Source organism: Elephas maximus, chromosome 7, assembly GCF_024166365.1.
Source record: "Elephas maximus indicus isolate mEleMax1 chromosome 7, mEleMax1 primary haplotype, whole genome shotgun sequence".
In the NCBI taxonomy this organism is placed as follows: domain Eukaryota; kingdom Metazoa; phylum Chordata; class Mammalia; order Proboscidea; family Elephantidae; genus Elephas; species Elephas maximus.
Window position 1 is genome coordinate 121,713,096 of NC_064825.1, and position 72,089 is coordinate 121,785,184.

Sequence of the window (72,089 nt, forward strand, 5' to 3'; positions counted from 1 at the left end):
GAATAGGATGTGGAACCAGGGATATCATTGTTGATGTCAGATGGATCCTGGCTGAAAGCAGAGAGTACCAGAAGAATATTTACCTGTATTTTATTTACTATGCAAAGGCATTCAACTGTGTGGATCATAACAAACTATGGATAACACTGACAAGAATGGGAATTCCAGAACACTTAATCGTGCTCTTGAGGAACCTTTACATGGATCAAGAAGTAGTTGTTCAGACAGGACAAGGGGATACTGATTGGTTTAAAGTCAGAAAAAGTGTGCATCAGGGTTGTATTTTTCACCATACCTATTTAATCTGTATGCTGAACAAATAATACAAGAAGCTGGACTATATGAAGAAGAACGGGGCATCAGGATTGAAGAAAGACTCATTAACAACCTGCGTTATGCAGATGACACAACCTTGCTTGCTGAAAGTGAGCAGGACTTGAAGCACTGACTAATGAAGATCAAAGACCACAGCCTTCAGTATGGATTACACCTCAACATAAAGAAAACAAAAATACTCACAACTGGACCAATGAGCAACATCATGATAAACAGAGAAAAGATTGAAGTTGTCAAGGATTTCATTTTACTTGGATCCACAATTAACAGCCATGGAAGCAGCAGACAAGAAATCAAAAGACTCATTCCATTGGGCAAATCTGCTGCAAAGGACCTCTTCAAAGTGTTGAAGAGCAAAGATGTCACCCTGAAGACTAAGATGCGCCTGACCCAAGCCATGGCATTTTCAATCCCATCCTATGCATGTGAAAGCTGGACAATGAATAAGGAAGACCAAAAAAGAGTTGACGCCTTTGAATTATGGTGTTGGCGAAGAATGTTGAATATACCATGGACTGCCCAAAGAACAAAAAAATCTGTCTTGGAGGAAGTGCGGCCAGAATGCTCCTTAGAGGTAAGGATGGCAAGACTGCATCTTACATACTTTGGACTTGTTGTCAGGAGGGATGAGTCCCTGGAGAAGGACATCATGCTTGGCAGAGTACAGGGTCAGCAGAAAAGAGGAAGACCCTGAACGAGGTGGATTGACACAGTGGCTGCAACAATGAGCTCAAGCATAACAACGATTGTAAGGATGGTGCAGGACTGGGAAGTGTTTTGTTCTGTTGTGCATAGGGTCGCTATGAGTCGGAACCGACTCGACGGCACCTAACGACAACAACAAGAAATGTTATTCACACTGAGGTTAATAGGTTGTTCTTTATTACCCTGTTAAGGGCCCCTTTGATCTCCTTGTTTCTCAGGCTATAGATCAGAGGGTTCAACATGGGGATAAGGATGACATAGAACACTGATAGCACCTTGTCCTGCTTCCTAGAGTGATTAGAATTGGGACGCATGTACACAGAGAGGGCTGTGCCAAAGAAGAGGGTCACAGCTGCCAGGTGGGAGGCACAGGTATTGAAGGCCTTGCACTGCCTTTGCCTGAGGATATTTTCAGGACAGAAGCTGCAATGAAACCATAGGACAAGAGGGTAACAAGCAAAGAACCAAACACAATAAAAATGGCTTCCAGAAGAAGAATTATTTGGCTGATGAAGGGATTGGAACAAGACAAGGGAATAATCTGAGGCAAGTCACAGAAGAAATGCTGAATGATATTTGGCCCACAGTAGTAAAGATGAAAGCAAGAGACTGTTAGAGATAAACTACTAAGGAAACCAGTCACATAGACCCCAGCGACCATCCTCCCACAGAGGCCAGGAGCCATGATGGCTGAGTATTGCAGAGGGCTGCCAATGGCCGCATATCGGTCGTAGGCCATGGCAGCCAAGAGGCAGCACTCAGCCAGACCCATCCAGACCATAACAAAATATTGAATGGCACAGGCAGTGAAGGAAATTGTTTTTTCATCTTTTAAGAAGTCTGAAAGCATCCTTGGGCTGATGGAAGAAGAATAGCAAATGTCTATAAATGACAGGAAACTCAGAAAAAAGTACATGGGTGTGTGCAGCTGGGAGTCCATCCTGATAAGAAGGATGAGACCCAGGTTCCAGATGAGAGTCACCAAGTAGATCACTAGGAATATTGGAAAGAGGATGAGCTGCAGCTCTTTTTCATCTGAGAGGCCCCGGAGAACAAACATGGTTATAGAGGAGTGGTTTCCATTCCATTCCATGGGCCTATTTGCTGCCATCTGCTGAAGAAGAGATGAGAGAATAGCTTTATTTCCCACCCAAAAGAGAAAAGAAACACTATTTTTTAGTCATGTAGCAGGATAATTGTACAACCTTAACTCATCCATGTTGAGTAATTTTGTGACTTCCAGGTACAATCAAAAGCTTTCACTGAAAAATCCTCTTGAATACATATTATCATTGGGTTTTTGGACAAGAGGCACTAAATGGCCATCATTAGTCCATCATCTCCTAAAATGCCTTAATATCATGTTCTCCCCTGCCAGATTTTCTAATATGTGAGTCTTTCAAGTAAGGCCAAATTCGGAAAAGAGTGGTGAAACTGAGAGCTTCTGTCCAGGCATGGCTCAGCTCAGCTGTTAACTAGATGATTGGAGAAGTTAATGTGTAAAATATGTCAAGTGAGGAGGCTGCAGGAGAACCTCTTTAAAGCCTCTGGGAGAACTACCTCTCAATTAACCTACAACCAGAAAGCACTGTTGATCCTGTTACAGTCTTTCTGCTTTCGTAATGTAACAGAATGGTGGGAAGGCTCACTCACTAAGCAGCAGAAGCTTGGAAATGGAGTGATTTAACCAGTTTAATGACTCTAGAAAGGCTCCTGAGAAGTGACTTAAGACAAGGTTGGAAAAGTCATGAAGCTCCCTTTCTTTCAGGTGCAGCTTTTTCTTTCCTCACAACAGGAATACTTATGAGCTAGACTGTCTACAACAGTGTTTAATGCTTTCTTTATGTCTCCTTGGAAATCTGATGGAAACTCTGGATCCTCTGCTCAGCAAAATGCAAACACTTACCACGTTTGCATACAGTTTTATTGGATTCCCAGTTACCCTGAAGTCTATTGATGGTTACCAGGTTAGAGAACTCTCCTAAGGGGAGAGTGACTCAGAATTATGTAAGGGTCATGCTTGGGCAAAAGGCATGGGCATTGGGAGGCTGAGGCATCAATAACACAATTATCATGTTTCTTTACATAGATATCCTTCCAGGTAATGAACAGAAAATGCATAACGCTGACTGACTGCCAAGGAAATAAGTCAATGTGGAAGAGATTTAGTGTCCCTTAGAAAGAAACAAGGTGGTATTAAAATGTTTTGCAATACGTTCTGGTGTAACTGAGCAATAGGAAAATCTTGAACGTGAGATGGTAACCACTGCAGAGATCATATCCACAGATGCCTAAAAGACAAAATTACCACAGCAAATCCTATCATATGCAGATAGCCAAGTTAAACCACTGATGCCATTGTTAAACTTAGGGACACCTTTTAATTGTCACTTTATTTTCCTGCCCATGCAGGTCCTTAACTTGTAATCAAACCTCATTTTGAGTTTTATAAAATGTAGGCTGTATCAATACACCATAGCATAAAGTAGAGGCCCCTAAGTTTTCTTCTTTTGTCTTGAGTAAAGCTTATCTTGGCATAGAGTTTGTCTTGGCTCTCTTTCTTCAGCTCTTTCTCACACCATTTATGGCGTAACATATTCCTCCTCCTCGTCTTACCTACATTTGAAATTTCTTAGCAAATGAAAACAGACGGCAATGAAAAAGTGGTCCCTTTGACATACTTCTTTTCTTTAAGACATTCAGCAGCAAAAGTACTTTCCAATGCTTGGGTGGTGCAAACAGTTAGGTGATCTACTTCTAACTGAAAGGTTGCTCTTTCAAATCCACTCGGAGGCACCTCAGAAAAAAGGCCTGGCAATTTCCTTTTGAAAGGTCCCAGCCTTGAAAACTCTATGGAGAATTTCTATTCTGCAACACATGGGTTCATTATGAGTCAGCACTGACTCAAGGGCAACTGATTTAAAGGAGCCCTGGTGGCACAGCGGTTAAGAGCTCAGCTGGTAACCAAAGTTCGGCAGCTTGAATCCACCAGCTGCTCCTTGGAAACACTATGGGGTAGTTCTACTCTGTCATATAGGGTCGCTATGAATCAGAATCAACTCGATGGCAATGGGTTTGGTTTGGTTCTGGTTTTGGTGGCACAAGCAATTTCCACTTGACTGCTAACCTAAAGTTCAGCAGTTGAAATCCACCCAGCAGTACCGTGGAAGAAAAAGCTTGGGAGATCTGCTTCCATTAAGATCACAGTCAAAAAAAGAAAAAACCTGTGCAGTAGTTCTACCCTGTAACACATGGGGACACCATGAGTTGGAACTGACTCGACAGCAACTAACAACAACCCTTTTATATCTAGCTGTAATGGGGATCATTTGGTTTTGAAAACTCTTAGCACATAGATGGGTCAGAAAACAAAATCTGAAGAGCTTTGTCTATGAGGAAGAATGAGGGCAAGTTATCTGTCAGAAGACCAAGTATTACCTTTATTCTTGAATAATGGTCCCTTGCTTCCACTAGAACTGGACATGTGTAATCAGGAGCTGTGTTGGATCCACTCACTCAGGACCTACCCCTCATAAAGTCACCTGTGGACTACTTAAGTTGGACTTTTTAAATGGAACATATCAGGTAGTAGAGACCCCTCAAAAATAATCCACAACTAATCTTTTGGGTCTGTGTTTTCCCACTTATTTCAAATACTAATAAAATGAGTCAGAGTTTTTCCAGCCCCCACTTTATGCTGAAGTATATTGACACAGCGTATGTTTTATACTATCCTTCTATAGGTTTGTTTTCAGGCTAAAAGTGCCACTATGGAAGATGGTCTCTTATGACTTCAAAGACACTGACACTGAGTTGTTTCTAAATCTGTGGATGGTACCTGTATCCTAGGCCCTTGACATTAACTAAGTGACTCACCTAAGAGTTCTGAAAAGTGTTCCTCTTCTGTGATCCAACTCCTTTTACTTTATGGTGTACCCAGGTATTCAGAAATGGTGAGCCGAAATTTCAACTTACAGCATCTGAGAGCTTCCCAGTTCATCAGTACTCTGAGATGAGCACGAAGCCTATTGTTAGCCGCATCCTTCAGAAATGATCCAGCTATGGAAGATGGCCTTAATTTCTTAAGAAACTTCCTCAGCACATTTAAGGAAGAATATGAGAGCACAATGTACAACAAAGAAGGGGCAATTAAAACTAAGTGGGTTGTAAATAACTGCCCTCCTGGGTGATAGAGGGGAGAACAAACTTGTTAATTGGTCCCTTGCTTAGGCTCCAAGATCTTCCTTCAGGGTGTTAATCTTTTGAGACATTTTGATATCAAGGAACCTTCCTTTCTGATTGTGTCTTTATTGCCAAGGAAGAGTCATGGGGCTAATATACAAGTCATTTCCAACCCTGTTATTTGTGAAATAAATTTTTGTCAACACAGCATAGGTATACTCCTCAGACATTTGTTTTGGAAAGACACCAGGAAGAAGCAAAAACCCAGCACCTGTGAATCGGACTTTCTGCAGTAGAGGGAATCTCAATTCTCTACTTCCTCATTTTGAAGCAAGTTGTTAATTTTCAGTGGGAATACATGGAGTGGATCATATTTGGGAAATCTTACCAATACTTAGAGTAGGAAAGAAGAAACTAAACACCATCCTTCTTCTCTTCCATGACTCCGGCAGATTGGGTTTAAGTAAAAGTGTAGGAGAGGGAGAGGGAGAAGAGAAAATGAACATATGAAGAAGGCCGGAGATGAGGGAAGGAAAAAAAAAAAGAAGAAGAGTTGGGAAAACTGTGTATGACATTTAGAAAAGGTAAATATCGTTCAATGTTCTCAAACACAAAATGAGGTAATCCTTCTGCCTCCCTCCATCCCACTTCTCTATCTTCTCTGACATTTATATGAGAAGAATTTTTTATTCGCAGCCCCAAAACACTAAAGGGAATGAAGCCCATGTGATGTGGTCTTCAAGATCCGTTTTTTCTTTGATAAAAAAAATCTAGAAACTACATGGGAAGATTTCAAAAGATCTCTTGAGAACACAAAGCATTTTAATGAAATGTGCAAAGACTGGAGTTAGAAGAGGAGAACATGCTCAGCATTTCTCAAGCTAAATGAACCAAAGAAAAAATTCAAGCCTTGAGTTGCAATACTAAAGAGTTTATGGGGAAAACATTGAACAATGCAAGGACAATCAAAAGAAGGTGGAAAGAACCCACAGAGCCACTATACCAAAACAAGCTGGTCAACATTCACACATTTCAGGAGGTAGTATATGATACAGAACAGATGGTCTTGAAAGAAGAAATTGAGCTGCAGTAAAGGCATTGGTGAAAAAGAAGTCTCTGGGAATTGACAAAGTACCAACTGAGATGTGTCAACATAGAGATGCAGCACCAGAGGTGTTCACTTGTCTATGCCAAGAAATATGGAGGACAGCTGCCTGGCCAAGAGACTGGAAGAGGCCCATATTTCTGCCCATTCCAAAGAAAAGAGATCCAACAGGATGCAGAAATTATCAAACAATATCATTAATATCACATGCAAGTAAAGTTATGCTGAAAATCATTAAAAAGTGTTTCCAGCACTAGGTTGATAGGGAATTGGCAGAAATTCAGGCTGATTCAGAAGAGGATGTTGAAAGGGGGATATCAATTGCTGATGTCAGATGGATCATGGCTAAAATTGGAGACATCAGAAGTTTACCTGTGTTATATTGACTATGCGAGGACATTCAACTGTGGGAATTATAACAAATTCTGCATAACATTTAGAAGAATGAGAATTCCAGTATACTTAATTGTGCTCATGAGGAACCTGTACATAGACCAAGAGGCAGCTGTTTGAACAGAACAAGGAGATACTTCATGGTTTAAAGTTAGGAAAGGTTTGTGTCAGAGTTGTATGCTTTCACCATGCTTACTCACTCTGTATGGTGAGCAAATAATCCAAGAAGCTGGACTGTATGGGGATGAACATAACATCAGATTTGGAGGAAGACTCATTAGCAACCTACGATTTTGCTTGCTGATTTGACTTGGAGCCCTTACTGATGAGGATCAAAAACTACAGGCTTCAATATGGATTCAACCTCAACATATAGGAAAAAAAAAATATTCACAACTAGATCAATAAACAACATTACAATAAATGGAGAAAATATTGAAGTTGTTAATGATTTTATTTTACTTGGATCCACAATCAATGCCCATGGAAGTAGCAGTCAAGAAATAAAACAAGAGAGGTGGTACCAACATGTCTATAGACAGAAACACCATACTATCCCCCTGCAGCAAAGACCCAAAAAACTAAATAAAACGTTTAAATGTCAATCCTGGAACCCTAAGTACCAAATGAAGGAATAAAGAATCAAGCAATGAACAGTATAAAAAACCCACAGAGAACAGGGAACAAGGAGAACTATGGAGTGGAGGTCCATACCAGCTAACGTGGCAGGATTTGCCATCTTGGGCTACAGCTGCCAAAGAACTCAGACAGGGACTATGGAAAGGTAGGTTCATGGAGCTCATTAACCAAGTATACACATTTCGCCACCACCCCCCATTTCTTCCCTCTAAGTGGTCCCCACTGCTGGATAATGGTGCACAGCTGTTCAGCTACAGAAACACTAGCTCACTGCTGCTGTGGTCTGCCCTGCCCCCACCAGCCAACCCCACCAGGCCCATTGTTTTGCTTGTTTGTTTTGACTTGCATTTTTGTTTGTTTGTTTATTTTATTTTATTTGGTTTTTTTTGGTTGTTTCTTTAGCCCCGTGTGCAATTCCCTTCCCTTCTTAACAGGCTGATTTTTTTTTATTTGTTTGCTTTGTTCTTTCTTGTTGTTGTTGCTGTTTATTTGTTTTATGTATTTGGGAGTGGGGCATTTTGTTACTTTTTTCTCTCTCCCTTCCTTCCTTCACTTTCTTCCACCCAGCTGGTCCCATGTACCAACCCTTCTCCTGCTTGATGGGCTGTGATTTTTTGGTTCATTTGCTTTATTCTTTTTGTTGTTTGCTTTCGACAGGATTTTTCTAGCCTTCTGTGTTGCTTCTCTCTCTCTACCTTCCTTCCTTACCTTTCTCCCACCCAGCTAGAGCAAGCTGTCCCCTTCCCTTTATGGAAGGTTGTGATTTTTTGGCATTTGCTTTGTTCTGTCTTTCTTCCTCTCTTCCTCTCTTCCTCCCTCCCTCCCTCCCTCCCTCCCTCCCTCCCTCCCTCCTTCCTTCTTTCTCTCTCTCTCCTTTCCTTCCTCGCCATTCTCCAGCCTACCCAGTCTTGTGAAGCAGCCCCACCGCTTCTGGAGGAGCCATATTGCACAGCTTGTTTGGAGAGTCACCAAGGGCAGCTCCACCAGGTCTGCACAGCCAACACCAACCGGCTCCCTCGGGGCCACTTTATGTATTGTTTGTTTGTTTAGTTGGTTTTTTCGGTCTTATTTTTCCATTTCGTTGTTGTCATTGCTATTCTGATGCAGCTGTTTCTCCTCTCCCTCCCACACCCTCCTTTCTTCTATCCCATCCATCCATCACTGCACACCACCCCCAACTTCTTGGAGGGCTGTACTCTACTGCTTTGCTAGAGAGCCTCTGGCAAATGGCTTCCCCAGATCTGCACTGACCCAATAGGACAGCTTTCTCAGTGCCATATTTTGTATTTTTCTTTATCTTTCCCCTTCTCCCTCCCACCGAGGCCCTTTACTGCCTCTGCCCCTTCTTGACGGACCGTGCCATGCCACCCAGTGAGAGAGACAGCTGCTTGGCACCACCCCATTCTGCCTCACACTCAACAGTCTGCACACCCACTACCATAATTTTTTTTTTATTTGATTGCTTGATTGTTGGTTTCTTCTCTTGCTTTCTCCTCTTTCCTGTCCTTTCTCCCAACTGCCTAACCCTATGTGCCACCAATGTTGATTTTTGACAGGGCAAGCCATACTGCCTGGCTAGAGAGCCACTACCACAAGGGCTCCCTGCATCTGCCCCACCCCACAGACTGAGTCCTAACTCACTGCCATTTTATGACTTTTTTCTTTTTATTTATTCTCATCTTCTTGCCTTTTTTGACTTTGTTCCTCTCTTCTTTCACCCACCCACTTCGGTCTATACATCACATCCTGTCTTTTTATTTATGCTTATCTCCACCATGTGCCAAGTGCCAAACCCCCTGAGTGGTACCAATGCAGTACCCTGGACCTAGCTCTGTACTGACCCCAGCTCAACCCCGTCACCACCAGTACATACAGCAAAACCACCATCACCACCGTTCCACCCCCACTGGACCCCCCTACTGCAACATAGCTGAGTGACTGGCCCTACTCACTTGGACAAGGTGGTGAGAGCTATCGTGCCTACAGGCAAGCAAGCAAAAACACTCACACAGCCTACCTGTGCAGACATGATCAAATAAAAAAAACAGGATGAAATAATCAAATCTACAATCAATAAATGAAGAAAATAATTCCTGAATGTCCTGAAGACAGCAAACAACACCAAAAAATAGAAGATCGTTCCAGAGAGTGTCCAAAATAAAATGCCAGATGACCTTCTACTGGAAGAAAAGGCACTGGAACTACCTGATAGGGAATTCAGAACCCTAATATTCAGGGTTCTTCAATAGATGAAGGAAAATGCACACAGAGATAAGGAAAAAATAGACAAAACCATGGAAAAGACAGACAAAACAATGGGAGAAATCAGGCAAATAATATAGGAATAAAATCTCACAATAAATAAACAACTAGAAATCATACAAAAACAGCCATTATACCCAAAAGATAAACAACAAGATTTCTGGAATGGACAGTTTAATACTAGGCTTTAGGAGCCAATTTGAAACAATGGAAGACACAGGATCAGGAAAATTGAAGACAAATTCTTGGATACAGTTTGTTTCAGGAAAAATCAGAGAAAAAATGAAGAAAAATAAAAAAAATCATGAGAGCTATGTGTAATACAATGAAAAGCAATAAATTTGCAGGTGATCAGAGTTCCAGAACAGGGGAAGAAGAGAGAAAACACAGAGAAGATCATTGAATATTTGCTAACAGAAAAATTAACTAATATCATTAAAGATGAAAACTGGCTATCCAAGAAGCTCAACAAACCCCATATAGGATAGACAACTCAAATGAAAAACACCAAGGCAAACCATGATCACTCTCCCTAAAACCAAAGACAAGAAAAAAATCTTGAAAGCAGCTCAGGAAAACAAAAAGTTACATACAAAGAGGAAACAGTAAGACTAAACTCTGACCATTTAGCAGATACCATGCAGGCAAGAAGGCAATGGGATAACATATATAAAACCTGGAAAGAAAAAAAACTGCCAACCAAGAGTATTATATTCTACATCAAATATGATGTAAAAATTAAGACTTCTCCAGATAAACAGAAATAAGGGAATGTGTAAAAAACCAAACCAAACTTAACAAGAATTATTAAAGGGAGTCCTTCTGTTAGAGAACTAACAACATCAGATGACAACCTGAACCTAGCACATAAGACACCATCAGCCGGATACCAACATAGATAATAAACAGTCAAGAACAAAACAAAACTAAAAGACTTACGACAGGGAACCAGAAAGGCCAACCTATGAATGTCCACACATCAGATCAATTAAAAAGGGAATAAATGGTGTAGGTTTAAAACTATCAAATGGAGGGGAAGTCAAAGCATTATCAAGTAGTAAAAGACTGGTATAAACTTAGGAAGATAGAGGTAAATTTCAAAGTAAACATAACAAAACTTAACAAATCTACTCATCAAAAGAAAGAAGAAAACATAAAGACTCAGTAAACACAAAATCTACAAAAGCAAAAAAAAAAAAAAATCCAGAAACAAAAGGAATTCGATACAGGAGAGTAGAAGAACAAAGAAAATATGAGCACCACAAAAAAAAAACAAAAAACAAAAATCACTACAAAATGACAGCAATAAACTCACACCTATCAATAATCACATTAAATGTAATTGGCTTAAATGCACTCATAAAGACACAGAGAGTGACAGAATGAATTTTAAAAAAAAGTCCAATCAATATACTGTCTACAAGAGACATGCTTTAGAAACAAAGACACAAAATTTATTTAAAATGAAAGAAGCAAAAACATATATCGAGCAAACAGCTACCAAAAAAGAGCAAGAGTGGCAACACTAATGTCAAAAAATAAAGATTTTAAAACAAAATCTGCCATAAAAGACAAAGAAAGACATTATCTAATGATTAAAGGGAAAATACACCATGAAGACAAAACCATAATAATTATCTCCAGACCCAATGACAGGGCACCAAAATACATAAAACAAACTCTAACAGCACTGAAAAGAGAAATTGATACTTCCAAAATAATAGTAGGAGACTTCAACACGCTACTCTCAGTAAAGGGCAGAATGTCTAGAAAGAAACTCAAAAAAGATACAGAAGATCTAAAGGCCACAATCAACCAACTTGACCTCATAGATATATATATATAACACTCCACCCAACAGCTGCAAACTACACATTCTTTTCCAATGCACATGGAAAGTTCTTCAGAACAGATCACATCTTAGGCCACAACATAATCCTCAATGAGATCCAAAACTTTGAGATAATAAGAGACAACACTCTGATCACAAAACCCCAAAAGTAGAAATTAATAACACAAAGAACAAGGGAAAAAAATTGAATACATGAAAACTGAATAACCCCCTCCTTAAAAACCATCGGGTAATAGAAGAAATCAAAGACGGAATCAAAAAATTCCTAGAATCAAACAAGAACGAAAACACATCAGGCAGAAACCTTGGGGACAAAGCAAAGGCAGTGCTAAGAAGTCAGATTACAGCAATAGATGCACACATCAAAAAATAAGAAAGGGACAAAATCAAAACATTAGCTACACAACTGGAACAAATAGCAAAAGAACAACAAAAGAAGCCAACAGCCACCCAAATAAAGGAAATAATAAACTCCAGAGAGGAAATAGAGAACTGAAAAACTACAGAAAGGATCAACGAAACCAAAAGTTGGCTCTTTGAAAAGATCAACAAACCATTGGCCAAATTGATAAAAGAAAAACAGGAGAGGACAAAAATAACCCAAATAAGAAATGAGATGGATAATATCACAAGAGACCCAACTGAAATAAAAGGGTCATAAAAGAATGCTATGAAAAATAGTACTCCAAAACATTTGAAAACCTAGAGGAAAAGGACAGATTTCTGGAAAAACATTACCTACCCAAACTAAAACAAACTGAAGTTGAAAATTTGGACAAACAAATAACAAGAGAAGAGATTGAAAAGTTAATTAAAAAAATAAATAAATAAAACTCCGAACAAAAAAAGCCCTGGCCCGGAGGGCTTCACTGGAGAATTCTACCAAACATTCAGAGAAGAATTTACACCAGTACTACTCAAACTATTTCAGAAGATAGAAAAGGAAGGAATGTTTCTGAATTTATTCTTTGCAAACAGCATAACCCTGATATTAAAACCAGCAAAGAACCTCAAAACAAGAAAATTAAAGACGAATATCTCTCAAGAATGTTGATGCAAAAATTCTCAACAAACTTCTAGCCAATAGAATTCAACATTATATCAAAAAAATAATACGTCAGGACAAAGTGGAGTTCATTCCAGGTGTTCAAGGATGGTGTAACATTAGAAAATCAATCAACGTAATTGACCACATAAATAAATAACATGATCATTTCGATCGACGCAGAAAAGGCATTCGACAATGTCCAACACCCATTCCTGAAAAAACTCTCAATAAAATAGGTATAGAAGGGAAATTTCTCAACATAATAAAGGTCAACTATACAAAGCCAAGGGCCAACATCATTCTTCATGGAGAGAAGCTGAAACCATTCCCCCTGGGAACAGGAACAAGATTCAGGATGCCTTTATCATCACTCCTACTTGACATTGTGCTGGAAGTCCTAGCTAGAGCAGTAAGGAAAGAAAAAGAAATGAAGGGCATCCAAACTGGTAAGGAAGTAGTAAAACTGTTCCTATGTGAGGATGATATGATACTCTACATGGAAAACCCAAAAGACTCCACAAGGAAACTACTGGAACTAGTAGAAAGATTCAGCAGAATAGCAGGATACAAGATAAACATACAAAAAATCCGTCGAATTCCTATACAACAACAACAAAAGAATAATGAAAAGGAAATCAGGAAAAAAAGACAATTTATAATATCCCTTAAAAAATAAAATGAATAAATAATTTTTTTTAAATACTTAGGAATAAATCTAATCAGGGATGTAAAAGACCTATAGAAAGAAAAGTACAAAACACTACTTCAAGAAACCAAGCAAAACATACATGAATGGAAAAACATAATGTGCTCATAGATAGGTAGACGAACATTGTGAAAATGTCAATTCTAACCAAAACAATTTACAAATACAATGCAAACATAAGGTCCATCTGCAAAAAAACGAAACGGGACCCATACATCACACCATACATAAAAACTAACTCACAATGGATCAAAGAACTAAATAGAAAACGAAAAACTATAAAGGTCATAGAAGAAAAAATAGAGTAAACACTAGAGGCCCTAATACATGGCATTAACAGGATACGAAGCATAACTAACAGTACACAAATATCAGAAGGTAAGCTAGATAACTGAGATCTTCTAAAAATTACATACTAATGCTCATCAAAAGACTTCACTGAAAGAGAAAAACAAAAACTACACTTTGGGAAAAAAAATTGGGGATACAACAAATCCAACAAAGGCCTAATCTCTAAAATCTACAGGAAAATCCAACATGTCTACAACAAAAAGACAAAATATCCAATTACAAAATGGGCAAAGTATATGAACAGACACTTCAACAAGAAGACATTCGAGCAGCTCACAAATACATGAGTAAATGCTCATGGCGATTAAACATTAGAGAAATGCAAATCGAAACTAAAACGAGATACCATCTCATCCCAAAGACTCTAGCAATAAACACAAAATAATAAATGTTAGACAGGTTGTGGAGAGAACGCAACATTTATAACTGTTGGTGGGAATGTATGGTAAAACCACTTTGGAAATCGATTTGGCAGTACCTTAAAAAGCTGGAAAGAGAAGTACCATACGATCCAGCAATCCCATTCCTTCGACTATATCCTAGAGAAATAAGAACTGTCACATGAGTAGGTATATACACATTCATGTTCATGGCAGCACTGTTCTCAAGAGAAAAAAGGTGGAAACAACCTAGGTGCTCATCGTCAGATGAATGGATAAACAAATTATGGCATATACACACAACGGAATACTACACAACAATAAAGAACAAAGCTAAATCTGAAAAACATGTCACAACATGGCTGAATCTGGAAGGCATTATGCTGACTGAAATCAGAAAGTTGCAAAAAGACAAATATTGTATGAGACTACTATTATAAGAACTGAAGGAAAGGTTGAAACACAGAATGAAACATTCATTGATGGCTAAGAGGCTGGGAAGTGAGGGAGAGCAATATTCACTAACTAGATCCAAACAAAAAACCGAACCCTTTGTCATCTAGTCAATTCCGACTCATAATGACCCTACAAGACACAGTAGAACTGCCCCATTTGGTTTTCAAAGAGTGCCTGGTGAATTCGAACTGCTGACTTTTAGTTAGCAGCCGTAGCTCTTAACCACTATGCCTCCAGGGTTAGTAGACAAGAATTAGATGAAGGGAAGGATAACACATAATACAGGGGAAGTCAGCACAACTAGACTAAATCAAAAGCTGAGAAGTTTCCTGAATTCAACCAAACACTCTGAGACACAGAGTAGCAGGGGTGAGGGTCTCGGGACCGTGGTTTCAGGGGCCATCTAGGTCAATTGGCACAACAAAGCTTATTAAGAAACTGTTCTGCATCCCACTTTGGTGAGTGGCATCTGCGGTCTTAAAAACTAGCAAGCAGCCATCTAAGATGCATCTATTGGTCCCAACCCACCTGGAGCAAAGGAAAATGAAGAACACCAAAGACACAAGGAAAATAGGGCTCAAAAGACAGAAAGGACCACATAAACCAGAGACTCCATCATCCTGAGGCCAGAAAAACTAGATGGCACCGAGCTATAACTAAGACAGCCCTGACAGGGAACATAGCAGAGAGTTCCTGACAGAGCTGGAGGAATGTGTGGTGCAGAAACCAAATTCTCCTAAAAAGACCAGACTTAATGGTCTGACTGAGACTAGGGGGACCGCAGAAGACATGGCCCCCAGACTCTCTGTTAGATCAAAACTAAAACCATTCCTGAAGCCACCTCTTCAGAAGATTAGACTGGACTATAAGACATAAAATGATACTAATGTAAAGACTATGCTGCTTAGCTCAAATGGATACACGAGACTAAATGGGCAGCTCCTGTCTGGAGAGGAGATGAGAGGGCAGGAGGAGACAGGAGCTGGTTGAACGGACACAGGAAATCTGGGTGAAAAGGAGGAGTGTGCTGTCACATTATAGGGAGAGAAACTAGGGTGTTATAAATTTTTGTGTCAGGAATTAGGTTGAACTGTAAACTTTCACCAAAAGGACAATAAACTAACTAAATAAATAAAAATTATTTTAAATTTTTCATAGATATAATTTTATGCATTCTTTCATATTATTTTTAATTGTTTACTGTTATTATTTAATACTACTTTATTTTCAATGTACATAAATATTGAGAAATTAATAATAAATAATAGAAATGAAGAAAACTTGTGAAAGAAAGAGCACACTGCTTGTTGTCCTGGATTCTAGTCGTTTCTGTACATATAATATCTACCAACACTTTCTCTTCTCACAGCACAATAAACTTTTAGGTTTTTTTCTACCTGAGTTCTAATAATGGAAACTGGCTTTTTGAACTTTACATAACATCACTGTATTAGATTACTTCTTGATGGCAGCTAAGCACGATGGCACGAAGACATAAGGAAGCCAAGTTTTTACTTCTTCCTGTTTAGTTATTCATGTGACATGCAAAATGTCACTCACACATTTTTACCTCCATCTACCTTATAAGGTAATGACACCAGCCCAAATATTATTCTGACTGACATAAGGCTGTTGCTCTCTTTATAAGCCTCTTGAGGGCCTCTTTGATCTCATTGTTCCTCAGACAATATATCAGAGGGTTTAAAATGGGAATGATGATGACATAGAACACTGATAGCACCTTGTCCTGATTCATGGACTGATTAGACTTGGGACATAAGTACACAGACAGGGCTGTGCCATAATAGAGTGTCACAGCTGCCAGGTGGGAGGCACAGGTATTGAAGGCCTTGGCACTACCTTTGCCTGAGGATATTTTCAGGATGGAAGCTAGAATGAAACCATAGGATAAGAGGATAGCAAGCAAAGAACCAAATCCAACAACAATAGCTACCAGGAGAAGAGTCATTTGGGCAACGAAGGGATTGGAGCAAGACAAGGGAATAATCTGAGGTAAGTCACAGAAGAAATGTTGAATGATATTTGGCCCACAGTAGTAAAGTTGAAAGCAAGAGACTGTTTGAATTAAACTGCTAAAGAAACCACTCACATAGGCACCAGCAACCATCTTCCCACAGAGGTCAGGTACCATAATGGCTGAGTATTGTAGCGGGCTGCCAATAGCCACATACCGGTCATAGGCCATGGTGGCCAATAGGCAGCACTCAGCCAGAGCCATCCAGGCTACAACAAAATACTGAGTGGCACAGGCAAAGAAGGAAATCATTTTTTCATTTTTTAGGAAGTCTGAAAGCATCCTCGGGCTGATGGAAGAAGAATAACAGATGTCTATAAATGACAGAAAACTGAGAAAAAAGTACATGGGTGTGTGCAGGTGGAAGTCCATTCTAATTAGGAAGATGAGACCCAGGTTCCAGATGAGAGTCACAAGGTAGATCCCTAGGAATATTGGAAGGAGGATGAGCTGCAGCTCCTTTTCATCTGAGAGTCCCAGGAGAACAAACATGGCCACAGAGGTATGGTTTCCATTCCTTCCCATGGACCTGCTTGATGTCATCTGCTGAAGAAAAGATGAGAGAAGGAAATAGCTTTATTCCCAAAAAAGAACATCTCATTTTTTAGTTATGCATCAGACTAATTTTAAAACATTAAAATATCAATGTTGAGTGTAATCTCCTTTCATATACAATCATCAACCTTAATTGAAAAATCCTCTTGGTTATATTTTCATTCTTTCTTTGGGGACAAAAGGCATTCAGTGGGCATCGGTAGTCCATTTTCTCCTAAAATGTCTTCATTTCATGTTTTCCCATGACAGATTTTGCAAATATGTGAGACTTGGAGGTAGGCCAAATTAGGGAAATAGTGCAATTTCTTTATATGGCAAAACAGAAAAATTTTATTGGGCATTGCTCAGCATTAACTTAGTGATTGGAGAAGCTCCTGAATAGTTACAAAAAGGATTCTGGGTAGGTACTCTTTAAAATATCCTTGAGAAATGGCCTATCATTAATCTATAATGAGGCACTCTTGACAATTCTGGAATGCCCTTTCTGCTTTTACGATACCTGGAGAGATGTAAGAATCATGTAGCAGGATGGTGGGAAGAGTAAATCACAAGCAGCGGCAGCTTGGAAATGGATGTGACATAAGCAAATTAGTGACTCTAGGAAGCCGCCTGAGAAATGAAGTTACACAAGTTTCAGTGAGCTGGAAACTCCCTTTCCTCAAATCAGAAATACTTCAGAGTTTGATTGTCTAGCACAGTGATTATTGATTGTCTTAGTGTCCTTTAAAGATCTGTGGAAACTCAGGTTCCTCTATCCAGCAAAATACAACTACTTATCACCTTTGCTTTGAGAAATTTGGAATTTTCAGTCACCCTGAAGTCTATTTGTGGTTCCCAGGTCAGAGACTTCTCCTACAGGGGAATCTACTTGGACTTTTGTAAGATTCATGCTCATACAACAGGCATAAGGATTGGAAACTCTGGGAAATACTTAGGAAGTTTTTGTTTTTTTCTCTCCTTCACATTGGAGTCAGTCCAGAGAAACACAGAAGCAAGTCTTCAAACAAATGGTAACTAACCTAAAGAATATTTTTGCATCAGGATCTACAGGTCTCCTTCAAGAAGTTATAACTATTGCTTTCTCTACAGTATCACTAAAACATCCCCCAGGAAAACACATTTTTATTCAGATGAACCTGTTCAAGAAGGAATATTATGATCTTTTAAATATAGGATATAGCTATCGAATGTTGCCTGGGAGTTGCGTATAAGAGTAGTGAAATAAGTCAATCACAAAAGGACAAATATTTTATGAGACCACTACTATAAATACTCATGAAAATATTTACATACAAAAAGAAACAATCTTTGATGGTTATGAGGGAGAAGAGGGGTGGGTTGGAAAAACACTTAAAAGACAATAGATAAGTGGAAACTTTGGTGAAGGGTAAGACAGTACATTATACTGGGAAAGCCAGCACAACCTGTACAAGGCAAGGTCATGGAAACTCCATAGACACATCCAAACTCCCTGAGGGACCAAATTGCTGGGCTTCGTGCTGTGGCGCCATGATTTCAGGGAACATCTAGCTCAATTGGCACAACATAGTTTATAAAGAATATGTTCCATATTCTACTTTGGAACATAGCGTCTAGGGTCTTAAAAGCCTGCGAGCAGCCATCTAGGATACTTCTCTGGTCTCACCCCTTTGAGAGCAAGGAAAAATGAAGAAAACTAAAGACAGAAGGGAAAGATTAGTCCACAGGACTAATGGACTACATCTACCACAGCCTCCACCAGACTGAGTTCAGAACAATGAGATGGTACCCAGTTACCACCACTGACTGCTCTGTCAGGGATCACAATAGAGGGTCCCAGACAGAGCTGGAGAAAAATATAGAATAAAATTCTAACTCAAAAAGAAAGATCAGACTTGCTGGCCTGACAGAGACTGGAAAAATTCTGAGAATATGGCCCATGAACACCCTTTCATCTGAGTAATGAGTTCACTCCTGAGGTTCAACTTTCAGCCAAAGATTGAACAGGCCCATGGAACAAAACAAGAATAAATTGGCACACCAGCGCTGGGACAAGGACTTGAAGGCAGGAGGGAACGGGAAGATTGGCAATAGGGAACCCAGGGTTGAGAAGGGAGAGTATTGACATGCAGTGGGGTTGTTAACCAATGTCATAGGAAAATCTGTGTGCTAACTGTTTGATTAGTAACTAGTTTGTTCTGTAAATCTTCATCTAAAGTACAATTAAAAAAAAAGGAAAACAAAAATAAATAAATATAGAAAACAGCTTGCAAATGTAGCCTCGGAGTTATGTATAATGGTAGAAAGTAGACATCTTTGAGATTATCATAAAGACTATGGTATTAATGGAATAAAACATTTCTATGAAGTACAAATATTTGCCAACATTAGCTGATCAAAATATTTTCCTTCTCCCCAGTCATTTCCCAGTCACCATAAATGAATAAAAGAGAAAATCCCTATGGGACTATATGGTCATGACTAGGAAAGTAAGGTCAAAGGGCCCATTTCTCTAAATCAGATTGGTTGTGGCTCTCTGGTACCCTGTTTTCAGGAGGATTTTGAGGGAATGAAGGAATTAATTAGAAAAGAACGTTAAGATATCTCATATTAGTAAATAAAAGGGAGAGTGGTAGCAGATAGACAATCTATTTACCATCCAGACTTAGGAGATGTCCCTCTACAGAAAGACTGAATGGTGGTAAAAATATTTGTGGAAAGTGAAAAAAAGATCATATTCATCATCATTATTTACATCATCGTCACTAACAATCCAAGACAACAGAGATTTATTGAGAATCTATGATACATACTGATGTTCTCCTTCTGATCGTAAAGACCTGCACACCTTCCTCTAATGTTCATTCATTAAATATGGTATTAGGTCAGTGTGTTGGCTACTAAACAGTATTCTGAACATTGTTTTGCCTTCATTTTTTCTCTTATATATCTCTCTGGAATCTCTATTGCAGGTATGTTGGATCTTCTCATTATATAGTTACCATCTCTAAAAGATTCATTTCTTTGCAATTCTACACTGTGTTCTGGTTAATTTTTATAGATATGTCCTCCAGCTCATTCATTCTATCTTAAGCTGTGTTAATTGGCTGTTTATTCCATCTGCTGAGTTTTAGATCTCAATCAAATAACTTGTTTTCTAAAAGTTCAATTTTGTTCTTTTCTCATATATGCCCAGCAGAAATTAAAAGTATCTTGTTTCCTCATTGTACTTTCAAAGATTCTTTTATTCAAATGTACTAAACATATGTATTTAAAATTATTATTGGATAATATAAATATCTGTAGTTTGTGGGTCTGACTGTATAATTTGATGTTATTGCTGATTGTTGTTTATGGCACCTTGTTTACTTGTCTGTTCAATGACTTTTCATTATGAGTTCATGTTCCTTTGAATGTTGTCTATGGGAATCTTTGAAGAATGACTTTGAAATATATCTCTTCAGAAAGGATTTATGTTACTTCTGTATCGTACCTTAATAGCAATACTGGACCAGGATACCATTAAACATAGCTTTTTACTTGGGACATTTTGGGGTCACAGCACTGACAAGGTTTAGGCTTCATGTCTCCATGAATACAATTTGGGAGACCAGAATTATCAGTGGAACTTTTTCTCTTTTCTCTGCTCTTCCCAAATTGAGGCTGAGTGAGGTGTGCATATCATTATCCCCCTCTGTAGGGAAGGTGTTTTTCTCCTTCATCTCTGAGAGTGTCATCCTACGGGAGTCCCTGCTCTCAGTAGGGTGGGATATTTTCTCTAATCAAATCTCACATACTGCCTTTTTCTCCTACCCCTCACACACATGCCCATTAAATCTCAGCCCTTAGACCACCAAGGATAAATATATCCCTTCTGGGATGATCCAACAGAATGTGGAAATTATCAAACAGTATCATTAATGACACACAGAAGTAAAATTTTGCTGAAGATAATTCAAAAATGGATGCAGTACTACATAAATAGGTAACTGCCAGAAATTTAAGCCACATTCCAAAAAGCACATGGAAAAAGTGATATCATTGCTGATATCAGATGGATCTTGGCTGAAAGCAGAGAAAATCAGAAAGATGTTTACCTGTGTTTTGTTGACTATGTAAAGGTGTTCAACTCTGTGGATTATAACAAATTATGGATAGCATTGCGAAGGATGGGAATTCCAGAACAAGTAATTGTGCTCGTGCAGAACATGTCTATAGATCAGGTGGCAGTCTTTTGAACAGAAAAAGCAGATGTTCTGTGATTTAAAAACAGGAAAGATGTGCACCAGGCTTGTATCCTTTCACCATACTCATTCAATCTGTATCCTGAGCAAATAAATCCAAAAAATGAGACTTTATGAAGAAGAATGAGGAAGATTCATTGACAGTCTACAATACGCAGGTGACACAACCTTGTTTTCAGGAAGTGAAGAGAACTTGAAACACTTTCTGATGAATATCAAAGACTACAGCCTTCAGTATAAAGAAAACAGAAGTCCTCACAAATGGACCAATAAGCAACATCATGACAAATTGAGAAAAAGATTGAAGTTGTCAAGGATTTTGCTTTAGTCAGATCCACAATCAACGCCCATGTAAGCAGCAGTCAAGAAATCAAATGTCTTGTAATGAGCAAATCTGCTGCAAAGAGACCTCTTTAAAGTGTTAAAAAGGAAAGATGTCACCTTGAGGACTAAGGCGTTCCAAGCCATGGTATTTTCAATCGCCTCATATTCATGCAGAAGTTGGACAATCAATATGGAAGACTGAAGAAGTATTAATGCCTTTGAATTACAGTGCTTGCAAAGAATACCAATTATGCCATGGGCCACCAGAAAAATGAACAAATCTGTCTTGGAAGAAGTACGGCCGGATTGCTCCTTAGAAAGGAGAATGATGAGACCTCGTCTCACATACTTTGAAAATGTTATCAAAAGGAACTAGTCCCTGGAGGCCACGTTGCCTGGTTAAGTGGGGTCTGGGAAAAAGAGGAAGACCGTCAATGAGATGGGTTGACACAGTGGCTGTAAAAATGGGCTAAAACATACCAAGATTGTGAGGATGGCACAGAACCCAGCAGTGTTTTGTTCTGTTGTGCACAGGGTCACTATGAGTTGGAACTGACTCGACGGCACCTAACAACAAACTGGAAAAATGCCGGCCCTACCTTACGATCTCCTGAGATTAGTGCTTTCTTGCCTTTTCTGTACATTGAAGAATTTCTTTACTTTCTCATTGGCTGAGTCATGGGGGAAAAAACGATATATTTTAGATGTTATCTAGCCTCCTCAGTGCTTTCCCTGGCCACATAAGCCACCACATTTCAAGAAATAATTTAAAAAACAATATTTACATGAAAGTCTTCATTACCCCAATTTATTCCTTGGACATTTTTTCTAAAACCACAAGCTTGTTTGATATGCTTATAATTTTTTGTTTCCAAATATGGTCACTAAGTGCTTATTAATTTCCCATTGTTACTCTGAACTTTTTTATGTTTTATTTTATTTGTTCAACAACCCCACATGATATGTATTCTTATTTCTCCTATTTCACAGATGAAGAGACAGTGTAACTCACAGTGGTAAGCAGGCACATGTCATCCATCCTACAAAGAGGAGAACTGGGATTCAAGTCCAAGCCCTCCAGCTCCAGAGCCATATGTTTAATAACTACATTCCACTGTCTCTCAAAACCGTATCAATTGCATGACTAACCTTATTTCAAAACAACTCTTGGGTTCAAAGCACTGCATTTTTTGGCTTGGAGGATTCAAAGGAGACAGAAAGGAAGCCAAAGCCCAAGAAGATAGTTAAGAAATGTGCCCGTAAAGACACAAGAAAAGAGATGATGTGTAGCATGAGACAGAGAAAGACACAATATCCTGTGGGTAATCACCAACTAGATGTGAGCAGGACTTTATGGATCCAAGAAGGCCCTGGAACATTCTTTGTATGAATTTATCACAAAACAACTCTAGAATGGCAGAACTTATTTCAGAGGCATTACTGTACAAACAGGACAATCAACATACTGGAAAACACCATCAATAACACAATCATCATGTCTCTTCATATAGATATCCTTTCAGTAAGTGCATAGAAAACCAGTAACGCTCCCTGATTGTCAATAAAATGAGACAAACTGGAGGAGAATTTAGTCTTTCTCAGGAAGAAGAAATGAAACGGCATTGAAGTGTTTGCAATATGTAAATAACTGAGGGGCAGAGAAATTCTGGCCCTTAGGCAGTGTCATAGGTTGAATTGTGTCCCCGTAAAATATGTCTCAACTTGGTGAGCCCATGATTCCCAATATTGTGTGATTATCCACCATTTTGTCTTTTGATTAGATTTTCCTATGTTAATAAGATGGATTAGCAGCAGTTATATTGATGAGATCTACAAGATTAGATAGTGTCTTAAGCCAATCTCTTTTGAGATATAAAAGAGAGAAGCAAGTAGAGAGACATGGGAACCTCACACACGACGGAAGCAACAATGGGAGCAGAACTCGTCCTTTGGACACAGGGTCCCTGCACCTGAGAATCTCCCCGACCGGGGGAAGAATGATGACAAGGACCTTTTCCAGAGCCAAGAAAGACAGAACGCCTTCCCCTGGATCTGATGCCCTGAATTTGGACTTGCAGCCTACTAGACTATGAGAGAATAAATTTCTCTTTGCTAAAGACATCCACTTGTGGTATTTCTGTTACAGCAGCACTAGATGACTAAAACAGGTGGTAACTACTACAAAGCCTGCGTCCACAGATGTCTAAGGTTAAAATTACCAAAGCAAAACTTCCCATAGGCAGAGAGGCATGCTAAACCAGTGATATCACTACTATCAGTATCTCAGAAACCTTTTAAACATTGCATTGTTTTTCTTTACCACTCCAGAGTGTATTATTTCTAACCAAATCTTATCTTTTATTGTGTCTTATTTATGGGCGACTCCTTAGCTTTCTTCCTGGATAAAGTTTATCTTGGGGTAGAGTTTGTCTTGGCTCTCTTACTTCAGCTTCTTTTCACACCATTCTTGGCAAATACATTCCCCATCTCTCTGCCTACCTCCATTTTACCCCTCTTAGAAAATTAAAAAGAAGGAAATGGAAACAGATCATAAAATATGGCCCCTTTGACATGTTCCTTTTCTTTGAGATATTTCGTCAGCAACGCTTCCTAGTATTTTGCTCTATTTTATGTCAAGCATAATACGGATTAGTTGGTTTTTTAAAAAATTCAACATATAGGTAGATCAGGAAACAAAATCTGAAGAGTTTTGTTGAGGAACAATGAGGACAGATTTCTGTCAGAAGACCAAGTATTACATGTATTCTTGACTAACGGACCCCTCCTTCCACTACAACTTCACCCGTTAATCATGACCTGTGTCGGATCCATTCGCTCCAGAATCCTTCCCCCAAAGGAGTCACCTGTGGACTGTTTAAGTTTGACTTTTTAAGTGAAACAAATGAGGTAGCGGAGGGCCCTCAAAAATAATCCACAGCTATCCTTCTGGGTCTGTGTTTTCCCATTTATTTGAAACACTAATGAAAGGAGTCAGAAATTTTCCAGCCCCCACATTATGCTAAAATGTATTGACTCAACCTACATTTTATACTGTCCTTCTGCAGGTTTGTTTTTCAGGTCAAAAGAGTCACCTTGGAAGATGGTCTCTTATAACATTTAGACTTCAAGGACAATGATACTGAGTTACTTGTAAATCTTGAGTTGTGCCTCTATCCTAGGTGCTTGACATTCTTTACAGAATAGTCAACAAGTGACTCACCTAAGAGTTCTGAGAAAGTGTTTCAACTCCTTTTACTTAGCAATGTACCCAGATGCTCAGAAATCATGAACAGATATTTCAACTTACAGCTGCTGAGGCTTCCCATTCCATCAATACTGTGAAAACAAAAAGCCCACTGGTAGCAATTTTTTACTCAGCCTCCTTCGGAAATGAACCATCCTTGATAGAAGAGGGCCTAAAATGCTTAAGAATCGTCCCTACCATATTTAAGAGAGAACTTGAAAGTACAATCCACAACAAAGTAGGGGCAATTGAAACCATGTGGGCTGTAAATAACCACCCTCCTGGGTAATGGAGGGACTCCATCCCTCTTAATTGGTCCCTTGTTTAGGCTCCAAGATCTCCTTTCAGGCTCCTGATCTTTTGAGACATTTTGACATCAAGGAACCCTCTTGCAGACTGTTTTTATTCCCAGGAAAGAATCATGGGTCTGATATAGAGGTCATTTCCAACCTTGTTATCTATGAAACAAATTATGTCACCACAGCATAGGAATAGTCCTCAGAGACCTCTGTCTGAAAAGACACCAGGGAGCAGCAAACATCCAGCAATTATAAACTCAACTCTGCAGAAAAGGGAGTCTCAACTCTACTTTCTCATATTTGAACAAGTTGTTATTTAGATGCAACATCATCGAGTGGATTATATTCAGAAAGACCTTAGCATGACTTGGAATGTGAAGATGAAACATAAATGCCTCCCCTTTTCTGTCTCATAACTCCAGCTGCTTGGGATTAAAGGAATAGAAGAGTAAGAGAGGGAAATGAGGAGAAGGAGAGGATGAGCATAAGACAAAGGGCAAAGACAAGGGGAAAAAAAAAAAGGAAAACTGGGCAAAGTAGGTAGGAAACTCTGAAAGGATAAATAGCATTTGATCATGACAAAACACAAAGTGAAATTACCCTGCCAATCCCTTAATCCCACCTGACTACCTAAGAGAATAATTTCCCTTTTCCAGCTCAGAAACGCTACAGAAAATGAAACCCCTGTCATTTAGTCTTCAAGTTATGCCTTTTATTTCAGGAAAACCCTGGACTATAGAGGAAGAGCATTTACAGTGGATAAAAGAGACCAGGCTGTGGAGAAAGCCAAACAGCTAGTTGCCATATATACAGAATATAAGGTCTACTTGTCCTACGGACACAGCTTTAATCTTCTATTAAGCCCATCTGGTCCTCTTTTTTAAATGCTCACTAAACTGTGTGTAACAGGATATTTTTAAAACAGTATCTAACTTTTTACCTAGTATTTCCTTCTCCGCATCTCTTTGACCAGTCCTGTCTTTCAGGCAGGTAGGTTATCAGGTTCACAAGACTCAGAGAAGTTTTGTAACAATAACAAGAAATTGAAGTGGATCTGATAAGACAAAAAATATCCGAATGAATCGTCAGAATGCCTTACAGGCAGAGTTCAAGGGAGCCACCACAAGCATCAAGTACTTTAGAAGACACCAAGACCAAAAGACAGGAACATTTTCTTTCCCAGAAGACCCAGAAATCATCTCCTTGCATGTTTCTGGCCTTGACTGAGCTTGTGCCCCGCTTAAACCCCAAGTTAGTTGTAACGGCAAATGGACAATATTTGCCGGTTGGCTGAAATCAATCAAAGTTTATGCCCAAAATCCAGAGTTGGGACCCATCATGCTCATAGGATGATGCCTGAGAACAGAAAAGGGGATTCCCCTACCCAAAACAATTTTAAGATACTCCTCACAAAAAGAATGATTATGGATGCCAGGCAACAAATAAAAAAATAAAGTAGTAATTTTTGTAATTTAGCCATCAATGTAATAAATCATAAATGTACATAGTTTTAAAAGTTGAGTACTTTAAGTTTTCGAGATTTGAGAATATCTTCTTTAATCTCTCTGAGGATACTACTTATAGACTTTTGTACTATGTATTCTTATGTTCTCTGCATTGTTTTTTGTCATCTGAATTCCTTTTTTTTTTTTTTCCTCTGCAAATTTAGGGCCTCTGTCTGGTGTTCCTTGGCCGTTCTTTCAAATTACAGGGTAGGGCAATAAAAACCAAGAATTGATTCATGGTCAGGGGTTTTCCTCTGATGGGTTTTACGGGTGGCCTGGCAGGAACCTCACAATTGCTGTGATGAACCCCTGCTATAGGTATCAATACATATTTTCTTCAGGGCAGGTTTTTCTCTACATAGAAATTCTCCACTTCTCTGCCCAGAAAATATAAATCTGTCTCCATGGGAGCCCAAATACAACCTTGATGATAACACACCTGAATTTAGAAACTATCTCAAGTATAGATTTAATGCATTGAACATTAATGAACAAAGACCAGACAAGTTGTGGAAAGACATCAAGGACATCATATATGAAGAAAGCAAAAGGTCATTAAAAAGACAGGAAAGAAAGAAAAGACCAAAATGGATGTCAGAAGAGACTCTGAAAATTGCTCTTCAGTGTAGAATAGCTAAAATGAATGGAAGAAATGATGGAGTAAAAGAGCTCATTAGAAGGTTTCAAAGGGTACCTTGAGAAGAAAAACTATTGTAATGAAATGTACAGAGACCTTGAGTTAGAAAACCAAAAGAGAAGAATATGATGGGCATTTCTCAAGCTGAAAGAATTGAAGAAAAAATTCAAGACTTGAGTTGCAATACTGTGGGATTCTGTGGGCAAAAAACTGAACAATGCAGGAAGCATCCAAAAAAATAGAGGGAGTAATACACAGAGTCACTGTACCAGAAAGAATTGGTCAAAGGTCATTTCAGGACATAGCACATGATCAAGAAGCAATGATATTGAAGTATCCCCTTGTTCTGTTTGAATGACTCTCTCTTGGTCTGTATACAGGTTCCTCATGAACACAAATAAATGTTCTGGAATTCCCATTCTTCAAAATGTTATGTAGAATTTGTTATGATCCACACAGTAGAATACCTTTGCATACTCAATAAAACACAGGTAAACATCTTTCTGATATTCTCTTCTTTCAGCCACAATGCACCTGACATCAACAATGATATCCCTCTTTTCGTGTCCTCTTCGGAATCAGTCTTGAATTCCTGGCTGTTCCCTGTCGATGTGCTACTGCCACTGCTTTTGAATTATCTTTAGCAAAATTTTCTTGCATGTGGTATTAATGATATTGTTCAATAATTTCTGCATTCTGTTAGGTCACCTTTCTTTGGAATGGGCAATAGTATAGATCTCTTCCAGTCAGTTGGCCAGACAGCTCTCTTCCAAATTTCTTGGCATAGATGTATGAGTACCTCCTGCATACTGCAACCATTTGTTGAAATATCTCAATTGGTATGTCTTCAATTCCTGGAGCCTTGTTTTTTGCCAACACCTTCAGTGCAACTTGGTTAGGGTTAGGAATCAACTTGCTTGTTTCTGGCCTTCCTTCCTTACTCCCCACATTGCCCAGATCCATTGCTTTCTGCTTTTTCAAATCTGAGATAATTATCCCTCATGCATCTACTTTCCATTTTCCAATTTTTCTCATATTGACACCTTGATGATTTTATGCATTTTTAAAGCCTCTTATCACCTTTTTAGGTGAGATCCAGTAGGGGAAGAGACAGATGCATGGATCCAATCAATTATGTTTAAGCAAATATCATACCCATATTTTTAAATATTTTAAACCATTTTGTATGATCACTTGAAATAAGTGACCGCATCATTGCTCATTTTATCCTCAACAGAATCAAGAGACAGCAGGAGAATGAGAAAGACTAGACTTTCCTGACTTATATCTCTGTGACCTTGAGCTAGTTATTAGCCTTTCCATGCCTCAGTTGCCTAATCTATAAGATGGGGCTCATAGGATTGTTGTAAGGACTGAACAAGATAAAGGGCCTAAAATACAAGCTCAATATATTTTAGCAATTCTCACTTCCATTATCATTTGTCTCCAAGGAAGAGGAAAAAGGAAGAACTAATGCTGATGTACCAAGGAGCTCCTCTTAAAATGATTTCCTAAGTTAGATGGTCTCCAAGTCTACATTCAGGAATATTCTTAATAAATGACTGAACTCATTTCTAACATATTATTCTGTTATCTCTCATCCAGCCGCATTATAACTCTCTAATGACATCTTTTATGCAGTACCCTAAACAAGCTGATGAAGCTGTTTATAAAGAGTACATGGATTGGTTGAAATATTTTAGTATCTAATGGTAAGAATATTGGAAATTATTAAGAGCACAACTCAATAAATACATGTTGAATACAATAATAAATAGTCTTTTCATTCAGCTTTGGATGTGAAATTAGGAATACCTTTTTGTATCATTTTAATTACAGCTTTTTGAACTTGGAAATCTTGCTCTCTGTTCATACTTAGAATACAGTACTGCCAATACACATTGTCAGGTATGTTAACCAAGATGAGTGAGTTGCCATGAAAATATTTTGAAAATACAAACTCTTACAGGCAATATCCCCAAACCAGTATAATTGGTCAATTTCGTGAATATGAGTCAAACAGTTGATCACTAAAATCTTCACTTCTTATTACATTTCAGTGACAGAGCAGCCCTAATTAAATGTAGTCGAGGAAACCCGCCGTTCTCAGAAAAGAGTAAGTGTAGACTGTTTTTCTTATCCTAGTAGAGTATGTTCTGAAATTTCCTCTTTCTAAAATTTAGTGAGAGGAAAAGGTAATAAATTTGAATACATCACTCATTCTGATTAATTTCTTTGGCTCACCATTCCCCAACAGACTTTGAAGGATAAAAGGGAGCTCTGGTGCATAAAGAAGCATCAACTGGTCTCAACCCACCTGGAGCAAAGGAAAATGAACACCGAAAGCACAAGGAAAACATGAGCTCAAGAGAAAGAAAGGGCCGTATAAACCAGAGACTCTATCAGCCTGACAGCAGAAGAACTAGATGGTGCCTAGTTACCACCAATGACTGCCCTGACAAGGAACACAAGAGAGTATTCCTGATGGAGTAGGAGAAGAATGGGATGCAAAACTCAAATTCTAGAAAAAAAGACCAGACTTAATGGTCTGACTCAGTCTGGAGGGTCCCAGAGGCCATGACCTCAGGACTTATTGTTAGCCCAAAACTAAAACCACTCCTGAAGCCAACTCTTCAGACAAAGATTAGAGAGGACTATAAGACATAAAATGATACAGGTGAGGAGTGTGCTTTTAAGCTCAAGAAGACATGTGAGACCATGTGGAAAGCTCCTTTCTGGAGGTGAGAAGAAAAGGCAGAGGGGACAGGAGCTGGTTCAATGGGCATGGGAAATACAGGATGTGAGAGAGAATTGTGCTGTCGCATTGTAGGGAAAGCAACTAGGGTCATATAACAAGGTGTGTATAAGTTTTTGTATGAGAAACTGATGTGAACTATAAACTTCTACTTAAAACACAGTTAGAAAAAAGGGGAGCTCTGGTAGAACAGTAGGTCAGAATTCAGCTGCTAGCCAAAAGGTCAGAAGTTTGAATCACCAGCTGCTCCTTGGAAACCCTATGGAGCAGTTCTACTTTGTTTTATAGGGTTGCTCTGAGTTGGAATCAACTCCACTGCAATGGGTAAGGCAATGCAGAAAGTTGTTGATTTTACTATGCAGATCTAGACAGTTAAAATACTTTGCAGTGCTGATCTAAAAATAAAAATATGGTGAGTTTTCTATGCTGTGCTGGGTACCAAATCAGACAATGAAACTTGGGAATGTTTCTAAATGAAGACTAACGTAAGTGTAGGAAGGATAAAAAGGAAAGTTAGACCAACACTACCTGTGCTTGAAGTGGGTGTCTCTGACACAGTGTTCCCCAGTCTAGTGTCTTCTGATCCCAGGGTCTCCAAAGATGACAATACAGGGCTATTTGAAGTATTTCAAAAGGCCTAATGGAATTACACATGAACACTTTGCTTGGAGACAACAGTTCTGTCATTACGTAGTGAGTCAGTCTGTCTCTTGCTATCCAGAAATTACGAACACAGGCTTTATATTTAAGTAGAAATCAAATTGATTATTATTACTTCAAAAACAGAATCCTCAGGGATCAAAGTTAAATTTAAAAAGTCCTTGGAGTAAGAAAAACTTGGGAAACTCAGATGTGCATGTATTGATCTTAGAAATTCCCCTGAAATCCAGTGCAGTCATTCCTGAGTGTCCACGGGATTTTGTTCCAAGACCCCCATGGATGACAAAATTGGAGGATGCTCAAGTCCCTTATGTAAAATGCTGCAGTAGTTGCATATAACCTATGCATACTCTCACATATACTTCAGATCATCTCTAGATTATGTATAAACCTAATACAATGTATATGCTATGTAAATAGTTGTTATACAGTACTGTATAGTCTAGGGAATAACGACAAGACAGGAGGCAAACAATGCTCAAACAAGAAGAGCTGGAGAGAGACTGAGGATCTGTGAAATGGCAGGAGGCTATAGCAGGGGATGCCTACACATCACTTCATTCACATGGATTCAACATAGTGCTCAGTGCAGCAAATTCAAGTTTTGCTTTTTGGAACTTTTCCTTTTTCTGAATATTTTTGATTCATGGTTGGTTGAACCCATGGATGCAGAACCTGTGGATATGGAGAGCCAACTGTAAATTATTTTTTTCTTTAGTCCTTAATTATTGACATTCATAATATCAGACTTTACAGACATTGCCTCATTTAATTCTAGATGTTTCTATTATTCCCATTGTACAGGTGAAACACAGAAGGTAACAGAGCTCAAGGCCACATCCTTAAGAAATCACTGAACTAAAATTCGAACACACACACCCCACCCCGGAGTAACACTTGAAGTTTTATATTAGCGATTATTCTTTTCACTAAAGGTCAAATAGCTAATAAAGATTTTAGAGGATTTGGGTAAACAGGAAGAGACTGTGAGGAAGAGCCCTGAGTGGAGGGTGTGCAAGTGAGGGAGAGGAAAGGGCTAAAGAATGGGAGAGACTGAGGACCATTCACCTCGCACCAGGTGGATCCTCCTGGAAGAATCACATGGACACACAAGAGAGTGCATAATCCACCGGTTAGGGCCTGCCCTCTGAGGATGACCAGATACCCAAGAACACACAGCTCTCAAGAAACATCAAAAATGCTTCTTTTCAAAAACAATTTTTTAAGTGTGCCCTATTGCACCCCCATATCTCTGTTGGCCCATGAAACTGGCTGTCCACTCACACCCAGCAACAGAGAGGTACACAACCGGGCTTCCTCTTAACTGTGTTGTTAAGGGCAGAGGTAAAAGGATACAAGCCAATTAGAGGAAGGAAACTCTCCAGGTGATGCTCTCTGGTGTATGGTTGCCATGGAGTTTTTCTCCCTACTGATCTGATGCCCCACTTTGCCATGACCCCCTGGATTCATTTCCCACATCTCTGTGGTCCTATCGTGGTGTCATGAGTATAGGATTTTATTTACTGTCCTTGGAGTCATTTCAGCTAGAATGGACCTAGGAATCATCTAGTCCAATACCCTCATCTTTCAGGTGAGGAGCCAGAGGTCACTCCTAGCTGTTAATACAGTTCGTTGTTAGGTAATTTACCTGAATCAGTCAACACAGCAGCCTGGGAGGCAGTTATGGGTAATTCCCTATGCATAAGATAGGTAATTGAGGCACTAAGAAATGCAAAAAGCTAATTCAAGACACAGCCACTATTTACTACAGTCGTGGGTTTTGGAAACAGCCTATCTAGTTGAATTCTGGCTCTACAACTTGCTGGTCGTGTGATCTGGAACACGTGACTTTGAAGTGTAGTAACATCTCCAAGCCTCAGTTTTGTCACCTATAAAATATGGTTAAGAGTAGTAGCTACTTCATACGGTGGTTCCCTGGGTGGCACAAACAGTTAAACACTTGACTTGTAACTCAAATCTTGGTAGTTTGAAACTACCCAGAGGTGCCTTGGAAGACAGGCCTGGTAATCTGCCTTCAGAGCCTTGAAAATCTGCACACGGGGGTTGGTGTGAGTCTGAACTGACTTGATGGCAACCAACAACAGCATCAAATTTATAGAATAGCTCTTCATGAAGATAATTAAATTAGATAATGGCTATAAAACACTTTGGATAGTATAAAAAAAAGACCCTCTGTTAGTGTTGTTGTTGTTGGGGGCCATTGAATCAATTTTCAACTCATAATAACCCCATGGGACAGAGCAGAACTGCCCTTCAAGGTTTTCTAGGCTGTTATTTTTAAGGGAGCAGAATGCCAGGTCTTTCTCCCACAGAATCACTGGGTGGGTTAGAAACACCAATTTTAGTTAGCAGCCGAGCGCTTAACCATTGCGCCACCAGGGCTTCTACCTCTATTAGTAGCAGGGATGTTCTGCTTTAGAGTTCTTTCCCAAATCTTATGCTTCATTTCTAATCTGTCTCTAAAAATACTACTTAGGATCATTTGGGATTACATTACTTTTTGGAAGAGATCTCACCTATCTGCTAGTTACTAGGCTACAGAAATATTTTAGGCAAAGTTCCATTCTTGGTTTGATCTGTTCCAGCCAAACATATTTCTATGGGGAAAGGGGTGAGGGAGGAGGCAATAGTTCATGATTTTATTAACGAACACCTCAAGACGGTTTGAAAGAAATAATACTAAGACTATGGAATTTACAAAAGTGGAAGATCAACAGGGAAATTACTTTGGTTAGTTAGAACCATTTATGTTGCACAAATCACATTTTGTGATATTTGAGATAGATCATTGCCTACACTGGGAACAGCATGAAAGGCCTGAATATGCCCAAACATTCCATCTGTAAAATGGGGATAATTTTTCACCTGCCAACCGCACACAAGAATAGAAACAATCTAATCTGTGTAATAGAACTATATGAAGGGTAAAGTGTTGTATAAATGCTAATGCAACGTGCATCAAACTTAGTCCATAAACTCCACTCTGAAAGACAGATCTGTTTTTAAAATTCATTCAGGTGAACTCTGAATCTCCCTGGTACCCCTGAGTCTGAGGGCTCTGCCAATCCTTTGTCAAACCTAAGGCCCTGGAATCACACAGAAAGGCTCAGAGCTCCAGCACTTGAGTCCTGACTCCCTGGACACACCTTGACAGCCATAATTTCTGAGGCCCTGTACAGTCTCCAAAGTCCTTCATGCACCAGACCCACAAATGCCCAGAAATTGCTGACCTTTAACGTCTTTCTAGCATCTGGGAAATTTCCAAACCTTGACCCCAAAGGCTTCCCTTCATCCTACCCTTTATACCTCCCTTATCTTTTTCACAATTCAATTTCTCCCGTAGGCTTGACGAGTAAAGTGGATGGAACGAAGTTCCTCGGAATTAAACCCAGACGAATCTTCTCTGTCTCTCCATTTGGGACCAAAGATATAGTATTCCTTTATAAATGTTTTGTCATAGATTGAAATTAACATATCATTTTATTTCATTGGAATATAAATAAAAGTTAAACAATTAAAAAGAAATAAAAACTGTGAAGGAAAGAATAGGATATGTGGCATCTTGAACTCTTCCCACTTCTATGCATGAAATATCTAAAAGCATTTCTCTACTCAAAGCACAGTCACGTTTTAGGCCTTTATCTACCTGAGTTCTATTCATGGAAACTGGCTTTTTAAGCTGCATTCAAGATTGTCGTCACTGTCCCAGACAGATCACTCATTGGTGACACCTCAGCTTGATGGCACCAGGAATCAAGGCAATCAGGTTTTCACTTCTTCTTGCAGCTAGTTATTTCTGTTATCTGCAAATGGTGACTTATACATTCTTATCTCCATTCTTCTTGCAGGGATAATAATACCTTCCCAAATATTATTCTTACTGAGGTTAATAAGTTTTTCTCTTTATTACCCTCTTGAGAGCCGCTTTGATCTCCTTGTTTCTCAGGCTATAGATAAGAGGATTCAACATGGGGATAAAGATGACATAGAACACTGATAGCACCTTGTCCTGCTTCTTGGAGTGACTAGAGCTGGGATGCATGTACACAGTGAGGGCTGAGCCAAAGAAGAGTGTCACAGCTGCCAGGTGGGAGGCACAGGTATTAAAGGCCTTGGCACTGCCTTTGCCTGAAGAAATTTTCTGGATGGAAGCTACAATGAAACCATAGGACAAGACGATGACAAGCAAAGAACCAAACACAATAAAAATGGCTTCCAGAAGAAGAATTATTTGGCTGATGAAGGGATTGGAGCAAGATAAGGGAATAATCTGAGGCAAGTCACAGAAGAAATGTTGAATGATATTTGGCCCACAGTAGTAAAGATGAAAACAAGAGACTGTTTGAGATAAACTACTAAGGAAGCCAGTCATATACGCCCCAGCGACCATCTTCCCACAGAGGCCAGGTGCCATGATGGCTGAGTACTGCAGAGGGCTACCAATGGCCACATATCGGTCACAGGCCATGGCAGCCAAGAGGCAGCACTCAGCCATACCCATCCAGGCCGCAAAAAAATATTGAGTGGCACAGGCAATGAAGGAGATCATTTTTTCATCTTTTAAGAAGTCTGAAAGCATCCTTGGGCTGATGGAAGAAGAATAGCAGATGTCTATAAATGACAGGAAACTGAGAAAAAAGTACATGGGTGTGTGCAGCTGGGAGTCCATCCTGATGAGGAGGATGAGACCCAGGTTCCAGATGAGAGTCACCAGGTAGGTCCCTAGGAATATTGGAAAGAGGATGAGCTGCAGCTCCTTTTCATCTGAGAGACCCCAGAGAACAAACATGGTTACAGAGGAGTGGTTTCCATTCCATTCCATGGGCCTGCTTGCTGCCATTTGCTGAAGAAAAGATGAAAGAAGGAAATGGTTTCATTTCCACCTCAAACGGGAAAAGAAGCACTCTTTATTTTTTAGCCACGCAGAGAGGTAATTGTACAAACTTAAATCAACCATGTTTAGTTATTCTGTGCCTTCCAGGAACAATCACCAACTTGACCTGAAAAATCCTCTTGGATACATATTATCATTGCGTCTGGGGACAAAAGGCAGTAAATGGCCATCATTAGCCCATCATCTCCTAAAATGTCTTAATACCATGTTTTCCCCGGCCAGGTGTTGCAAATATGTGAGTCTTTCAAATAAGGCCAACTTAGGAAAATAGTAGTGAAACAAAGATTCTGCCCAGGCAAGGCTCTGCTGTTAACTAGATGCTTAGAGAAGTTGGTGTGTAAAATACGTCATGTGAGGAGGCTGGAGGCGCTGCTCTTTGAAATCTCCTTGAGAACCAACGCTCAGTTAACCTATAATCAGAAGCATTGATGATCCTGTTACAGCCTTTCTGCTTTCACAATGTAACAGAATGGTGGGAAGAGTCAGTCACTAAGAAGCACAAGTTTGGAAATGGAGTGGTTTAACCATTTTATGACTCTGAGAGTCGGAATCAACTCAACGGCACTGGCTTTGGCTCTTTTTTTGGGGGGGTAGGGGGCTTACGAAGGCTCCAGAGAACTGAAATAATATAAGGTTGGCAGAGTCATAAAGCTCCCTTTCTTTCAGATAAAAGCTTTTTCTTTCCTCACATCAAGACTACTTAAGAGCTAGACTCCCTAAGACAATGATTTTTTATTTCTTTGTATCCCTGAAAATATGATGGAAACTCTGGATCCTCTGCTCAGCAAAATGCAACCACTTACCAACATTGCATACAGTTTTATTGGATTTGGATTTACCGTGTAGTCTATGGATAGTTACCAGGTTAGAGAATTCTCCTACAGGGGACAGTGGCACAGAATTACTTAAGCGTCATGCTTGGGCAAAGGGCATGGACATTGGGAAGCTCAGGCATCAATAACAAAATCATCACGTTTCTTCACGTAGATATCCTTCCGGTTAATGAACAGAAAAGGCATTAGACTGACTGATTGCCAAGGAGGTAAGTCAAGCTGGAGGAGATTTAGTCTATTTTAAAAAGAAACGAGGAGTTATTAAAATGTTTTGTGATGTGTGTTGCTATAACTGAATGGTAGAAAAATCTGAGACTTGAGATGGTGACTACTGCAAAGCTTGTATCCACAGATGCATAAAAGACAAAATTACTGTAGCAAATCCTATCACGTGCAGAGAATCAGGTTAAACAAGTGATGCTGTTGTTAATCTTAGAGATACCTTTTAATTGTCACGTCGTTTTTCTGCCACCCCAGATTCTATAATTTCTAATCAAACCTCGTTTTTATTTGACTCTTATTTATCAGAAACTCCTACACTTTCTTCTTTGTCTTGAATAAAGCTTATATTGCGATAGAGTTTGTCTTGGCTCTTTCTTCAGCTTTCCCACACTATTTTTGGCATAACATATTCCTCCTTCCCAGTCTTACCTACATTTGAAGCTTCTTAGCAAATAAAAACAGAAGGAAATGGAAATAGAAAATGAAAACGTTGCCCCTTTGACATGTTCCTTTTCTTTAAGACATTTCGGCAGCAGTACTTTCTCTAATATTTGGGTGGCACAAATGGTTAAGTGATCTAATTCTAACTGAAAGGCTGGTGTTTCAAATGCACTCAGAAGCACCGTGGAAAAAAGGCCTGGTGATCTGCTTTTGAAATATCACAGCCTTGAAAACCCTGCGAAGTGGTTCTACTCTACTACACTTGGGGGCACTATGACTCAGAATTGACTCAACATCAACTGGCTTAAAGGAGCCTTGGTGGTACGGTGGTTAAAAGCTCAGTTGCTAACCAAAAGTGTGGCTGTTTAAATCTACCAGGTGATGCTTGGAAATGCTATGGGGCAGTTCTACTCTTTCCTACAGGGTCGCTATGTGCTGGAATCAACTCAAAGGCAATGAGTTTGGTTTGGTTTTGGTTTTGGTGGCAAAAGAGTTTGTACTTGACTGCTAACTTAAAGTTTGGCAGTCTAAATCCACTCTGATGTGCTGTGGAAAAAAAAGATTTGTCGATCTGTTTCTGTTAAGATTACATCCCCGCAAAAACCTATGCAGCAGTTCAGCTTTGTAAAACACAGGGTCACCATGAATTGGAATTGACTTGACAGTGAAAACAAATATCCTTTTATATCTAGCTGTAACAGGAAACATTTGGTTTTGAAAAAGTTTAACATGTAGGTAGCCCAGCAAACAAAATCTGAAGAGCTTTGTCTACTAGGAACAATGAGTGCAAGTTATCTGTCAGAAGACCAGGTGTTACACTGACCCTTAAATAATGGTCCCTGGCTTCTGCTAGAACTTAACATGTTAATCAAGAGCTCTGTTGGACCCACACACTCAGGGATCCTACCTCTCACAAAGTCGCCTGTGGACCACTTAAGTTTGGCTGTTTAAAAGGACCATATCAGACAGTTAAGGGCCCTCAAATAAAATTCACAACTATTTTGCTGGGTCTATGTTTTCCCACTTATTTCAAACACTAATGAAATCATTGAGAATTTTTCCACCACCCCACTTTATGCTAGAGTGTATTGACACAGCCTATATTTTATACTATCCTACAGGTTTGTTTTTCAAACTAAAAGTGCCACTATGAAAGATGGTCTCTTAAGATTTCGAGGACAATGACACTGAGTTACTTGTAAATCTCTGAATCGTGCCGGTATCCTAGACCCTTGACATTCCTTAAGTGACTCACCTAAGAGTTCTGAAAAGTGTTCATCTCCTATGATGTGGTGTACCCAGGTATTCAGAAATGGTGCACAGAAATTTCAACTTATAGTTTCTGAGAGCTTCCCAGTTCTTCAGTACTCCGAGATGAGCACAAAGTCTATTGTTAGCCTCCTCCTTCAGAAAAGATACAGCTATGGAAGACCTTCCCCATCACATTTAAGAAAGGATTTGAGAGCACAACGCACAACATAGAAGGGGCAATTAAAACCATGTGAGTTGTAAATAATTGCTCTCCTGGGTGATACAGGGGGAGATCAACCTCCTTAATTGGTCCCTTGTTTAGTCTCCAAGATCTCCCTTCAGGATATTAATATTTTGAGATATTTTGAAATCAAAGAATCTTCCTTTCTGATTCTCTCTTCACTCCCAAGGAAGAATCATGCTGCTGACATAGAGGTCATTTCCAACCCTGTTCTCTGTGAAACAATTTTGACATCACGGGATAGGTAAACTCCTTAGAGATTTGTTTGGGAAAGACACCAGGAAGAAGCAAACACCCAGCAACTATGAATCAGACTTTCTGCAGTAGAGGGAGTCCCAACTCTCTACTTTCTCGTTTTGAAGCAAGTTGTTACTTTTCAGTGGGAATCATGGAGTGGGTCATACTCAGAAAATCTTACCAAGACTTAGAGTGGGGAAGAAGAAACTACACATCTGGCATCTTTGTCTCCCCTGGCTCCAACAGATTGTGTTTAAAGAAGTAAAAGACTAAGAGAGGGAGATGGAGAACAGAAAACGAATATGAAAAAGGTCAGAGACAAGGAGAAAAAAAGAGTTGGGAAATCTGTGTAGGACACTTAGAAAACGTAAATAGCATTCAATGTTCTCAAAACACAAAATGAAGTAACCCTGCTACCTCCCTCCATCCCATCTCCCTCTCTTTTCTCACATTTGTACAAGATGAGAAGAATTTTTTATTCTCAGCCCCAAGACACTAAAGGGAATGAAGCCCATGTCATGTGGTCTTCAAGCTCTGTTTTTTCTTTGGAAAAAAAAAAAAAAAACCTGGAAACTATGAGGGAAGATTTCAAAAGATATCTCGAAAACACAAACTGTTTTAATGAAATGTGCAAAGGCCTAGAGTTAGAAAACCAAAAGGCAAGAATTGAAGAAAAAAATTCAAGCCATGATATGCAGTACTTAGGGATTCTATGGAGAAAATATTGAATGATGCAAGAACCATCAAAAGAAGATGGAAAGAATACACAGAGTCACTGTACTAAAAAGAATTGGTAGATGTTCAATCATTTCAGGAGGTAGCACATGATCCAGAACAGATGGTCTTGAAGGAAGAAGTAAAAGCTACACTGAAGGCATTGGTGAAAAACAAAGCTCCAGGAATTGATGAAATACCTGTTGAGGTGTTTCAACAAATGCATGGAGCACTGGAAGTTCTCACTCGTCTATGCCAAGAAATATGAAGGACAGCTGCCCGGCAAACTGACTGGAAGAGATCGATATTTGTGCTTATTCCAAAGAAAAGTGATTCCACAGGATAAGGAAATTATCAAACAATAGCATTCATATCACTCACAAGTAAAGTTATGCAGAAAATCATTAAAAAGTGTTTTCAGCACTACGTTCATAAAGAACTGTCAGAAGTTCAGCCAAGATTCAGAAGGGGACATGGAATAAGAGACATCATTGCTGATGTCAGATGAATCATGGCTAAAAGCAAAGACTCTCAGAAAAAAGTTTACCTGTGTTTTATTCACTATGCAAAGGCATTTGACTGTGTGGATCGATAACAATTTATGGATAATATTGCAAAGAATGTGAATTCCAAAAGCTTAATTGTGCTGATGAGAAACCTGTACATAGACCAAGAAGTAGCCATTAGAACAGAATAAGGGCCTACTGTGTGTTTTAAAGTCAGGAAAGGTGTGTGTCAGGGCTGTATCCTTTCACCAAACTTATCCAGTCTGTATGAAGAGAAAATAATTCAAGAAGCTGGACTGTACGAAGAAAAGCACAGCATCTGGATTGGAGGACGACTTATTAAGAACCTGTGATATGGAGTTGATACAATATTGCTTGCTAAAAGTGAAGAGAACTTGAAGCACTTAGTGATGAAGATCAAAACTACAGACTTCAGTATAGATTGAACCTCAACGTAAAGAAAAAAAAATCCTCACAACTGGACCAATGAATATCTTGATAGAGAAAATATTGAAGTTGTCAAGGACTTCATTTTACTTGAATCCACAATCAGTGATCATGGAAACAGCAGTCAAGAAATCAAACGAGAGAGATGGTGCCAAAATGGCTATAGACAGAAGGAGCATACCATCCCTCTGCAGCAAAGACTTGAAAAACAAAATAAAACAGATACAAACATCAGTCCTGGAACCCTAAGTACCAAATGAAGGAAAAAAGAAGCCAATCAAGCACCAAATAGAGTAAAAAATGACAGAGAACAGAGAACAAGGAGCGCTACTGAGTGGAGGTTCCATGCCAGCTAACATGGCTGGATTCCCCATCTTGGGCTACAGCTGCCAAAGAACTCAGTCAGAGAGTAGAGGAAGGCAACTTCACAGAGCTCCCAGCAGGAGACAGAGCACCTGGTAACCAGGGATACATGTTTTTCCATCCCCCACCCTTCTTCCCTCAACTTGGTCCTCACTGCTTGCCAACAGGCCATGGCGGCTCAGCCTGAGAGACACTAGTTCATGGCCATCAGGCTCCACCCTGCCCCCAATGGCCAGCACCTCAAGCCCCATTTTTTTTTGTTTGTTTGGTTGGTTGGTCTTGGTTTGTATTTTTGTTTATTTATTTATTGGCTTTTTGGTTGCTTCTCTAGCACTGCATGCCATCCCTTCCCCTTTTTGACAGGCTGTGATTTTTTTTTCTCCCTTCTTTTTTTTTCTCTCTCCTTTTTTTTCCCCCCTTTTCTCTCACTCTTCTTTCCTTCTTCTCCTTTCCTCCTCCCACCCAGCCTTGTGCACCAACCCCACATCTTCTGGAAGGGCCTGCTGCACAATTTGATTGGAGGGTCACTGCATGCAGCCTCCCCTGATCTGCACCACCATCACTGACCAGCTGCCTCAGCACCATTTTATTTATTGTTTGTTTTTTTCTTTTCTGATGTTGTTGTTGTTGTTATTGCTCGTCTCACTCTCCCTTCCTTCTTTCCTCTCTGCCATCCATTCAGCCCCCTGTACCACCCCCAACTTCTTGACAGGCTGTACTGTACCTCTCAACTAGAGAGCCTCTGGCACATGACCTCCCCAGGTCTGTACCCTCTCCACAGGACAGCTTCCTCAGCACCATATTTTATTTTTTTCTTTATCTTTCCCCTTTTCCTTTTTCTTCTTCCTACTTGAACTACTTGAGCTAATAGAAAAAGGACAGCAAAAGAAACCCACAGCCACCAGAAAAAAGGAAACAAGATCAGAGCAGAAATAAATGAAATAAATAGAAAAACAATACAAAGAGTCAACAAAACCAAAAGTTGGTTCTTTGAAGGGATCAACAAATCAACAAACCACTGGCCACACTGACAAAAGAAAACCAGGAGGGGCACAGATAGCCCAAATAAGAAATGCAATGAAGGACATTACAACAGACCCAACTGAAATAAAAAGGATCATAACAGAATAGTATGAAAAACTATACCCCAAACAAACATGAAAACCTAGAGGAAATGGACAAATTTCTAGAAACACGCTACCTACTGAAACTAACACCAATGGAACTTGAAAATCTGAACAGACTCATAACAAAAAAAGAGATCGAAAAGGTAAAAAAAAAAAAAAAACACGAAAAACTCCCAACAACAACAACAACAACAAAAACCCTGCCCAGAGCTTCACTGGAGAATTTTACCAAACATTCAGAGCAGAAGTTACACCAGCACTACTCAAACTATTTCAAAACACAGAAATGGAAGGGATACTTCTGATTTCATTCTATAAAGCCAGGACAACACTGATACCAAAACCAGAAGACACCACAAAAAAAAAAAGAAAATTACAGGACAGTATCTCTCATGAATATAGATGCAAAAATTCTCAACAAAATTCTGGCCAAGAGACTTCAACATCATATCAAAAAAATAATACACCACTACCAAGTGAAATTCATACCAGGAATGCAGGGATGGTTCAAAATTAGAATATCAATCAACATAATCCACCACATAAATAAAACAAAAGAACCACATGATCATCTCAATTGATGCAGAAAAGGTTTTTGACAATGTCCAATGCACATTTCTGATAAAAATCCTCAATAAAATAGGTATAAAAGAGAAATTTCTCAACATAATAAAGGGTATCTACATAAAACCAGCAGCAAACATCATTCTTAATGGAGAGACACTAAATCATTCCCCTTCAGAACAGGACAAAACAAGGGTGCCCTTTATAACCATTCCAATTTAACATTGTGCTGGAAGTCCTAGCTTAAGCAATAAGGCAAGAAAAAGAAATAAAGGGCATTCAAATTGGCAAGAAAGAAGTAAAACTGTCCCTATTTTCAGATGATATGATACATACCAAACCAAAGGGTCAGCAGTTCGAATCCGCCAGGTGCTCCTTGGAAACTCTATGGGGCAGTTCTACTCCGTCCTATAGGGTTGCTATGACTCGTAATCGACTCGAGGGCACTGGGTCACTGGGTTTATATATATACATAGAAAACCCAAAAGACTCCACAAGAAAATGACTAATTAATGGAAAGATTCAACAGAGTAGCAGAATACAAGGTAAACATACAAAAATTAGTTGAATTCCTATACACCAATTAAGAGAATGATGAAAAGGAAAATCAGAGAAAACTTAACCCTTATTATAGATCCTAAAAAAAAAGAAAAACTTAGGCATAAGTCTAACCAGGGATGTAAAAGACCTATACAAAGAAAACTACAAAACACTACTGCAAAAAACCAAACAAGACTTACCTAAACGGAAAAACATACCACGTTCAAGGATAGGCAGATGCAACATTGTGAAAATGTCAACTCTACCCAAAGAAATCTGCTAACACAATGCAAAACTGGATGTTCATCTACAAAAAAAATGAAAGAGGACCTGTGTCTCACATCATGTACAAAAACTAATTCACAACAGATCAAAAACCTAAATATAAAACCAAAAAACATAAAGGTCGCAGAAAAAAAAAAAAAAAGGGTCAACACTAGAGGCCATAATACTCAGCATTAACAGGATACAAACCATAACTAAGAATACGCAAATACCAGAAGGTAATCTAGATAACTGAGATCTTCTAAAAATTAAACACTTATGCACATCAAAAGACTTAACCAAAAGAGTAAAAAGAGAACCTATAAACTGGTAAAAAAAAAATTTGGGTATGACAAATCCGACAAAGGCCTAATCTCTAAAAGCTACAGGAAAATCTGACATCTCTACAAAAAAAGACAAATAATCAAACTAAAAAATGGACAAAGGATATGAACAGTCACTTTCCCAAAGAAGACATTCAAGCGGCTAGCAGATACATGAGGAAAGGCTTGCAATTACCAGCCATTAGAGAAATGCAAATCAAAACCACAGTGAGATACCATCTCACCTCAACAGTACACACAAAAAGAAACAATCATTGATGGTTACAAGGGAGGGAAGGAGTAGGAGGGAAAAACATTAAAAAGACAATAGGTATGAGGTAACTTTTGTGGAGGGTAAGACAGTACCCAATACTGGGGAAGTCAGCACAATTTGTCAAAGGCGAGAAGGTCATGGAAACTCCATAGACACATCCATACACACAGAGGGACCAAATTACCGGGCTGAGGAATCTGTGGACCATGGCCTCAGGGAATATCTAGCTCAATTGGCCTAACATACTTTTTAAAGAAAATGTTCTACATTCTACTTTGGTGAGTAGCTTCTGGGTGTGAAAGATTATGACTGGCTGTCAGAGAAACTCCAATCATCTCACCATGTTTGAAGTAAGGGAGAAAGAAGAAAATCAAAAACAAGGAAAGGTTAGTCCAAAGGACTAATGGACCATAACTATCACATCCTCCACCAGGCTTGAGTCCAGAACAACTAGATGGTGCTTGATCACTCTGTTGCATCCACTCTGTCAATGCATCTTGTTGACAGTCTTCCTCTTTTTCTACTTCACCAAGCATGATGTCCTACTCTAGGCACTGATCTCTCCTGACAACATGTCCAGAGTACATGAGACCTAGTCTCACCATCCTTGCTTCTAAGGAGCTTTCTGGTTGTAATTCTTCCAACACAGAATTCTTTTGGCAGTCCATGGTATATTCAATACTCTTTGCAAAGCCACTATCCAAAGGATCAATTATTCTTTGTTCTTTCTTATTTATTGTCCAGCTTTTGCAGGCACATGAGGAGATTGAAAACACCATGTCTTCGATCAAGCATACTTTAGTCTTCAAGGTGACATCTTTGCTTTTTAATACTTTAAAGAGGTCTTTTACTGCAAGTTTGCCCAATGCAATGCGTCTTTTGATTTCTCGACTGATGCTTCCATGAGTGTTGACTGTGGATCCAAGTAAAATGAAACCCTTGACAACTTCAGTCTTTTCTTTATCCTGATGTTGTTTATTGGTCCAGGTGTGAGAATTTTTGTTTTCTTTACGTTGTTTTCAGTTATCCATACTGAAGGCTCTGGTCTTCAATTTTCATCAGTAAGTGCTTCAAGTCCTCTTTACTTTCAGTGAGGAAGATTATGTCATCTGAATAATGCAGGTCTTTAATGAGCCTTCCTTCAATACTGATGCCCCATTATTCTTCATATAGTCCAGCTTCATGGAATACTTACTCAGCATAAAAAAATGAATATGTAGGCGGAGCAAAGATGGCAAAATAGACAGACGTACCTGGCGAGCCCTCTTTACAACAAAGACCTGAAAAAACAAGTGAAATGAGTATATTTGTGACAAGCTGGGAGCCCTAAGCATCAAAGGCAAACTTAGACAATGAAATGAGGGGCAGGGGGAGGAAGAGAACGTTCAGAAGTGGAGAGGAGTTACCGGACCTGAATCGTGGGGATCCCTCAGGCACCATCCCTGGAGTGGTGGCGGCAGTGGCAGCGGGCTGGGACTAGCGTTCAGCTGCAGTTTCCTCAGGGAGAAGGAGCCAGCCACACAGCCTATTCACACCTCGGTACCTGAGGAGGATGGCACTCTCAGCAAAAGCTAAGTACTTGCGTATATTTTACCGCTCCCCCCCACCCCCAAGCTGGCTTCAGTGGCTGAATCCTTGGGCCTGAGATAGACCCTGTTGAGCACCTAGAGCCATGCTCCCGGCCTTGGGGAAGGAAAAAATTTGCAACTGGGGGGAATAGATAATTTGCTAGCTCCATTAACCAGGGGAGCTCAAGACAGAAGCAGCTCCTGTCCAGGCACAAACCGTCCATGAACCTTGAGCACCTTTCCCTTCTGCATGGACCTGTGTGCTCCTATTACGGGAGAGTAGGCCCTTGTTGGCAAACTCCAACCATTTCAGCTGTGCAGTGGAGAGGTGGGTGTTTGACGTTGATATTGCTTTGCTTATTAAACAAGGTCCTCACCTACCCACATCAGGGACCTAAGAACTGGTAGCTCCATGCAGGTCACCCAGCCACCCATGACAAAGGTCTAAAGATAACTGGTACCTCCCAGTCCTTACAACAAAAACTTTGGGTGCCCATGGTCCCTCTACAGAACCCACCCACCAGCATGCTCTAGAGAACAGAGACGCATTTTCCTCAGAGACACTTGGGGGTCGGTTCTCAGCCCCCTGCCTTGTTCAGAGCATGACCCCCTGCTGCAATCAGATACCTGTGTATATACCAAACACCCCTGCCCCTCTAAAACTGTAGGAAAGAGCCTGTACCACACACTTCATGATCAGCTACCTGGGAACCTGAGCTGAATTCATACAAGAAAACTGAATGGACTCCTAGACTGATATACCTGATAACAGCTCTAGCCAGCTGGGGACAGGACACCAGAGCTCCAAAGGTGAAAATAATCAAGCTAGCTCACTCAAGCAACCCATAGGGGTATACCAAAACAAAATAAAACAAGCAGCTACAACACAGTAAGCAAGCATAAACTAATACAATAACTTACAGGTGTCTTGGAGACAACAGTCAATATCAAGTCACATAAAGAAACAGACCATGATCACCTCAACAGGCCCTCAAAACAAAGAATCCAGGAATCTTCTAGACAAAAGTGCATTTTTGGAATTACCAGAGCCAGAATACAAAAGTTTGATATACAGAACCCTTGAAGACATCAGGAAGGAAATGAGGAAATAAGCAGAAGAGGCCAAGGAACATACTGGCAAAGCAAATGAAGAAATGAGAAAGATTATTCACGAACATAATGAAAAGTTTAATAAGCTGGAAAAAATCCATAGACAGACAGCAATCAGAAATTCAGAAGAGTAAGAATAAAATTACAGAATTAGATAACTCAATAGAAGGTCAGAGGAGCAGAATTGAGCAAGCATAAGCTAGAATTTCTGAACTTGAAGATAAATCACTTGGCACTAATATATATGAAGAAAAATCAGATAAAAGAATTTTAAAAAATGAAGAAACCTTAAGAATCATGTGGGACTCTATCAAGAGAAATAACCTACGAGTGACTGGAGTACCAGAACAGGGAGGGATAACAGAAAATACAGGGAAAATTGTAGAGGATTTGTTGGCAGAAAACTTCCCTGATATTGTGCAAGATGAGAAGATATCTATCCAAGATGCTCATCGAACTCCACATAAGGTAGATCTCAAAAAAAAGTCACCAAGACATATTATAATCAAGCTTGCCAAAACCAAAGAAAAGAGACAATTATAAGAGCAGCGAGGGATAAAAGAAAAGTCACCTACAAGGCACAGCCAATAAGAATAAGCTTGGACTACTCGGCAGAAACCATGCAGGCAAGAAGGCAATGGGATGACATATTTAAAAAATAGAAGGAAAAAAATTGCCTGCCAAGAATCATACATCCGTCAAAACTGTCTCTTAAACATGAAGATGAAATTAAGACATTTCCAGATAAACACTAGTTGAGGGAGTTCGTAAAAACCAAGCCAAAACTGCAAGAAATACTAAAGGGAGTTCTTTGGTTAGAAAATCAATAATATCAGGGATCAACACAAGGCTAGAACACTAGGCAGAGCAACCAAAAGTCAACCCAGACAGGGAAATCCAAAAAAAAAGCAAGATTATAAAAGTAAAAAAAAGCCAAAACAGGGTAAGAGTGATATTATTATGTAAAAGAAGACAACATTAAAATAATAAAGAGGGGACTAAGAAATGTGATAATCATACACCTTCCATATGGAGAGGAAGACACAGTGATACAAAGAAATAAAACTTAGTTTTAAATTTAGAAAAATAGGGGTAAGTAATAAGGTAATCACAAAGGAGACAAACAATCCTACTCATCAAAATAAAATACAAGGGAAAAATACAGACTCAGCAGAAACAAAATCAACAATAACAAATATGAGGAAAGCACAATATATAAAGAAAATCTACTCAGCACATAAAATCAAGTGGGAAAAAGAAACTGTCAACAATACACAAAAAGACATCAAAATGATAGCACTAAATTCATACCTATCCATAACTATCCTGAATGTAAATGGACTAAATGCACCAATAAAGAGACAGAGAGTGGCAGAATGGATTAAAAAACAAGATTCGTCTATATGCTGCCTACAAGAGACACACCTTAGACGTAGAGTCACAAACAAACTAAAACTCAAAGGATGGGAAAAAAAATAGATCAAGCAAACAACAATCAAAAAAGAGCAGAAGTGGCAATATTAATTTCTAACAAAATAGTCTTTAAAGTCAAATCCATCAGAAAGGATAAGGAAGGACACTATATAATGATTAAAGGGACAATGCACCAAGAAGATATGATGATAAAATATTTATGCACCCAATGACAAGGTTGCAAGATACATAAAACAAACTCTATCGGCATTGAAAAGTGAGGTAGACAGTTCCACAATAATAGTAGGAGACTTTAACACACCACTTTCGGTGAAGGACAGGACATCCAGAAAGAAACTCAATAAAGACACGGAAGATCTAAATGCCACAATTAACCAACTTGACCTCATAGACATATACAGAACACTCCGCCCAACAGCAACCAACTATACTTTCTTTTCTAGTCCACATGGATTATTCTCTAGAACAGATCAAATATTAGGTCATAAAGCAAGCCTTAGCAGAATCCAAAACACTGAAATATTACAAAGCATCTTCTCTGACCATAAGACCATAAAAGTGGAAATCAATAACAGGAAAAGCAGGGAAAAGAAATCAAAAACTTGGAAATTGAACAATACCCTGCTCAAAAAAGACTGGATTATAGAAGACATTAAGGATGGAATAAAGAAATTCAGAGAATCCAATGAGAATGAAAACACTTCCTATCAGAACCTTTGGGACACAGCAAAAGCAGTGCTCAGAGGTCAACTTATATCAATAAACGCACACATCCAAAAAGAAGAAAGGGCCAAAATCAAATCATTATCCCTACAACTTGAACAAATAGAAAGAGCAACAAAAGAAACCCACAGGTACCAGAAGAAAACAAATAATTAAAAATTAGAGCTGAACTAAATGAAACAGAAAACAACTGAAAGAATTAACAAGACCAAAAGCTGGTTTTTTGAAAAAATCAACAGAATTGATAAACCACTGGCCAAACTGACAAAAGAAAAACAAGTGAGGAAGCAAATAACCCAAATAAGAAATGAAATGGGCGATAAAACAACAGATCCAACTGAAATTAAAAGAATCATATCAGATTACTATGAAGAATTGTACTCTAACAAATTGGAAAACCTAGAAGAAATAGATGAATTCGTAGAAACACACTACCTACCTAAACTAACAGAAACAGAGGTAGAACAACTAAATAGACCCATAACAAAAGAAGAGATTGAAAAGGTAATCAAAAAAAACTCCCAACAAAAATGCCCCAGTCCGGACGGCTTCACTGCAGACTTCTACCAAACTTTCAGAGAAGAGTTAACACCACTACTACTAAAGGTATTTCAGAGCATAGAAAAGGACGGAATACTACCAAGCTCATTCTATGAAGCCACCGTATCCCTGATACCAAAACCAGGTAAAGACACCACAAGAAAAGGAAATTATAGACCTATATCCCTCATGAATGTAGATGCAAAAATCCTCAACAAAATTCTAGCCAATAGAATTCAACAACATGTCAAAAAAATAATTTACCATGACCAAGTGGGATTCATTCCAGGTATGCAGGGATGGTTCAACATTAGAAAAACAATTAATGTAATCCACCACATAAATAAAACAAAAGAATCACATGATTTTATCATTTGATGCAGAAAAGGCATTTGACAAAGTTCAACACTCATTCATGATAAAAACTCTCAGCAAAACAGGAATAGAAGGAAAATTTCTTAACATAATAAAGGGCATTTATACAAAGCCAGTAGCCAACATTGCCAATGAGATCGGATGGATGCAGACAAGGATGCGCTTTATCACCACTCTTATTCAACATTGTGCTGGAAGTCCTAGCCAGAGAAATTAGGCCAGATAAAGAAATAAAGGGCATCCAGATTGGCAAGGAAGAAGTCAAAGTATCTCTATTTGCAGACGACATGATCTTATACACAGAAAATCCTAAAGAATCCTCCAGAAAACTACTGAAACTAATAGAAGAGTTCAGCAGAGTATGGGGATACAAGATAAACATACAAAAATCAGTTGGATTCCTCTACACCAATGAAAAGAATATCAAAGAGGAAATCACCAAATCAATGCCATTTACAGTAGCCACCAAGAAGATAAAATAGGAATAAATCTTACCAGGGATGTAAAAGACTTATACAAAGAAAACTACAGTGCGCTTCTGCAAGAAACCAAAAAAGACTTATGTAAGTGAAAGAACATACCTTGCTCGTGGATAGGAAGACTTAACTTTCTGAAAATTCTATTCTACCAAAAGCGATCTATACATTTAATGCAATTCCAATCCAAATCCCAAGGACATTCTTTAATGTCATGGAGAAAGAAATCACCAACTTCATACGGAAGGGAAAGAGGCCCCAGATAAATAAAGCATTATTTGAAAAAGAAGAACAAAGTGGGAGGCCTTACTTTACCTGATTTCAAAACCTATTATACAGCCACAGTAGTCAAAACAGCCTGGTACTGGTACAACAGATACATGGACCAATGGGACAGAATTGAGAATCCAGACATAAGTCCATCCACATATGAGCAGCTGATATTTGACAAAGGTCCCAAAACAGTTAAATGGGGAAAAGACAGTCTTTTTAACAAATGGTGCTGGCATAAGTGGATATCCATCTGCAAAGAAATGAAACAAGACCCATACCTCACTCCATGCACAAAAACTAACTCAAAATGGATCAAAGACCTAAATATAAAATCTAAAACGATAAAGATCATGGAAGAAAAAATAGGGACAACGTTAGGAGCCCTAATACAAGGCATAAACAAATACAAAACATTACTAAAAATGACGAAGTGAAACCAGATAACTGGGAGCTCCTAAAAATGAAACACCTATGCTCATCCAAAGACTTCACCAAAAGAGTAAAAAGGCTACCGACAGACTAGGAAAAAGTTTTTAGCTATGGCATTTCTGATCAGTGCCTGATCTCTAAAATCTACATGATACTGCAAAACTCAACCGCAAAAAGATAAATAACCCAATTAAAAAATGGGCAAAAGATATGAATAGACACTTCACTAAAGAAGACATTCAGTTAGCTAACAGATATATGAGGAAATGTTCACAATCATTAGCCATTAGAGAAATGCAGATCAAAACTACAACGAGAATTCATCTCACTGGCATTAATCCAAAAAACACAAAATAATAAATGTTGGAGAGGCTGTGGAGAGATTGGAACACTTATACACTGCTGGTGGGAACGTCAAATGGTACAACCACTCTGGAAATCGATTTGGCGCTTCCTTAAAAAGCTAGAAATAGAACTACCATACAATTCAGGAATCCCACTCCTTGGAATATATCCTAGAGAAATATGAGCCTTTACATGAACAGATATATGCACACCCATGTTTATTGCAGCACTGTTTACAATAGCAAAAAGATGGAAGCAACCAAGATGCCCATCAACGGATGAACGAATAAATAAATTATGGTATATTCACACGATGGAATACTACGCATCAATAAAGAACAATGAGGAATCTTTGAAACATTTCATAACATGGCGGACCCTGGAAGGCATTATGATGAGTGAAATTAGTTGCAAAAGGACAAATATTGTATAAGACCACTATTATAAGAACTTGAGAAATAGTTTAAACTGAGAAGAAAACATTCTTTTGTGGTTAGGAGGCGGGGAGGGAGGGAGGGTGGGAGAGAGGCATTCACTAATTAGATAGTAGGTAAGAACTACTTTAGGTGAAGGGAAAGACAGTATGCAATACAGGGGAGGTCAGCACAATTGGACTAAACCAAAAGCAAAGAAGTTTCCTGAATAAACTGAATGCTTCGAAGGCCAGTGTAGCAGGGGCGGAGGTCTGAGGACCATGGTTTCAGGGGATATCTAAGTCAATTGAAACCTAAGTCAATGGGCATAATAAAATCTATTAAGAAAACATTCTTCAACCTACTTAGAAGAGTGGCGTCTAGGGTCTTAAATGCTACCAAGCATCCATCTAAGATGCATCAATTGGTCTCAACCCACCTGGATCAAAGGAGAATGAAGAACACTAAGGACACATGGTGATTACAAGCCCAAAGTGACAGAAAGGGCCACATGAACCAGCGACTACATCATCCTGAGACCAGAAGAACTAGATGGTGCCTGGCTACAACTGATGACTGCCCTGACAGGGAACACAACAGAGAACCTCTGAGGGAGCAGAAGAGCAGTGGGATGCAGACCCCAAACTCTCATAAGACCAGACTTAATGGTGTGACTGAGACTAGAAGGGCCCCAGTGGTCATGTCCACCAGACCTTCTGTTGGCCCAGGACAGGAACCATTCCCAAAGCCAACTCTTCAGACATGGATTGGACTGGACAATGGGTTGGAGAGGGATGCTGTTGAGGAGTAAGCTTCTTGGATCAGGTGGACACTTGAGACCAGGTTGGTATCTTCTGCCTGGAGGGGAGATGAGAGGGTGAAGGGGTTAGAAGCTGGCAAAATGGACACGAAAAGAGAGAGTGGAGGGAGAGAACGGGTTGTCTCATTAGGGGGAGAGTAATTGGGAGTGTGTAGTAAGGTGTGTATATGGGTTATTGTGTGAGAAACTGATGTGATTTGTAAACTTTCACTTAAAGCACAATAAAAATTATTAAAAAAAAGATTGCATAAGTATGGTGAAAGGATGAAACACTGGCACACACCTTTCCTGACTTTAAACCATGCAGTATCCCCTTGTTCTGTTAAAATACTGCCTCTCGATTTATGTATAGGTTTCTCGTGAACATAACAATGTGTTCCAAAATTCTTATTCTTTGCAATGTTATCCATAATTTGTTATGATCTACACAGTCAAATGCCTTTGCATAGTCAATAAAACACAGGTAAACATCTTTCTGATATTCTCTGCTTTCAGCCAAGATCCATGTGACATCAGCAATGATATCCCTGGTTCCATGTCCTCTTCTGAATCTGGCTCAAATTTCTGGAAGTTCCCTGTTGATATACTGCTGCAGCTGCTTTTGAATTGGTCTTCAGCAAAATTTTACTTGCATGTGATATTAACTTTATTGTTCAATAATTTCCACATTCTGTTAGATCACCTTTCATGGGGATAGGCATAAAATATGGATGTCTTCCAGACAGTTGGCCAGGCAGCTGTCTTCCAAATTCCTTGGCGTAGAAGAGTGAGCACTTACCAGTTTGCATTCATTTGTTGAAACATCTCAATTGGTATTCCATCAATTCCTGAAGCCTTGTTTTTTGCCAATGGCTTCAGTGCAGCTTGGACTTCTTTCTTCAGTACCCTCCGTTCCTGATCATATGCTACCTCCTGAAATGGTTGAACATCAACCAATTCTTCATGGTATAGTGATTTTGTGTATTCCTTCCATCTTCTTTTGATGCTTCTTGGATCACTCAATATTTCCCCTGTAGATTCCTTCACTATTGCAGACCGAGGCTTCAATTTTTTCTTCAGTTCTTTCAGCTTGAGAAATGAGAGCGTGTTCTTCCCTTTTCGTTTTCTATCTCCAGGTCTTTGCACAAGTAATTATAATACTTTGCTTTGTCTTCTCATCCACCCTTTGAAATCTTCTCTTCAGCTTTTTTACTTCATCATTTCTTCCATTTGCTTTAGCTAGTCAATGTTTGGGAGTAAGTTCCAAAGTCTCTTCTGACATCCATTTTGTTCTTTGCTTTATTTCCTGTCTTTTTAAAGACATCTTGCTTTCTTCATGTATGATGCCCTTGATATAGCCAAAGATTAGACTGGCCCATAAAACAAAATGAGACTAAATGGACATACCAGCCCAGGGGCAAGGATGAAAAGGCTGGAGAGGACAGAAAAGTTGGTAATGGGGAACCCAAGGTCAAGAAAGGGAGAGCATTGACATGTAGTGGGGTTGGCAATGAATGTCACAAAACAATATGTGGATAATTGCTTAATGAGAAACTTGTCTGCTGTGTAAACCTTCTAAAGTACAATGATTGTACTTATTGCATAAAGCAAATCTGCTGCAAAAACCTCTTTAACATCTTAAAAGCAAAGATGTCACTTTAAGGACTAAGGTGCACCTGATCCAAGCCCTGGTATTTTCTATCATCTCATATGCATGTGAAAGCTGGGCAATAAATAAGGAAAATAAAAGAATACTTGCATTTGAATTATGGTACTGACAAAGGATATTGACTATATCATGGACTTTCAGAAGAATGAGCAAATCTGTCTTGGAATAAGTACAACCAGAATGCTCATCAAAAGCAAAATGGTGAGACTTTAGACATGTTATCAGGAAGGACCAGTCCCTGGAGAAGAACATCATACTTGATAAAGAAGAGGGTCAGCAAAAATATGAAGACCCTTAAGGAGACAGAATGGCACAGTGCCTGAAAGAAGGACTCAAACACAATAATATTTCTGAAGATAACACAAAACAGGGCAATGTTTAATTCTGTTGTACATGGGGTTGCTATAAGTCAAAAGCAACTCAATGGCTCCTAAGAACAACAATAACAATAGTTTGGTACTGTGAAATCCAGTCTGAAAGAAATATCGCTCTTTAAATTCTAGAAAATGTTCTAAATTATACTTTGGTGAGTTGCATCTGGGGTCTTAAAAACCTGTGAGTGGCCATCTAAGATACTGCACTGGTCTTGGGAACAAGGGAGAATGAAGAAAACTAAAAACACAGGGGGAACATTTGTCCAAAGGACTAATGGACCATGACTACCACAACCTCCACCAGACTGAGTCCAGTACAACTGGATAGTCCCTAGATACCACCACCAACTGCTCTGACAGGGATCACAATAGAGGGCCCCAGATAGAGCTGGAAAAAAATATAGAACAAAATTCTAACTCAAAAGAAAAGACCAGACTTACTCACCTGATGGAGACTGAAGAAACCCTGGGAGTAATGCCCCTGGACACCCTTTTAGCTCAATAATGAAATCCTTCCTGAGATTCACCCTTCAGCCAAAGAATAGACAGGCCCATAATACAAAGTGAGGCTAAAGGGGCACACCAGCCCAGGGTCAAGAACTAGAAGGCAAGAGCGGACAGAAAAGCTGATAATAGGGAAACCAAGGTTGAGAAGGGATAGTGTTGACATGTCATGGGGTTGGTAACCAGTATCACAAAACAATATGTGTAATAAATGTTTAATAAGAAGCTAGTTTGTTCTGTAAACCTTCATCTAAAGTACCACAACAACAACAACAAAAAAAAAAACTGATTTCTTTAAATTCTTTCCATTGGACTTTGAATCTCCATGGTACCCCCAAGTCTGGTGGCTCTGCTACTCCCTTGTCAAACCTAAGGTCCTGGAATCAGTGGGAGGCTCAGATTTCTGAAATTTAAGGCCTGCCTTTCTGGGCACAGCACAAAAGCCATCATTTGTGATTACTTTGCACAGTCTCCAGTGTGCTAGCATGGAGCATGCTCCAGGCCCACCTATGTCCAGAAATTGCTGACTTTTACCTTCTTTCTAGCAACCAAGAATCTTCCCAAACCTTGACCTTTAAAGTGCTCCTTCCTTCCCATTCTATGTACTTTCCCTATCTATTTCACAATTTACTTCCTTTCATTGGATCGGGAGGTAAAAAGAAGGAAACAAAATTCCTTGGAAGTAAACCCAGCCAAATCTCAATCTCTTTCTTTCTTGGTTTAGGACCAAAGTTATAAAGAGATGCTTTTAAAAATTACTTTTGAAATGGGCAAAGGATATGAACAGGCACTTCACCAAAGAAGACATTCAGGAGGCTAACAGATATATGAGGAAATGGTCATGCCATTAGCCATTAAAGAAATGCAAATCAAACCTACAGTGAGATACCATCTCACCCTAACAAGGCTACCATTAATCCAAAAAACACAGAATAGTAAATTTTGGAGAGGTTGTGGAGAGACTAAAATGCTTATGCACTGCTGGGGAAATGTAAAATGGTACAAATGCTTTGGAAATCAATTTGACACTTCCTTAAAAAGCTAGAAATAGAACTACCATATGATCCAGCAATCCCACTCCTTGGAATATATCCTAGAGAAATAAGTGCCCTCACACGAATAAATATATGCACACCCATGTTCATTGCAGCACTGTTTACAATAGCGAAAAGATGGAAACAACCTAGGTGCACATCAATGAATAAATGCATGAACAAATTACGGTATATTCACACAGTGGAATACTACACAATGATAAAGAACACCCATGAATCTGTGAAACATCTCATAACAAGGAAGAATAAGGAAGGCATTACGTGAATGAAATTAAATGGTAGCAAAAGGGCAAATATTGTATGAGACCACTATTATAAGAACTCAAGAAAAGGTTTAAACACAGAAGGAAACATTCTTTGATGTTACAAGGGTGGGGGGGTAGGGAGAGGGGGTATTCACTAACTAGTTAGTAGACAAGAATTTTCTCTAGGGATATTTTCTCTAATCAAATCTCATGACTGCCTTTTTCTCTTACCTCTCACACATATGTCCACTAAATCTCAGCCCTTAGGCCACCGAGGATCAATACATTCCTATTGGGATGACCCAACAGGATGTGCAAATTATCAAACAATATCATTAATAACACACACAAGTAAAATTTTGCAGAAGATAATTCATATACAGATGTAGGACTACGTCAAGAGGGAACGGCCAGAAATTCAAGCCAGATTCAGAAGAGCATATGGAACAAGGAGTATCTTTGCTGCTTTCAGATGGATCTTGGCTGAAAGCAGAGGATATCAGAAAGATGTTTACCTGTGTTTTGTTGACTATGTAAAAGCATTCAACTGTGTGGATCTTAACAAATTATGGATGACATTGAGAAGAATGGGAATTCCAGAACTTAATTGTGCTCATGTGGAAATGGTCCATAGGTCAAAAGGCAGTCTTTTGAATAGAACAAGGGGATGTTGCCTGGTTTAAAAACAGGAAAGATGTGCAACAGCGTTGTATCCCTTCATCATACTCATTCAATCTGTATGCTGAGCAAATCGAAAAAACTGGACTATATGAGGAAGAATGGGGCATCAGGATTGGAGGAAGAATCATTAACAATCTGTGACATATAGATGACACAACCTTGATTGTTGAAAGTGAAGGGGACTTGAAGTACTTACAGATGCATATCAAAAACTACAGCCTTCAGTATAAAGAAAACAAAAATCCTCACAAACGGACCAATAAGAAACCTCATGATAAAAGGAGAAAAGATTGAGGTTGTCAAGGATTTAATTTTATTTGGATCCACAATCAGCACCCATGGAAGCAGCAGTCAAGAAATTAAATGATGTATTGCATTGGGCAAATCTGCAGCAAAAGACCTCTTTAAAGTGTTAAAAAGGAAAGATGTCATTTTGAGGACTAAGGTGCACCTGACCCAAGCCATAGTATTTTCAATTGCCTCATATGCATGCAGATGTTGAAAAATGAATAAGGAAGATCAAAGAAGAATTGTTGCTTTTGAATTATGGTGCTTGCAAAGAATATTGACTATACCTTAGACATCCAGAAAAATGAACAAATCTGTCTTGGAAGAAGTACTGCCAGAATGCTCCTTAGAAAGGAGGATGGCAAGACCTTGTCTCACATACTTTGGACTTGTTATCTGGAGGAACAAGTCCCTGGATGACATCTTGTTTGGTTAAGTAGAGAGCCTGAGAAAAAGAGGAAGACCTTCAATGAGATGGATTGACACAGTGGCTGTAACAATAGCTTCAAACATAGCAAGAATCTGAGGATGGCACAAGACCTGCCAGTGTTTCGTTGTGTTGTACCTAGGGTCGCTATGAGTTGGAACCGACTAGATGGCACCTAACGACAAAGTGCGAAAATGCTGGCCCTGCCTACGACTTCCTTAGCGCTTTCTTGTCTTTTCTGTACTTTGAAGAATTTCTTTGCTTTCAAACTGGCTGAGCTATTGTGTGGGGGGAGGGGTGATGGGGGGGGATGATGGGTTTAGATGTTCTCAGCATGTTCCCTGACCATATAATTCACATATTTTAAGAAATAATTTTAAAAACAATTCTATGAAAGTCTTGATCACCCCAGTTTATTCCTCAGACATTTTTTCTAAAACCTCAAGCTTGTTTGATTTGCTTATAAATTTTTTGTTCCAAATAAGATCAATAAGTGCTTATTAAGTTCCCAGTGTTTTTCTGAATCTTTTTATGTTTTATTTAATTTTATTTGCCAAAAAACCCTACGTGATATGGATTCTTACTCCTCCTGTCTTACAGGTGAAGAGACTGTGTAACTCATAGTGGTAATCAGGTACATGTCACACAACCTATAAAGAGCAGAACTAGAATTCAAGTCCAGGCACTCTCGCTCCAGAGCCACATCTTTAACAACTACATTCCACTGTCTCTCAAAAATGTATCAATTGCATCATTAGCCTTATTTCTAAACAACTCTCAGGTACAAAGCACTATATTTTGTGGCTTGGAGAATGCAAAGGAGACAGAAAGTGGGCTAAAGCCCAGGAAAATAAATGACAAATGCACCCATAAAAACATGATACAAGAAAAGAGATGACGTGTAACATGAGATAGAGAAAGAGATCATATCCTATGGGTAATCACCAGCTTCTACATGTTGGCAGGAAGTTATGGGATCCAGGAAGGCCCGTGCATATTCTTTGCAAAAATTTCTCAGAAAACACCTCTTTTTTTTTTTTTTTTGAGGCATTACTAAACAAATGTGACAATCACAGCATACTGGAGAACACAGTCAATAACATAATCATCATGTCTCTTCATATAGATATCCTTTTAGTAACTGAAGAGAAATGCAGTAACACTCACTAGTTGCCAAAGAAATGAGACAAACTGAAGGAGAATTTTGTCTCTTTCGGGAACAAAAGCTGAAAAGGCATTGAAGTGTTTGCAATATGTAAATAACTGAGGGGCAGAGAAATCTCGGCCTTTAGACAGTAACTACAGAAAGCTATGTCCACAGACGTCAAAGATTAAAATTACTATGATGACCTTCCCATAGGCAGAAAGGTATGTTAAACCAGTGACATCACTGTTAACCTCAGAGACACCTTTTAATTGTTGCATTGTTTTTCTCTACCACTCCAGAGTGTATAATTTCTAATCAAATCTTACCTTTTGTTGTGTCTTATTTATGGGCAACTCTGCAGCTTTCTTCCTGGATAAAGTTTGTCTTGGGGTAGGGTTTGTCTTGGCTGTGTTACTTTCAGCCTTGTTTCACACCATTCTTGGCAGAATATATTCCCCATCTCTATGCTTACCTCCATTTTATCCTCCTTAGTCAATTAAAAGGAAGGAAATGGAAACAGATAATAAAATATGGCCCCTTTGACATGTTCCTTTGCTTTAAGATATTTCATCAGAAACATTTCCTAGTATTTCCTTTTGTTCCATTGTATGTCTAACATAGTAGACATTAGTTGGTTTAAAAAAAAAATTTGACATATAGGTAGGTCAGGAACCAAAATCTGAAGAGTTTTATCAAGGAAAAATGAGGACAGTTTCTGTCAGAAGGCCAAGTATTAAATGCAGTCTTGACTAATGGTCCCTTCCTACTGCTAGAACTTGACATGTTAATTAAGAACTCTGTTGGACACACTCACTCCAGAATCCTTCCCCAAACAGAGTCACCTGTGGACTGCTTAAGTTTGACTTTTTAAGTGGAATAAAAGAGGTAGTCTAAGTGTCTCAAAAATAATCCACAATTATTCTTCTGGGTCTGTGTTTTTCCATTTATTTGAAACACAAATGAAAAAAGTCAGAGATATTCCAGCCCCCACAATATGCTAAAGTGTATTGACACCAGCTACATTTTATATTATCCTTCTGCAGATTTGTTTTTTCAGGCCAAAAGAGTCATCATGGAAGATGGCCTTTTATGAAGTTTGGACTTCTAGGACAATGACACTGAGTTATTTGTAAATCTGTGAGTTGTGCTTCTATCCTAGGTCCTTAACATTCTTTAGAGAATAGTCCCAAAGTGACTGAAATAAGTGTTCAGAGAAAGCATTCCAACTTCTCTTAATTGGCGATGTACCCAGATGCCCAGACATGGTGAACAGATATTTCAACTTATAACTTCTGAGGCTTACCATTCCATCAGTACTCTGAGATGAACCAAAAGCCCACTGGTAGCAATTTCTGACTCAGTTTCCTTCAGAAATGATCCAGCCTTGAAAGAAGAAGGCCTTAAATGCTTAAGAACCTTACCCACCACATTTAAGAGAGAATTTGAGAGTGCAATCCACGAAAAAGAAGGGGCAATTAAAACCATATGGGTTATAAATAACCACTCTCCCGGGTGATGATAGAGGGGAGACCATGCCTATTAATTAGTCCCTTGCTTAGGCTCCAACATCTCCCTTCAGGCTCCTAATCTTCTGAGACATTTTGATAACAAAGAACCCTCTTGCAGACTGTCTCTTTATTCCCAAGAAAGAACCCTGTGGCTGATATAGAGGTCATTTCCAACCTTGTTATCTATGAAACAAACTATGTCACCACACCATAGGAACAGTCCTCAGAGACCTCTTTGTGAAAAGACACCAGGAAGCAGCAAACACCCAGCAATTATGAATCCAACTCTGCAGAAAAGGGAGTCTCAACTCTCTACTTTCTTATTTTTGAACAAGTTGTTATTTAAATGGAACTCCATCAAGTGGATTATGTTCAGAAAGACCTCTCTATGACTTGGAATATGAAGATGAAACATAAATGGCTCCCTTTTTCTGTCTTATAACTCCAGCTGCTTGGGCTTAAAAGAGTAGGAGAGGGAAATGGGGAGAAGGAGATGATGAGCATGAGACAAAGGGCAAAGACAAGGAAAACTGGGCAAAGTAGGCAGGAAACTCTGAAAGGATAAATAGCATTCAATAATGCCAAAACACAAAGTGAAATTACCCTGCCAATCCCTTAATCCCACCTAACTACCTAAGAGAATATTTTTTCTTTTCCAGGCCTGAAGCACTACAGGAAATGAAGCCTATGTCATTTAGTCTTCAAGTTATGGCCTTTATTTCAGGAAAACCCTGAACTACAGAGGAAGAGAATTTAGAGTGGATAAAAGAGAACAGTCTGTGGAGAAGGTCAAACAACTAGTTGCCGTATATCAGAATATAAGGTCTACTTGTACTACTAACACATCTTCAATGTCCTGTTTTAAGCCCATCCAGCCCTCTCTTTTAAAGGCTAACTTAACTGTATGTGACAGGATACTATTTTTTAAATAGTATCTAACTTTTTACCTAATATTTCCTTCCCCACATCTATTTAAGCAGTCCCTTCTTTCAGGCAGCCAGGTTGTCAGGTTCACAAGCCTCAGAGAAGGGATGTAACAATAAAAAGAAATTGAAGTGAACGTGACAAGACCAAAATTTTTCTGAATGAATCTTTAGAATGTCTTACAGGCAGAGTTCCAGGGAGCCAGCACAACCATCAAGTACCTTAGAAGACACCAAGATCAAAGACAGGAAGATTTTCTTTCCCAGAAGCCCCAGAAATCATCTCCTTGCATGTTTCTGGCCTTGATTGAGCTTGCCCCCACATATACCGCAAGTTAGTTGCAATGGCATATGGATGATATTTGCTGATTGGCCGAGATCAATCAGCGTTTACCCCTAAACCCAGAGTTGGGACCAATCATGCTCATAGAATGACGGCTGAGAAGAGAAAAGGGGACTCCCCTTCTCAAAATAATTTTAAGATACCCCTCACAGAAAGAATGATTATGGATGCCAGGCAACAAATAAGTAAACTAGTAATTTTTGTAACTTAGCTATCAACGCAATAAGTAATAAGTGTACGTAGTTTTAAAAAGTTGAGTAAATTTTCATGAATCAAGAATATCCTCTTTAATCTCCCTGAGGACACTACTTGTAGACTTTTGTATTTATGTGTTCTTATGTTCTCTACTGGGTATTTTTTTTTTTTTTATGTTCTCTACATTCTCTACTTTTCATCTGAGTTCCTTTTTTTTTTTTTTTTTCCTGTTTGTGTATTAGGGGCCTCTCTCCGGTGATCCTTGGCCATCCTTTCACATTATAGAGTAAGGCACTAAAAACAAGGATTTGATTCATGGTCAGAGATTTTCCTCTGATGGATTTTACAGGTGGTCTGGGAGGAACCTCAAAATTCTCTACATAGAAATTCTCCAGTTCTCTGCCCAGAAGGTATGCTGAAATGCAACCTTGGCTATATCACACCTGAATTTAGAAACTGTCTCAAAAATATATTTGATTCTTTGAACGTTAATGAACAAAGACCAGACAAGTAGTGGAATGACATCAAGGACATCATACATGAAGAAAGCAAAAGTCATTAAAAAGACAGGAAAGAAAGAAAAGACCAAAATGGATGTCAGAAGACACTCTGAAACTTGCTCTTGAATGTAGAGTAGCTAAAGTGAATGAAAGAAATGATGAAGTAAAAGAGCTCATCAGAAGATTTCAAAGGGTAGCTTGAGAAGACAAAGTATTACCAAGAAATGTACAAAGACCTAGAGTTAGAAAATCAAAAGAGAAGAATATACTGGGCGTTTTCAAGCTGAAAGGACTGAAGAAAAAATTCAAGACTCAAGCTGCATTATTGTGGGATTCTATGGGCAAAAAATTGAACAACGCAGGAAGCATCAAAAGTGGAAGGAATACACAAAGTCACTGTACCAGAAAGAATTGGTTGACTTTCAACCATTTCAGAAGGTAGTATATGACCAAGAACCAATGGTATTGAAGTATCCCCTTGTTCTGTTTCAGTGACTACCTCTTGGTATGTATACAGGTTCTTCACGAACACAATTAAGTGTTCTGGAGTTCCCATTCTTCAAAATGTTATGTAGAATTTGTTATGATCCACACAGATGAATGCCTTTGCATACTCAATAGAACAGAGGTTAACATCTTTCTGATATTCTCTTCTTTCAGCCATGATCCAGCTGACATCAACAATGATATACCTCTTTTCATGTCCTCTTCTGAACCCAGCTCGGATTTCTGGCCATTCCCTATCCACATTTGCTACTGCAACCATTTTTGAATTATCTTTAGAAAATTTTCTTGTATGTGGTATTAATGATATTGTTCAATTATTTCTGCATTCTCTTGGGTCACCTTTCGTTGGAATGGGCAATAATATGGATCTCTTCCAGTCAGTTGGTCAGATAGCTCTCTTCCAAATTTCTTGGCATAGACCAGTGAGCACTGCCTGCGCTGCATCTATTTGTTGAAATATCTCAGTTGGTGTGTATTCAATTCCTGGAGCCTTATTTTTTGCCAAGGCCTTCAGTGTAACTTGCTTAGGGTTGGAAATCAACTTGTTTCTGGCCTTCCTTTCTCACTCCCCACATTGCCCAGATCCATTGCTTTCTGCTTTTTCAAGTCTGAGATAAGTATCCCTCATACATCTCCTTTCCGCTTTCCAATTTGTCTTGTAGTCTCTTCTTTCCCACATGGACACCTTGATTATTTTATGCATTTTTAAAGCCTCTTATCACTATCCTAGGTGGCCTACCATAGGAGAAGAGACAAATGCATGGATCCAATCAATTATGTTTAACCAAATATCATACCCATATTTCTAAATATTTTAAACCATTTTATATTACCACTAGAAATAAATGACTCTACCATTGCTCATTTTGTCTTCATCAGAATCAAGAGACAGAAATGGAAAGACAAAGATTGGCCTTTTCTGACTTTTACTTATATCTGTGTGACCTTGAGCAAGTTATTAACCTGTCTGTGCCTCACTTAGAAACCCTGGTGGCATTGTGGTTAAGTGCTATGGCTGCTAACCAAGTGGTCAGCAGTTCCAATCTGCCAGGCACTCCTTGGCAACTCTATGGACCAGTTCTACTCTGTCCTATAGGGTTGCTATGAGTTGCAATCGACTTGACGGCAATAGGTTTTTTGTTGCCTCAGTTGCCTAATATATAAAATGGTGCTAATAAGACTTGTCACTTCATAGGATTGTTGTAGGGATTGAATGACATAAAGGGCCTAAATTACAAGCTCAATACATTTTAGCAATTCTCATTCCCATTATCATTTGTCTCCAAGAAAAAGGAAAAAGGAAGAACCAATGCTGATGTAACAAGGAAAAAAATGTAACAAGGAGCACCTCTTAAAATAATTTCCTAAATTATATGGTCTCCAAGTCTACATTCAGGAATATTCTTAATACATGACTGCACTTATTTCTAACATATTATTCTGTTATCCATCATCTGCTACATTATAAATCTCTAGTGACATCATTTAAGCAGTACCATAAACAAGCCAATGAGGCTGTTTATACAGAAAGGGTACATGAATTGGTTGAAATATTTTAGTATCTAATGGTAAGAATATTGGAAAGTACTAAGAGCACAACTCAATAAATACATGTTGAATACATTACTAAATGGTTTTTTCATTCAGCTTTGGATGTGAAATTAAGAATACCTTTTTGTATCATTTTAATTACAGCTTTTTGAACTTGGAAGTCTTTCTCCCTGTTCACACTTAGAATACAGTACTGCCAATACACATTCTCAGGTATGTTAAGCAGGATGAGTTAGTTTCCATGAAAATACAAACTCTCACAGACAATATCCCCAAACCACCATGATAACTGGCCAATTTCGTGAAAATAAGTCAAAAAGTTGATCAGTCAGTTGCACTAAAATTCTTCACTTCTTATTACATTTCAGTGACAGAGCAGCCCTAATTAAAGGTAACCCACCATTCTCAGGAAAGAGTGAGTAAGCATGGACTGTTTTTCTTATCCTAGTAAATATATTGTGAAAGTTTCTCTTCTTAAAATTTGGTGAGAGGAAAAAGAAAAAAAATCTGAATATACCGCTTATTTTGATGATTTTCTTTCCTGGCTCACCATTCCCCAAGACAATTTGGAGGATAAAAGGGAGTCCTGGTGCATAAAGAAGCATCAATTGGTCTCAACCCACCTGGAGCAAAGGAGAATGAAGAACACCAAAGGCACAAGGAAAATATGAGCCCAGGAGAAAGAAAGGGCCATATAAACCAGAGACTCTACCAGCCTGAGACCAGAAGAACTAGATGGTGCCTGGCTACCACCAATGACTGCCCTGATGGGGAACACAAGAGAGTATCCCTGACAGAGTAGGAGAAGAGTGGGATACACAACTCAAATCCAGTAAAAAAGACCAGACTTAATGGTCTGACTGAGTCTGGAGGGTCCCAGAGGTCATGACTTTGGGACTTACCTTTAGCCCAAAACTAAAACCATTTCCGAATCCAACTCTTCAGACAAGGATTAGACTGGACTATAAGACATAACATGATACTGGTGAGGAGTGTGGCTCTTAGATCAAGTAGACATTGAGACTATGTGGGCAGTGCCCCTCTGGAAGTGAGATGAGAAGGCAGAGAGGGACAGGAGCTGGTTGAATGGGCACGGGAAATACAGGGTGGACAGAGAGGTATGCTGTCACATTGTAGGGAGAGCAACTAGGGTCATATAACAATGTGTGTATAAGTTTTTGTATGAGGAACTGATGTGAACTGTAAACTTTCACTTAAAGCACAATTGGAAAAAAGTGGAGCCATGGTAGAGCAGTGATTCAGAGCTCAGCTGCTAACCAAAAGGTCAGAAGTTCAAGATCACCAGCTGCTCCTTGGAAACCCTATAGAGCATTTCTACTCTGTCTATAGGGTTGCTCTGTGGTGGAATCAACTCCACTTCAATGGGTAATGGAATAGAGAAAGTTGTTGATTTTACTATGTGAATCTAGATAATCAAAGCACTTAGCAATGTTGATCTAAAAATAAGAATATAGTGAGTTTTCTATGTTCTGTTGGTTACAAAATCAGGTAATGAACCTTGGGAATTCTTCTAAATGAAGACCAATGTTTAAGTGCAAGAAGGTTAAAAAGGAAAGTTAGACCAACAGTATCTGTGCTTGAAGTGGGTGTCTCTAACACAGTGTTCCCCAGTCTAGTGTCTTCAGAACCCAGGGCCTCCAAAGATGACAATGCAGAGCTATTTGAAGTATTTCAAAAGGCCTAATGGAATTGTACATGAGCACTTTGTTTGGGGAAAACAGTTCCGTTATTATGTAGTGAGTAAGTCTGTCTCTTCCAACCCAGAAATTATGAACACAGGCTTTATAATTAAGTAGAAATCAAGTTGATTATCATTCTTTCAAAAACAGAATCCTCAGGGATCAAAGCAAAATTTAAAACGCTCTTGGAGTGGAGAAAAACTTGGGAAATACAGAGGTGCAGGTTTGGATCTTAGAAATTTCCCTGAAACCCACTGCAGTCATTCCTGAGTGTCCACGGGATTTCTTTCCAAGACCCCCATGGATGCCAAAACTGGAGGATGCTCAAGTCCCTTATATAAAATGGTGTAGTATTTGCATATAACCTACACTTATTCTCACATATACTTCAGATCATCTCTAGATTATGGATAAACCTAATACAATGTATATGCTATGTAAATCGTTGTTATACAGTACTGTATTGTTTAGGGGATAATGACAAGACAGGAGGTGAACAATGCTCAAACAAGGAGAGCTGGAGACGGATTGAGAATCTGTGAAATGCCGGGAGGCTACAGCAGGGGATGTCTACACATCACTACATTTACATGGTTTCAACATATTGCTCAGTGCAGGAAATTCAAGTTTTGCTTTTTGGAACTTTCAGTTTTTCTGAATATTTTCGACTTGTGGTTAGTTGAATCCATGGATGCAGAACCTGTGGATAAGGACAGCCAACTGTAAATTATTTTTTATTGGGTCCTTAATTGTCGACTTTCATAATATATCAGACTTTACAGACATTGCCTCATTTAATTCTAGATGCTCCTATTATTCCCATTGTACAGGTAAACACAGAAGGTAACAGAGCTCAAGGCCACATCTTTAAGAAACTACGGAACTAAAATTCAAACCCTCAACCCATCTCAGAGTAACACTTGAAATTTTATATTAGAGACTGTTTCTTTCACTAAAGTTTAGAAAGCTAAGAAAGGTTTTAGAGGATTTGGGTAAACAGAAAGAGAATGTGAGGAAGAGCCCTGAGTGGAGGGTGTGCAAGTGAGGGACAGGAAAGAGTTGAAGAATGGGAGATCCTCCTGGAAGAATCACATGGATATACAAGAGAGTTCAGAATCCACTGGTCTTTCTATGTCCTGCCCTCTGAGGATGACCAGATACCACAAGAATACAGAGCTCTCAAGAAACATCAAAAATACTTTTTTTTTTCATAAACAATTTTTTAAGTGGGCCCCATTGCACTCCTATATCTCTGTTGGACCATGAAACTGGCTGTCCACTCACACCCAGCAAGAGAGAGGCCACAACCGGGCATCCTCTTAACTGTGTTGTTAAGGGCAGAGGTAAGAGGAGACAAGCCAGTTAGAGGAAGGAAATTCTCCAAGTGATGTTCTCTGGTGTATGGTTGCCATGGAGATTTTGTCCCTGCTGATTTGATGCCCCACTTTGCCATGCCCCCACTGGATCCATTTCCCCCATCCCTGTGGTCCTATCATGATGTCAAGAGTATAGGATTTTATTTACTGTCCTTGGAGTCATTTGAGCCAGAATGGACCTAGGGATCATCTAGTCCAATACCCTCAACTTTCAGGTGAGGAGCCAGAGGACACTCCTAGCTGTTAATACAGTTCGTTGTTAGGTACTTTACATGAATCAGTCAACACAGCAGTCTGGGAGGCACTTATGGTGTAACTCCCTATGCATAAGACAGGAAACTGAGGCACTAAGAAATGCAAACAGCTAATTCAAGCAAAGCCACTACTTATTACAGTCGTGGGTTTTGGAAACAGCCTATCTAGTTAAATTCTGGCTCTACAACTTGCTGGTCGTGTGATCTGGAACACATGACTTTGAAGTGTAGTAACATCTCCAAGCCTCAGTTTTGTCACCTACAAAATATGTTTAATAGTAGTAGCTACTTCAGGCAGTGGTTCCCTGGGTGACAGTTAACCACTTGACTAATAACTCATAGTTTGGTAGTTCGAACCTACCCAGAGGTTCCTTGGAAGACAGGCCTGGTAATCTGCCTTCAGAACCTTGAAAACAATTTGGAGCAATTCTACTCTGCACACAGGGGGTTGGTGTGAGTCTGAACTGACTTGATGGCAACCAACAATAGCAACAACTTTATAGAGTAGCTCTTCATAAAGATAATTAAACTGGATAGTGGTTATAAAACACTTTGTGCAGAATAAAAAAAAAAAGGCTCTCTGTTAGTCTTGTTGTTGGGGGCCATTGAATGAATTTTCAACTCATAATAACCCCATGGAAACCCTAGTGGCATAGTGGTTAAGTGCTACGGCTGCTAACCAAAGGGTTGGCAGTTCGAATCCACCAGGCACTCCTTGGAAACTCTGTGGGGCAGTTCTACTCTGTCCTATAGGGTCGCTATGAGTCGGAATCAACTCGATGGCACTGGGTTTGGCACTGGGTAATAACCTCATGGAACAGAGTAGAGCTGTCCCACAGGGTTTTCTAGGCTGCTATTTTTATGGGAGGAGATTGCCAGGTCTTTCTCCCACAGAACCACTGGGTGGGTTAGAAACACCAACTTGTAGTTAGCAGCCAAGCACTTAACCATTGCTTCACCAGGCATTAGTAGCAGGAAATGTTCTCCTTTAGAGTTCTTTCCCAAATATTATGCTGCATTTCTAATCTGTCTCTAAAAACATCTACTTAGGATCATTCAGGATTATATTACTTTTTGGAAGAGATCTCACCTACCTACCAGTTACTAGGCTACAGAAATATTTTAGGCAAAGTTCCATTCTTGGTTAGATCTGTTCCAGCCGAACATATTTTTATGGGAAAAAGGGTGAGGGAGTAGGAAATGAGTTCATTATTTTATTAATGAACAGCTTCTTAAGATGGTTTTAAAGAAATAATACCAAGATTATAAAATTTACAAAAATGGAAGATCAACAGGGAAATTTTTTTGGTCAGTTAGAACAATTTATGTTGCACAAATCACATTTGTGATATTTGAGATAGATCGTTGCCTACACTGGAAAGAGCATGAAAGGCCTGAATATAACGAAACATTCCATCCATAAAAGGGGGATAATTTTTCACCTGCCAACCACACACGGTAATAGAAAAAATCTGATCTCTGCAATAGAACTATGTGAAGGGTAAGGTGTTATATACATGCGAATGCAATATGCATGAAACTTGTTCCATAAAGTCCACTCTGAAAGACAGACTTGTTTTGAAAATTCATTCAGGTGAACTGCGAATCTCCCTGCTACCCCTGAGTTTGATGACTCTGCCAATCCCTTGTCAAACCCAAGGCCCTGGAATCACAGGAAGGCTCAGAGCTCCAGGACTTGGGTCCTGACTCCCTAGACACACCTTCTCAGTTATCATTTCTGCGGCCCTGTACAGCCTCCAATGTGATGCAATGGAACATGCACCAGATGCAAACATGCCCAGAACTCGCTGACCTTTAACTTCTTTCTAGCATCGGGAAACTTCCCAGCCCTTCACCCCAAAGACTTCCCCTTCATCCTATCCTTCATATATCCCATATCTTTTTCACAATTCAATTTCTCCCATACAGTTGAGGGATAAAGCGGATAAAGTAAAGGTCCTTGAAATTAAACCCAGACAATGCTCTCTCTCCACTAGGGACAAAAGATATAGCGTTCCTTAATAAATTTTATATTTGTCATATATTGAACTTATTATTTTATTTTACTGGAATATAAATAACAGTTAAACAATTAAAAAGAAGTAAATAAAACCTGTAAAAGTACAGGCCGTGTGTTGTCCTGGATTCTTGTCACCTCTATGCAGATAATATGTATCAGCACTTCGCTGCTCAAAGCACTGTCACCTGTCAAGCTGTTATCTATATGAGTCACGGAAACTGCCTTTTAAGCTGCGTTCAATATTGTCATCACTGTCCCAGACAGATCACTTGTTGGTGACACCTAAGCATGATGGTACCAGGAATCAAGGAAATCAGGTTTTCACTTCTTCCTGCAGCCTAATTATTCCTGTTATCTGCAAATGGTTACTTACACATTCTGACCTCCATTCTTCCTTAGGGACAATAATAACTTTCCAAATATTATTCTTTCTGAGCTTAATGAGTAGTTCTCTTTATTACCTTCTTGAGGGCGGCTTTGAGCTCCGTGTTCCTCAGGCTATACATCAGAGGATTCAACATGGGGATAAGGATGACATAGAACACTGATAGCACCTTGTCCTGCTTCATGGAGTGACTAGAGCTGGGACACATGTACACAGAGAAGGCTGTGCCAAAGAAGAGTGTCACAGCTGCCAGTTGGGAGGCACAAGTATTGAAGGCCGTGGCACTGCCTTTGGCTGAGGATATGATCAGGATGGAAGCTGCAATGAAACCATAGGACAAGAGGATAACAAGCAAAGAACCAAACACAATAAAAATGGCTTCCAGAAGAATTCCTTTTCTGATGAAGGGATTGGAACAAGACAAGGAAATAATCTGAGGCAAGTCACAGAAGAAATGTTGAATGATATTTGGACCACAGTAGTTGAGATTAAAGCAAGAAACTGTTTGAGATAAACTACTAAGAAAGCCAGTCACATAGGCCTCAGCTACCATCTTCCCACAGAGGCCAGGAGCCATGATGGCTGAGTACTGCAGAGAGCTGCCAATGGCCACGCATCGGTCATAGGCCATGGCGGCCAATAAACAGCACTCAGCCATGCCCATCCAGGCCACAACAAAATATTGAGTGGAATGGGCAATGAAGGAGATCATTTTTTCATCTTTTAAAATGTCTGAAAGTTTCCTTGGGCTGATGGAAGAAGAATAACAGATGTCTGTAAATGACAAGAAACTGAGAAAAATGTACATGGGTGTGTGAAGGTGGGAGTCCATCCTGATGAGGAGGATGAGACCCAGGTTCCAGATGAGACTCACCAGGTAGGTCCCTAGGAATATTGGAAAGAGGATGAGCTGCAGCTCCCTTTCATCTGAGAGACCCAGGAGAACAAACATGGTCACAATGGAGTGGTTTCCATTCAAGTCCATGGGCCTTCTTTCTGCCATCTGCTGAAGAAAAGATAAGAGAAGGAAATGGCTTTATTCCCTTCTCAAAAGAAAAACTCTTTTTTTCAGTCATGTAGCTGGCTAACTGTACAAGCTTAAATCATCGATGTTGAGCTATTCTGTGACATCCATGTACAATCACCAGTTTTAACTGAGAAATTCTCTGGAATACATATTAAGGTCCAGTTTGGGGACAAAAGGCCATGATTAGTCCATCATCTCATAAAACGTCTTAATATCATGTTTTCCCCTGCCAGATACTGTAAATATGTAAGTCTTGGAAGTAAGGTCAAATTAGAAAAATAGTAATGAAAAAGGAAGATTCTTCCCAGGCAGGGCTCTGTTGTTACCTAGATGCTTGGAGAAGTTAATGGGTAAAATACGTCAAGTGAGGAGGTTACAGGAGAAACTCTTTAAAGTCTCCTGGAGAACTAGCACTCAATTAACCTATAACCAGAAAGCATTGATGATCCTGTAATAGCCTTTCTGCTTCCACCGCATAACAGAATGGTGGGAAGAGTCACTCACTAAGAAGCAGAAGCTTGGAAATGGAGTGGTTTAACCAATTTAATGACTCTAGGAAGGCTTCTGAGAAGTGACATAAGACAAGGTTGGAAGAGTCATGAAGCTCCCTTCTTTCAGGTGCAGCTTTTTCTTCTTCACATCAGAAATATTTAAGAGTTAGACTGTCTAAGACAGTGTGTAATGCTTTGTGTCTCTTTGAAAATGTGATGGAAACTCTGGATTCTCTGCTCAGCAAGATGCAACCACTTACCACCTTTGCATATGGCTCTATTGGATTTGCAGTCACCCTGAAGTCTATTGATCATTACCAGGTTAGAGAACTCTCCTACAGGGAAGAGTGCCTCACAGTTATGTGAGGGTCATGGAGATTGGGAAGCTGAAGCATCGATAACACAAACATCATGTCTCTTCAGATAAATATCCTTCCAGTAAATGGACAGAAGGCATAACACTGACTGACTGCCAGGGAAATAAATCAAGCTGGAAGAGATTTAGTGTCTTCTAGAAAGA

General features: G+C 39.2%; 3 protein-coding genes and 1 pseudogene across 3 annotated transcripts; all 4 read right to left on the reverse strand.

Moving 5' to 3' along the window:
• Nucleotides 1–1,190: 1,190 nt before the first annotated feature.
• On the reverse strand, nt 1,191–2,134 carry LOC126080629 (olfactory receptor 5A1-like; annotated as a pseudogene).
• A 13,890-nt stretch (nt 2,135–16,024) lies between these two features.
• Nucleotides 16,025–16,993, reverse strand: LOC126080630 (olfactory receptor 5A1-like). Its single transcript, XM_049891811.1, has one exon. The coding sequence runs from the start codon at nt 16,991–16,993 to the stop codon at nt 16,025–16,027; it is 969 nt and encodes a 322-aa protein (XP_049747768.1).
• Nucleotides 16,994–34,559: 17,566 nt separating this feature from the next.
• LOC126080631 (olfactory receptor 5A1-like) lies at nt 34,560–35,513 on the reverse strand. The gene has a single exon (XM_049891812.1). The coding sequence runs from the start codon at nt 35,511–35,513 to the stop codon at nt 34,560–34,562; it is 954 nt and encodes a 317-aa protein (XP_049747769.1).
• Nucleotides 35,514–70,103: 34,590 nt separating this feature from the next.
• On the reverse strand, nt 70,104–71,054 carry LOC126080632 (olfactory receptor 5A1-like). Its single transcript, XM_049891814.1, has one exon. It carries the CDS (start codon nt 71,052–71,054, stop codon nt 70,104–70,106), a length of 951 nt encoding a protein of 316 aa, XP_049747771.1.
• Between the last annotated feature and the right edge of the window lie 1,035 nt (nt 71,055–72,089).

Bases quoted from the DNA above. Each gene is read 5' to 3' on its own strand.
- LOC126080630 (XM_049891811.1), bottom strand. From the start codon at position 16,993: ATGACATCAAGCAGGTCCATGGGAAGGAATGGAAACCATACCTCTGTG.
- LOC126080631 (XM_049891812.1), bottom strand. From the start codon at position 35,513: ATGGCAGCAAGCAGGCCCATGGAATGGAATGGAAACCACTCCTCTGTA.
- LOC126080632 (XM_049891814.1), bottom strand. From the start codon at position 71,054: ATGGCAGAAAGAAGGCCCATGGACTTGAATGGAAACCACTCCATTGTG.